The sequence below is a fragment of the Rosa rugosa genome, chromosome 1 (assembly GCF_958449725.1).
Source record: "Rosa rugosa chromosome 1, drRosRugo1.1, whole genome shotgun sequence".
Taxonomy (NCBI): Eukaryota; Viridiplantae; Streptophyta; class Magnoliopsida; order Rosales; family Rosaceae; genus Rosa; species Rosa rugosa.
The window spans coordinates 60,550,963-60,620,809 of NC_084820.1; the positions used below are offsets into that span (position 1 = coordinate 60,550,963).

General features: G+C 38.6%; 7 protein-coding genes and 1 long non-coding RNA gene across 9 annotated transcripts; 3 read left to right on the forward strand and 5 right to left on the reverse strand.

The window, feature by feature from the left end:
• Window positions 1–4,503: 4,503 nt before the first annotated feature.
• LOC133725842 (vacuolar cation/proton exchanger 3-like) lies at window positions 4,504–9,919 on the reverse strand. Its single transcript, XM_062153229.1, has 14 exons — window positions 9,522–9,919; window positions 9,367–9,438; window positions 8,972–9,092; window positions 8,637–8,888; window positions 8,490–8,557; window positions 8,193–8,221; window positions 7,392–7,588; window positions 7,040–7,252; window positions 6,411–6,551; window positions 6,143–6,259; window positions 5,999–6,052; window positions 5,799–5,915; window positions 5,376–5,472; window positions 4,504–4,973 (listed from the first exon to the last, which is right to left on the reverse strand). Exons 3-14 carry the CDS (start codon window positions 9,026–9,028, stop codon window positions 4,945–4,947), a joined length of 1,371 nt encoding a protein of 456 aa, XP_062009213.1. The 5' UTR covers window positions 9,029–9,092; window positions 9,367–9,438; window positions 9,522–9,919; the 3' UTR covers window positions 4,504–4,944.
• A 1,113-nt stretch (window positions 9,920–11,032) lies between these two features.
• Window positions 11,033–15,017, forward strand: LOC133725845 (peptidyl-prolyl cis-trans isomerase CYP63). The gene is made up of 5 exons (XM_062153231.1): window positions 11,033–11,213; window positions 11,327–12,615; window positions 12,770–12,842; window positions 13,566–13,749; window positions 14,782–15,017. The coding sequence occupies exons 2-4, from the start codon at window positions 11,348–11,350 to the stop codon at window positions 13,743–13,745; spliced, it is 1,521 nt and encodes a 506-aa protein (XP_062009215.1). The 5' UTR covers window positions 11,033–11,213; window positions 11,327–11,347; the 3' UTR covers window positions 13,746–13,749; window positions 14,782–15,017.
• Window positions 15,018–15,169: 152 nt separating this feature from the next.
• Window positions 15,170–18,536, reverse strand: LOC133725844 (glucose-1-phosphate adenylyltransferase small subunit, chloroplastic/amyloplastic). The gene is made up of 9 exons (XM_062153230.1): window positions 18,179–18,536; window positions 17,793–18,089; window positions 17,428–17,697; window positions 17,112–17,291; window positions 16,728–16,831; window positions 16,529–16,640; window positions 16,246–16,344; window positions 15,943–16,062; window positions 15,170–15,540 (listed from the first exon to the last, which is right to left on the reverse strand). Exons 1-9 carry the CDS (start codon window positions 18,449–18,451, stop codon window positions 15,424–15,426), a joined length of 1,572 nt encoding a protein of 523 aa, XP_062009214.1. The 5' UTR covers window positions 18,452–18,536; the 3' UTR covers window positions 15,170–15,423.
• A 1,075-nt stretch (window positions 18,537–19,611) lies between these two features.
• LOC133743545 (uncharacterized) lies at window positions 19,612–21,742 on the reverse strand. The gene is made up of 4 exons (XM_062171523.1): window positions 21,584–21,742; window positions 21,399–21,498; window positions 20,326–20,709; window positions 19,612–20,026 (listed from the first exon to the last, which is right to left on the reverse strand). Exons 1-4 carry the CDS (start codon window positions 21,682–21,684, stop codon window positions 19,898–19,900), a joined length of 714 nt encoding a protein of 237 aa, XP_062027507.1. The 5' UTR covers window positions 21,685–21,742; the 3' UTR covers window positions 19,612–19,897.
• Window positions 21,743–22,755: 1,013 nt separating this feature from the next.
• Window positions 22,756–24,453, reverse strand: LOC133743555 (uncharacterized). 2 transcript variants are annotated; one of them, XM_062171540.1, is made up of 2 exons: window positions 24,266–24,453; window positions 22,756–23,908 (listed from the first exon to the last, which is right to left on the reverse strand). In XM_062171540.1, exon 2 carries the CDS (start codon window positions 23,891–23,893, stop codon window positions 22,976–22,978), a length of 918 nt encoding a protein of 305 aa, XP_062027524.1. In that variant the 5' UTR covers window positions 23,894–23,908; window positions 24,266–24,453; the 3' UTR covers window positions 22,756–22,975. The 2 variants fall into 2 exon arrangements, with proteins under 2 accessions (XP_062027524.1, XP_062027516.1); XM_062171532.1 differs by having other exon boundaries at window positions 22,756–24,453.
• Window positions 24,454–25,304: 851 nt separating this feature from the next.
• LOC133743571 (uncharacterized membrane protein At3g27390) lies at window positions 25,305–29,215 on the reverse strand. The gene is made up of 10 exons (XM_062171551.1): window positions 29,023–29,215; window positions 28,678–28,786; window positions 28,342–28,534; window positions 27,887–28,023; window positions 27,520–27,808; window positions 27,255–27,361; window positions 26,942–27,107; window positions 26,652–26,847; window positions 26,319–26,559; window positions 25,305–26,074 (listed from the first exon to the last, which is right to left on the reverse strand). The coding sequence occupies exons 1-10, from the start codon at window positions 29,114–29,116 to the stop codon at window positions 25,549–25,551; spliced, it is 2,058 nt and encodes a 685-aa protein (XP_062027535.1). The 5' UTR covers window positions 29,117–29,215; the 3' UTR covers window positions 25,305–25,548.
• A 5,350-nt stretch (window positions 29,216–34,565) lies between these two features.
• Window positions 34,566–36,511, forward strand: LOC133743578 (probable glycosyltransferase At3g07620). The gene is made up of 4 exons (XM_062171564.1): window positions 34,566–34,892; window positions 35,003–35,196; window positions 35,286–35,634; window positions 35,809–36,511. The coding sequence occupies exons 1-4, from the start codon at window positions 34,701–34,703 to the stop codon at window positions 36,469–36,471; spliced, it is 1,398 nt and encodes a 465-aa protein (XP_062027548.1). The 5' UTR covers window positions 34,566–34,700; the 3' UTR covers window positions 36,472–36,511.
• A 26,448-nt stretch (window positions 36,512–62,959) lies between these two features.
• On the forward strand, window positions 62,960–64,914 carry LOC133722251 (uncharacterized). Its single transcript, XR_009852589.1, has 6 exons — window positions 62,960–63,027; window positions 63,211–63,256; window positions 63,353–63,441; window positions 63,662–63,746; window positions 64,405–64,462; window positions 64,786–64,914. It is a non-coding gene; the product is annotated as an uncharacterized LOC133722251 (long non-coding RNA).
• Window positions 64,915–69,847: the final 4,933 nt, after the last annotated feature.

Genomic DNA, 69,847 nt, shown 5'->3' on the forward strand with positions numbered 1-69,847 from the left:
TTGCTGGCGACGGGGATCAAATTTAGATTGGGGCTTGTAATACGCTCATACCAACTGAACCAATCCACGTTTGTAATTTGTAAACAAAGAATTTATATGTTCAGTGGAGGGTTTGGCACGTTACCAATCAGCTTTTTTTTTTATATTATTACCAATCAGCTTTTTTCTTTTTTCTTTTTATTTTCAGTATTTTTTATAATTTTCTTTTTATGATTTAAATGATGGTCCAAATTTGGGGAAGAGTGAGCATGGTGTGGTGTACTGTGTAAGCCAAAGAATAAAGGTGGTTTGGGAATCAAAGGTACACTTTGATAGTTGCTACTCCATTACTAAAAAACGTACTGGCTTAGGTATCAGAGAGTTTTCTGCAGGTAACCCCCTCCTCCTCGAGCTGACTGTCAAACTTCGAGTCAACGCACCAAAGAAACTTCTCGATTATTGTCAGTCAACTCCCGCTTCAGTCCGCATTCATTGGTGAGTCAAAATCCTCTACGGAATTTTTCGTCACCAACAAGTGGCGCCGTCTGTGGGAAACATTTTTTCCTAAAAAGTGATGGCGGGAGCTGCACCATTGGAAATCTCATTTCTGTCACTAAGGACTGGGAGTGATGGAATATAAGCCCCGAAGTGACAAAAGTCTGGGTAACGTAGACTAGCGTTCTTTCCTTTCGTAATCATATTCTAATTTTTTTCCTTTTATATTTGAAATATATTTGTGGTCAGTGTTGTTGAAATGTATGTGTAAGGCTAGTGGCCAGAGTAAATACCCAAGGCTGGTGGCCAAGGAGAATAAAATGTTGTTGATCAGATTCAAAGGGAAATGGGGGTAATTCCATGTCTCATGCTGAAAATGAAACTTCACTTTGAGGAAAGAATCGAGGCGGCTAGGGCTCGAGGAAAGATTCAGGGCGGCCAGGGCCCGAGGAAAGTTTCGGAATGGCCAGGGCCCGAGGAAAGAATCGGGGCGGCTAGGGCCCGAGGAAAGAATCGAGGCGGCCAGACCCCGAGGAAAGAATCAGGGCGGCCAGGGCTCGAGGAAAGAATAGGAACGGCTAGGGCTCAAGGAAATATTTGAGGCAAGATTCAAAACAGCTAGAGAATGGAAATTTCCTCTTAGGATGAGTGTCCAAAGAGAAAATTTGGGGGCATTATGGGAGTGGTCAAATTCTGCTGGGCCCGCAATTAAGGCGATTAACTCCATAGTTAGCATGGCGTTAATCATGATTGAAATATGCGGCAATTATTACGACAATAACTACGCACAATGATTACGATTATAAGTGCGCAATGAATGACTATCGTAAATACGCAATGAATGACGGTAGTAAGTACGCAATGATTAACTGTTATTAGTGCAGCAATAATTGTCATCATAAGTGTGTAAATAAATGCAGCCATAAAAGCAGAAATAATGGCGGCTTGTTCTCCAAGTAAGTCATCGCCTATATAAAGGAGGCTCGACGTCCAGGTAATCCACCTTATTCTGATTCTTGCTACTCCATTACTAAAAAATGTACTGATTTAGGTATCGGAGGGTTTTCTGCAGGTAACCCCCTCCTCCTCGAGCCGACTGTCAAACTTCGAGTCAACGCACCAAGGAAGCTTCTTGATCTTTCCCAGACAGCTCCCGCTCCAGTCCGCATTCATTGGTGAGTCAAACTCCTCTACTGAATTTTTCATCACCAACACCATCTATTCCTCCCAAGTTAAAAACCTTCTTTTGCATGGTTGGTTTGTCAGGGAAGGTTGCAAGGGTTAAAAGACATTTGACCACTTATTCTACTTGTCCTATATGGCTATATATATACATGCCATACTTATCCTACTGAATCGATGCTTCATCTTCTTAGAGATTGCTCCCAGGCAAAGCGTATATGGAATAATATTATCTGCAATGACTCCATTGGTCCGCATTCATTGGTGAGTCAAACTCCTCTACTGAATTTTTCATCACCAACACCATCTATTCCTCCCAAGTTAAAAACCTTCTTTTGCATGGTTGGTTTGTCAGGGAAGGTTGCAAGGGTTAAAAGACATTTGACCACTTATTCTACTTGTCCTATATGGCTATATATATACATGCCATACTTATCCTACTGAATCGATGCTTCATCTTCTTAGAGATTGCTCCCAGGCAAAGCGTATATGGAATAATATTATCTGCAATGACTCCATTGGTAGAGCTATGCAGCTATATTGGAGGGGATGGCTGTAAGCAAATACTCACTATAATTTGATTGCTACAATGGTCTTAAATGGTATGTGTTCGATTTTCATCTTTACATGTCGGTACATCTGGAAATGGAGATGTAAGAAAGTCTTTGATGCCAACTTTTAATTCCCCTTTAATCCTATCAATGTGATTTTAGAAACGGTGTACTGCCAATGCAATAGCTACTGGTACGTTAGCTAAGAGCTTAAATGGATTAAACCCCCACTGGGATGGTTCAAGCTAAATGTTGATGGTGCCAGGAATAGAAGTGGTCAGATTTGTAGAACTCTAGGGGCTCTTGGATTTCAGGTTTTGTTGCTAATAGCTAAAATATTGGAATCTGATATATGGGGTTTATTGCTTGGGCTTAAGATGGCTATTGATAACCATTGCAACCAACTGATGGTTGAATGTGATTCTGCTATTTTGGTGGAAATGGTGAACAATGGCATTGATGATTTACATCCTTTGAAATCTATGATTGATAGATGCATGTATCTTCAAGGTAACTTCTCTGTGTGTGAAATCAAGCATGTGTACAGAGAAGTGAATATTATTGCTGATCATGACATTCTCTCCAAGGCCAGTTGGAATTCTGATTTTGGAGTTCAATCTCTGTCGCAACCTCCTCCACTTGTCATCGGTGTGTTATTGAATGACTTGTGTGACACTCATAGATTTAGAGAGGTAGCTATGACTACTTGAGCTTTGTTGTTGTTGTTGTTGTTTTTTTTTTTTTTTTTTTTTTGGGTCGGCCCTCATATATCAAAAAAAGGGCAAAAGTGCGAAAGAATTTATGGTGATTTGAAATATTGAAATTTATATTTTGAAATCGTTAAATTGCAAATTGTTTGCATTGTGTCTCACCTAATGAGTTAATCCAATGGCTCTAGTATCTGGAGTTTCAATATTTCGGAGCACTATAGAATATAAAATACTATCGAAGAGTAGAGTGGGATGTGTTGGGGAGGTGATTAATTACAAGCTTCAGATAGGTAGAGTCATTCCTTTTGCTAGCTTTGGAGTTTAGCTTTTCTTTTACGATATTGAAATTTGATGGGCGAAGTGTTCTGCAACGCTAATTTAAGCTCGAGAAAGTTTAGCTCCTAAGAGCATCTTTAGCAGACTCTCTATTTTAGCTCATTAGCTATTTTAAAGAGCATGTTTAACTTTTTATCTATTTTAGCAGCTGCACCAGACTCCTAAGAGCATCTCCAACAGAATACTTATTTCAAAAAAAATTTGAAATTTATCTAATTTTAGGCTAAGTTTGATCTCCAGCAGACTAGCTAAACAAAAAATTTAGCTTTAGCTAAAAGACCTAGCTATATTTAGCTAGAGAAAAGAGAAATTTAACTAAAAGTTAAATTTAACTTGAGATTTAGGTATTCTGCTGGAGCATAACTCAATATTCAACTAACTATATTCTAATTTTAGCTACTTTTAGCTATGAAGATAGCTATCACTGTTGGAGATGCTCTAAGTGGCTCTCTATTATAACTTTTAGCTATCTTGCTCCTAAATATAGAGAGCGAGATGAGGCTCTCTATAATTTAAAACATTCATTTTGAGTTATTTTATATAAATTATAAATACATTTAAACTATTTAATCTTCATTTAAAAAGTAATGTAAATTTAAAATTAGCTAAAATAGAGAGCACTGATACATACGTATTTCTAAAGTGGCTAGCTAAAATGACTTTTTAGCTACTTTGGCTAAAATTTGACTAAAAAATGGCTAGCATTGCTAAAGATGCTCTAATGGTACCTCCTTGAGGAAACAGAGGTTTACTGTGTCATTTTTAGGTTGTCTTCTATAGGTTGTAGCCTTGTAGGTATGTATTTCACAATTATAACAAAGTTGCTCACAAGTTTCTTATTTTAGCCTTTTAGGAGCGCAGTAGCGAAAATAGTTGGAGCGTTTTTTTATTATTTATTTTAAGCTTCTCCCTATATTTTGTCTAAGGAGCTCAAATAGAAAACTCATTGGAGATGCTCTTACCAAACAACATTAATTTTTTTTTCACTTGTATTGTGCTAAGGCTCCTGTGAGGTAGTAGGATCCTGTTTTCTTTTCTCAGGTTCAAGATATCTCAAAACTTGACTCCAATTTTTGTAGTTCCATAACCTATAGAAGAGGCCTCCATTTATGGAGCTCTGAAGTTGGAGGAGAGAAAACACTCAAACAGTACTCCACTAATGAAGAACAAGTCTAACCATGTACACTGGTACATGGATGAGGATCAGCTAACAGTAAAAGTAGTTCATAGCGATCTTGTACCTGCCATAATTGACTGGAAAGAATTGTTTATATAATACGTCAAATTAAAATTCCACCCACAACTTGGTTTTCCTTCCTTTTCTTTTTTCTAGCAGCACAATATAAGGGAAAGACATACATTCCTTTCTAAATCTTACATTTGACTTTACCATTCCTATTTATGAAACAATCATGTGGAACTATATCCTATATCCAGCCATTTTTCTCTGCTCCAATGTAGCATTTGACAGAAATGCATTTCCACTGGCTGCCTAGTCAAAATGAGAAAATAGCAACACCGTTTCCTGGCACCATGGTAGATATTTCAACTTGTAAAGCTATCCAGCATCAATATGATGCCAAATCTTCTAAAACTCCACCTACTCTTGATCGCCGAGGTTTCAAGAGGCTACTGGAAAAACCACTTCTACATTATATGCCATTGACTTTGAGTATTAGGAATGGATTCATTTACTCTTTTGTTTCCGGGGGCTTGTCCTCTGCAGAAATGTGCATAAAGCAAAAGTAAGAAATGTTTATATAAAAAAGACCTCGATGAACATGGACATAGTATTACTTCAGAATGAAAGTAGTATGAAATAATGATGTAAACACTAATGACAAATATATATGCCTGAAAAGTGATTTTCCACAAAAGAACATGCATATAGGAACAAGTAGACAATATGCAAATACCCTGTATTGTATGATAGATAAAGGTGATTCCAGCATAATGTCTCATAACTGTTTATATGCTTTTAAAAGAACTTATTGATAGCATTTCAGAGGTGAACATCCTCATATATTCATAACTAATCAGGCCCAAGGCATTCACAGAAAATCTAAAGACACTTCCAAATCTTATAAAGGGATAAACAGTAAAAAGAGAGGTAATAACTCACGTATTGCAGTAGGGTCGATATGTACAAAGAAACTTGCAGCAACAATAATGTAACAAAGAATGAGCATTATTCCTTTAAAGTAGTTGGAAGTTCCCTCCTGCAAGTTCAAATTAAATTCACATGAGTAAAAACACAAAAATAAATCTCTCTACATGAAGGAAACACCACAAACCCAAAGATTGATGGGCTTCTGTGTGTATAGTGTAATCAATGTATGTATTGTTATTGGATGTCATTTTCACAATTTATCTTTAATACTCCCCTACTGACATGAAAGTAAGAAATTCAGTGACTATAAGCTTTCAAAACTGGCCATTCATATCTCAAAGAACTTCCATGTACCCATGCTTATTTCGATCTTTCCTTACACAAGCAGCCATTTACATATAAAAGCGGCAAAGGAAAAGTGGTCAAGGGACTAACCTGTAGCATGAAAGCTACCACCAGAACGGTTATGAAAAGCGTGGCTGTCTCAAACAGTTGGAAATTCAAGTCCATAGGGACCCCCATTATCCACCCAACCATCACACAAAAGGGAATCTAGAGCAATAGCAACAACATTAGTCAACCACAACATCAGAATGTATAGGTTAGTTGCAATCCATATAAGGTTTGGTACTTACTCCAAACATAGATATCTGGGTTGATGAACCTATGGCCACTCCCAAAGTTATATCCTACATGATACATGGAGTCAAGGTCAACAACAAGAGGATGATCTGTCATATACATGATTGTATGATGATACCAATAGGACAACCACTTACAAGCTTGTCTTTCATGGCAAACATAACAGCACCTGCATGCTCTGCTGCGTTCCCAACAATTGGGAGCAAAATAACACTGATAAATGCTACAGGAATATTCAGTGCAACAGACGCACCCTGAAAAACATTATTGTCCAAAGAGCTTCCTCATTAGAAAAAAACCATATAAAAAACTAATCAAAAATATGAACTTGTCATACATCTAAAAGGACTAAAAACAATATCCAAACTCTAGTAGGATAATAATATCTTCTACAGGAAGTATTACCTCTATCGCGTTAACTAAATATTCTGAAAGGATTGAAATCCATGCAGTTAGAATAGTGAGCCAAATTATGGATTCCCACTTAGAGATTTCAGGAACCTCGTCATCATCATCACTGGCGTCACTGTGAATCTCCTCCCCCTGCTTTTATACCAAATTTTACATGATATCAGAACACATGAAGGAGACATTGCACAAATGTTTGGAGAGAGCAGAACAGCCATTTTAATTATTTCATTGCTTATCATTCTTCTGCCACTGCCAGTGAGCATAAAACCAAACCTCACTTACGTTGAGCCAATAACATATTCATTATGAGACCCAAAAAAAGAGAAAGGCATTTATTCTCATATGGTATGGTTCACTGGAAGAATGAGTTAAAAGTTGCTCAAGCAAATCATACCAGCAAGAGTCATTCTGTATCCAAAAACAATACATTCTCTAAAGCATTTGCAATGAGGAGAAGATGAATTTTATGGAATTTCCAATGGTTATGCTTTGTCCATATCCAATTTCATCCCACAGTAGAATATATAAAGTGTAGAAATTAGTAATGTAGTATATAAGGTCCTTCATCGGCGGATCCCAAAAAGAAAGAATTAAATAAATAAATGTTTCCCTTTGGAACCAACCTCGTCAACTGGGACATATAGACTCCGCTGGCTCTTCAGCTGAAAAAACAGATAGGAAGCATATGCCACAAGCATAATGCAGCTAGTAAACCTTGAAAGGGCTAGTGCAGACTTCCCAAAGTGCAACTCTGTGTGAGTAGTGTGAAGTAAAGCTGGAAGGAGAAGACCCATTACTGCCATCAACAGCAATCCCGAGTTCACAGCAGCAGTTGGCTGGGAATATAGAAAACTGTGGGTTTTAGGTCACAAAAAGGTATAGAAGATAAAGAAAACAGAATAGAAAATAAGACCAACTAAGCACAATTCCCTTTTCTCAAAGATTAACCACACTTGTCCGTAAACAAGAACATACCTTGTTGAACACTTGTGGCCTCTTAGAAAACACGAGTCCACCAGCAAAGAATGCACATCCAAGTACTAGCAACATGTTTGACAATATTGAGCCCAGTAAAGATTGTTGAACAACGCGAATCATGCCATTTCGCAAAGCATATATTGAGATTATCAATTCTGTGGCATTTCCAAAAGTGGCATTTAGAAGGCCTCCAACTGCAAAATTTCAGGAAGACATAATCAGAGCCATGGGTTTAAATTTTCAGATAAAAAAAAAAGGCTGCTAATTCTAAAGTTAGTGCTATCAAATGGCTGAAAATCATCCATTTCTAACTATTATTGAAATTAAGGAAATGTTAAAACCATACTAACAATCATACATTACTTCAACTCTGCATAATGATTTCTGTTTTCTTCGTAGGATTTCACATTTTCCATATTGAGTTGGGGATTTTTTTTTTCTTTATTTGAGTTAGGGTTTTTAATGCATAGCAAAATCCTAAGAAAATTTTTAACAGATTTTAAATTACATTATGTCAATTGCTTTTACCAATATGCAAATCGAGAAACAACACATGTGATCCAGATAGGGTATTGGCCGGATGAGCACTTGGTTATATGTTGCTACAAGAATCACAAAAATTTTGTTCTTCATACCCAGTTCAATTTTTACAGGGTTGAGAATGAAGCTTAAAAGTTTTATGAATACTTAAGGAATGTGGATTAACCAGTTGACTCCAAACTTTAAGCTTTCATAGAACGCAAAGATGGCGTGAAGGGGAAAATAAAACAGTAATATAGAGGATAGCTACACAATTACCTGTAGGTCCTGTGTAGCAAGCCAGCTGCCTGCATTAAAACCAGCCAAACTGTATTAGATACTCATTATTGCACACAGATTTCAAGGTTAGTATGTCAGGCTACAATACTATAAATAATATTGTTACTCAAATGCTGAAGCTAACTGAAAAATTTAAGGCTGTTGATGATTCCCTTCTGAATTAGATTTTTGGACCTATAATCAGCACTCACACAGCCCAGTCCTATTTTCTGAAGGAAGTCCTGAACATTTTCTTGTGAAATATAGAAATAAAGAAGAGAATGGAAGAAGTCATACTCTGTAGCATATCCTAACCGCTCGGCCAAAGGTATGATGCCCAACAAGCTTAGAAGGAAGACCCAGCCCTGGCATGCACTTAATTAATACATATACAAACATATAATCCAAAACATATATACCCAGAAACAGATTTAGGCAACTCACATGATGGCCAGTCAAAGTCTGAACTAAGATTGCTAATGGGCCAAAAGGCATGAGCAAGTTAAGTCTTGAAGAGAAAACTACAGTTCTGATGCTATGAACCACAGTATTCCTCATGACCTTGCGATTAAAGCTTCCTGAACCACTAGAATATAGAACTTTGAGGGGAGCCTCATCCGAAGATTTTTTCTCCGGAGCAGCAACTAAGCCCTGATCATCATATCCCAATATCGACTTGAGCTCCATCGATCCCATCTGAAGAACCAAAATCTTTGTAAATCATAAATTCTCACTACCAATAGCCAATGCCTAGCTCTAATGATGAATAAGAACCTGACCTCAACTTGCGAATGTAATTTAACTGTGGCTGGATCCTTAACTTTGTCAATTTCCATGGGGTGGTAACACAAAGCTATGCCAATAAATCAACAAGACTTCCATCTCCAAACACGGGCATTACTGTTTCATCACAGTCATCCACAATCAACACATACTACATATATCATGGCACAAATCAAGAATTGGATTCCAAGGACTTGATACATTTTTTATAGCCTACCAAATGGACGATACATACATATGTTCCCTTTGCCTGTTTCTAATAAAACCCATACAGATTGGAAACAAAATGAATTTCTCCACCCCAATGTAAATTCTCTACCTGATTCTAACACAACCCAGATGAAAATTGGACAACAGCATGAATTTCTCAACAACAGTATACATTCTTTACCTGATTCTACAAATCCCAGATGAAAAATTGGATAGCTGCATCAATCTGTCAACCCAAAAGTATGTTCTTCACCTGATATTAATAAAACCCAGATCAAACTTTGGATAACAGCATGATTATCAACCCCAATGAATCTAACAAGAACATGAACTAACCTTAGGCAATCAATGGAGTATATATATGTACAATATACGTGCATGTAACCCAATAAGAGTTTTTGTGGGGTTTGGTTTGGGTTACACCAGCAGATTGTCCAAAACTGAACCAAAACAGAAGAGAAAGAGTTTGATGTTTGTGTGGATAAACAGGATCTGAAATCCCTCCCAAGCTAAATAAACAATGGAGGGTTGGTTAGAAGAAGGTAGTTATCAAGTGGTTTTTTGATAAATGGGGAAAATTAAAAACAGTGTGAAAAACAAACATAGTGAATGGGTTGGATCCCCAGCCACTCGAAGACCCCGCCATTATCGCCCTAACGATTTCACAAACGCATTGCGTCGATCTATTCCTATTTTCAGACATGCGAAGCACATTGCTTTCTTTCATTAATTCAATGCTTTTCTAATGGTCGAGTGAACCTTTCCGTTTACATTCGACAAAACACGTTGGGTGTGATTTACGTAGTTGCCAACGACCGTCCCCGCGCTTTTTTTTTTTCATTAGTTACTCCAATTAGTTACAAAAGTGTGTAATTTCTCATACACAGAGATAAAACTTATGTTGAGTTCTTTTCATAGATTCATAATAACAAAAGGCAATGTATATGCCTCTATTTGATGTATTAAAAGCGTTCATTCATGTATCCAGTATCCTCTTCGGTTTGGCTAATAATTAATATTCGATCATTTAAATATTTAACAGAGATGTCTCCCTTAAAAGCTAAAGGTTTAGCATAAATGGATGAACCAACATCACCTTTTGTTGTATGATTGTATGCGTCCACATTTTTGTTCTTGTAGCTTGACTCATAACCAATTTCTTTCATTGTTTGACAATTTTATTTTTTCTTTCAAACCTATTTTATTTCCTTAAACATCTCCATCTCATCTCTTGATTGTATTTTTTATATAAATAAATAAAAAATTTGAATCACGCTACACTAGGTGTCTAGTGTTTGAATTTCAACTCCCACTAATTTGTGGCTAGCAGGTTTTAGGGGCGTTTGGGTTCGTGCACCTACAACAGGGGATTAGCTAGCATGGCTTTGTTGGAATATCCTCATAGAGTCTGTCCGAAATTGGTTGGGTGGGTGTATTACTAACTCGCTAACGTAACCGAAGTGACTTGCTACCTCACCTTGATAAGAAAAAAAAAAAAAATTGAACACGGAATTTCACTCTGATCAGTGGTGTTCACCTGGTCAGTAACTGATCAAAGAAATTATATTCAATCACTATAATGTAAACCCAACAGTGAAAAATAAAATATCTCAACTTAAAAATAATTTAATATACCCTTAAATTTACATCCAATGGTAATGAACATTATTGTCACTCAGTGACTCAGATAGATATACTACTTAGAGTCTTAAACCAATGAGATCTCAGTAAATCTCTCAATTTATAATCTATTTATTTTTTATTTAAAAAAAAATCTATTTATTTTTATGAATTATATCCAGATTTCATCTTTGGGCCAATCCACTAATCCAGCATGAAGTCCAGAACCTGCAAGCCCATACACAGTGGTTTCCTAAACCGGCCACACGATGTCGTATTACTTCCCCGTCGGTAAAGATCATTAGCGGTGAGGCGCGGTTCATTAGAGATAGCAACAGAAGCGTCGGAGACGATGGAAGAAAGCCTCTGCAAATTTCCATAACCACCGCCTCAACCTCTTCCACTCAGGTCAGTCAGTAACTCCTAACTTCCTCCTAATCTCACATTTCTCACTCGTAATTCAAATTCAAATTCAAATTCGAATCCTTCTATTCCCGTCGCATATTGCTTGGACGATAAAGCCGACGACGACGACGAAGAAAATGAGCCCTAATTCAAATAGAGAAGCAATGTTAGATGAAGAAGACTCCATGGAATTAGATAGCTTAGTGGTAGAGAAATGCCTTAGGTGTAGCGGCGATTGTGCTAGTGGAAAATTGCTAGTTTGTAGTGTGATTGGGTGCCCGATTTCTGTTCACGAGGAGTGTATGTGTTGTAAGCCTGAAATTGATGAGAAGGGAAGGTTCTACTGCCCTTACTGTGCTTACAAGAGAGCGTTGGTGCGGGAAGAGAAGCTGAGGAGGAAGGCAATGCAAGCTAAGGAGATTCTGTCCATGTTTATCGATAGCGGTAGGGTTAATTTTGCGGTGAATGATGGAGAGGGGAGTAGTGGCAATGGTGGAGGTGAAGGCACATCAGCAGGCATTGGGGCGGTTCGGGATGAGGTGACAGTAGGCAGAGGGATGGATGGTGGCGAAACTGAGGATCGGTCTTTGGAAGTAGAAGAAAATGGACACGGGGAAATGGATGAGGATGTGAGTAAGGGAAATTCGGACCAACAATGTGTGTCGGAGAGGCGTGAGTTTGATAAGAGAAATGAAGATGATGCAGTTGATGGAATTGACCGAGGAGATGGGGATAGTATAAGGGGGAATGAGGAGAATGAAGGCAAAAGTCCGGGAGAAGAACTGATGCGACCAGAGGCAATGGAGGTGCCTGCAGATGACACTGTTGTGCCTGAATCTGGTGATTTCCAGAGTGGTTCTCCTCTATTGCGTAAGAGGCGTTATAAACAAAGAGCTCAAAAGATAGTGCAGCTTCCGTATGCCGTTCCAGTAAGGATAGTGCCTTCTCCATCAACAAAATCATCTTCTTGCCAAACTGATGCTGTAGAGGAGGATGCCGAGAAGCAAAGTGAGAAAGACGCTACCTCCTATTCCTCTGAGTCTAGAAAAGTTTCAGAATCAGACCAAAATGTGGAAGGTACTATCTCCTCCAAGTCAAGAGACATTCCAGAGTCAAACCCAAATCAGAAAGCTACTACCTCCTCCAAGTCCAGAAAAAGTCCAGAGTCGAACCAAAATGAGAAAGTTACTACATCCTGCTTTGAGTCAAGAAAAGTTCCAGAATCAAACCAAAATGAGAAAGCTACCACCTCCTTGTCCTCTGAGTCAAGAGAAATTCCAGAGCCAAACCAAAATGAGAAAGCTACTACCGCCTTCTCCAAGTCAAGAAAAGATCCAGACTCGAACCAAAATGAGAAAACTACTACCTCCTCCACTGAACCGATAAAAGTTCTGGAATCTGGAAGGTGATCATGAGTTATATTATCAGTTCTATTTATTCATTTTTAGTCTAAATATTAAGTTTTATATGTTTCCTATGTTAATGCAAATAGTTCTTACAGTCATTTAAAATCCCATAGAATTACCAGTTGAAAATCAATTATGTCTCCTTATATGCAGTGAAGAATTGTTATTTCATAATGCCAAGCGGAGGAAAATTAAGTGGACAGCTGAAGAGTTGAAAATGCTAAAGGTATATGTTTGTGATCACAGCCTTCCTGCCTCTCTGGAATAGATGTCATCTTTTGAAATAGTATCAGTTGAGCCTGCCTAAACCCATGCCAAGAGTACCATTGATGCATGAACCATTCCACTTATATAACTCATTAAATCCCCTTTTCTTTTGGGTTCAGTTAGAAACTTATATCTGTTGTCTCTTAAGAAGGAAAAATGTATTATGAGAAACATTTTTTTTTTTTTCAGATGCTGGAAATATTGACATGTCATGTAGTTCATGGCATGCACTTTATGCAATGTAGAGCAAACCACAACTCTCAACCACCTTATGTTTTTTGTGGTTTCAATGTTAAAAGTGTGGCATAGGGTGGGTTATTAATCGGTATCTTAATGGACTTTCTATTGATAGGGGAAAAAAATTCAAAAACTTAAGAAGCATATCAATAGAAGTAATATGAATCACCGGGAGTTTTTAAATCTTCATATTATATTTATCCTGTAGTTATCAGTCACATATGCTACGTTCTCTTTTTTAATTCCAATTTTGGAAAGTTCTCGGATTTTGTTCTTTCAGAAGATTTGCCTGGACAGGTCATAACAAAGTTAAAGATATTGCTGGTCAGGGAATGGTTAATGCTACATGTCTGAAATTCAGCTTAGATCTGGGTAGACTAGGGACAGTGTCTCTTTCTGATTTGGTCCAGTAGTTGGAATCTAACTTGATATTCTTATGCTCCAGGATGGAGTACGACTATTTTCAGCCCAAGTAAACAAAAATCTTCCCTGGAGGAAAATTTTGGAACTTGGTAAGGCTGTTTTCCACGAGACTCGGACTCCAGATAATCTCAAGGATAAATGGAAGCTCCTAAGCAGAGAAGCAGCTAAAAAAAACAAACTTGATCACTTGGACTCCAAGTGAAAAGGTAATTTCGGTAACGCGTTATTTATTCTGTGGTCTTTAAAAGAAACTATGTCAGTGAACCTATGCATTAATATTTATGTAAAGTTTTAAGTTTTGACTATTATATAGGAAAACTTTAATATAGCTGAGAATATTGTAGCTAGTCTCTCTGTTTGAACTTTGAACTATATGCTCAAATACGTTTGTTTGCCAATTGGATAACTGAACATGAACTTTCTTGCCTAACAACCATCGTGATGATATCATGTACAGTTGTGTGCTGGAAATAAAATAACTTAAGTGCTTATTGCCTAATGGCGCTAAAGGATATTGAGCAGCATGTTTTTCTATGATATGCTCTTTGTGACATGTGAGGTGTTAAACCTTGTAACAAGTGGTATTAAAATCTAACATCTTTCTGATAATCTGCAAGAGAGTTTGGGAGAGAAAAGCAACCCTTAATGTATGTCATAGGAGCAAGTCAAAAGCTTTGCATTTTAACTGAGTTAGAATTATCTTCAGAGGATAGGTTGTTGGGAGTGGAAAAGAAAAAGAAAACATTTTGATACTGATATTAGGAATTTGGGAAGTGGTGTATTGGAGTTAATCTGCATCTACTGCTTCACTTAAATTGAATTATGAATGCCTGAACCATTCACTTTCCATTGATTGATAGCTAGGATTGATCATGTAAATCGCCCGAGTTTAAGAGAGCCCTGCATTAAGATTGATATATATCAGAAATTTTTATATGTAATGACTGAATAAAGTCACAAGCACAAGCTGAGCCTGTTTCCTTGTCTTGTCCAATTCTTTTGCAATATGAATAGCTGTCTGTGGAGCTATTCAAATTTTGGTTTCAAGTCTGCTGTCACTGAAAAAATCAACTGGAAGCATATTTAATGTACTGTGGCACAATATGTCGAAAAAAAAAAGTGGAAGAAAAGTGATAGTAGTTTGTCATTTTTAGTATCTTGCATCATGCTGACCTTTGTCTTTGTTATTTCTAATTTTGAGATGGTAGTAGTCTATAACACTATTCCTCATTGTTCAGGAGGCAAGCATTGTTATGAAGCTATAGAAACTTCATAGAGGAAGGAGCTTCAGCCTGCGCACCATTTCTGGAGTTTGTAAAAAGGATGCTATATGTGGGAACAGCTTATTGTTGTGGGTCAAATTTAGTAAATACGGACATGGTTGTTAGATCAAGAGAAAGTATGGTGTCAGTTTTTCTTTTGCTATACAGAATTTTAATTTTTCCAATAGAAGGCAACCTCTGAATTCACTTTCCTTGTTGGCACATTTCAGCACTTTTAAATTGCCATATGATTGTTATTTACCAACCAAAATTCTAATGTAAACCCAGCCAACTCGAAGTGAACCCCTTATGAAGGCACAAGATGATTAGCAAAGAGGGAATCAATAAAGCATGGTACAGCTGCTTGAGTTCTCATATTAAATAATGACACTTTATTTCAGATAGAAATAGAACATCTACAAGAGCAAATATTTGAGGTCTCTTCCTCTAATTACATTGTAGTACCCTGAAATATACATTGCATGATCAGAAGACAGAACCCTCAAAGTAGACTTGCTAAGTTTGCTTTGGCTGCAGAGAGCATCATTGTTCTATCAGCGTGGTGGTAAAGAAGAGCCTTCGTGGTCAGCAAAATTTAAACAGGTGGAAAAGCGGAGCTCAGATTACAGTTCCACTAGGAATCAAGGCATCCTTGATCACTGTGACAATCCCGCTTTTGATGAAATATCCATCTGTTTCTCTTGCAGCTTCTTGCACACTGTCACTGTTGACAATCTGTAATTTACATTGTCAATATACAATTTCAGTAAGAGAGAATGCATAACGTCTAAGCGGCGGCAAAGACAAAGAACGAAGTCAAAATCTCAAGGGAAAAACTCAACACGAATGTCTTACATGCATTGCATACAAAGTAATAAGCTGGAAATAGGATGCTAGAACAGGATTATTTTTTGGGTTTAGGGTTTCAAATAGACACTAATTTGCAGCAAATTCCCTTCTTCTTTTTTAATGTTTCTCAGTGATAACTCTCATTTCGTTATATTTCTTTGTGAGCATTAAACTTTGATGACTGAAAAAGCATCACCAAGAAGGCATAAGCTCTTGATGGATTTTCTATTCCATTTTGGAAAGATGTACGAGCAAAACTGAGACTCAAGATTAATTAATAATTCTAACCTTCACATTGTCCCCAATTCGAGCATTCTTGTCAATTATAGCTCTCTTAATGTGAGAATTCTTTCCGATACCAATTGGAACACTGCCTCTTCCAGCCAGAAACCTCCTGTCAGCATCCGTCTGGCCAGTCATAATTAATGCATCAGTTATCCATTCAACCCACATATATGTTAAGCTGTGGAAATCCCCAGATTTCTAAGGAAATTCCACTCATTTGTAAAAGACATATGATGTTTCTTCTTTTTAATCATGCATTCTACTTAAATGGAGTGGGTTACACATTACATCTACAACAGGTTTTACCTCATAGTAGTCTGCCCCCATCAGTAATGTGTCTTCAATAACAGCACCTTCTGATATGCAAGAACGAAGCCCAACGACAGAATGGTGAATTTTACAGTTCTGCATTAAGCAAAACATAAAAAGAGGTGTGTTAAATTAGCATAGCTGGAATAATGTATTGATCTGCATCACATTCTTAATGATAGGATATAGATGTGGATTTCTTTGACATGAAAGAGAACAAGGGCCAATTACATTGACATACAAGTTAGCAAAATGCTGACTTTTGCAACCAAGAACTTACCTTTATCACACAACCTTCGCCAATAACACTATCTGTGACATCAGCATCAAGCATTTTGGATGGGGGCAAATACCGAGGTTGGGTGTAGATCGGGGATGAACGATCGTAGAAGCTACAATGTGAAGTTCAGAATTAGGCAGGCATATAAAACCAAGATTAAATTGTTAGAAATAAGAAGGCAGAACTTGGTAAAAGGTACCTGAAATCTGGAATTGGCTTTTTAGTTATCCCCAGATTAGCATTATAGAAAGCCTCAATGGTACCAATGTCTTCCCAGTAGCCATCATACAGATAAGCTTGAACCTGTCACCATCAAAACAATTAGTAATCTGAGAGGGCTGGAATTCTATAGATCAAGAAGCACGAAAAAAATTATGGCAACACTGGGAAACCTTTAATAAGCCATAGTGAATCAGTGCACTAATGCTTCAATAGAAAGAAAGGCATTTTATTATTTGGTAAACTAGAAACAGAGATATATGAAACCAAGTCATATTAGACTCTTTCTATGGTAACTGAAAGCTATTGTAATTGATAGGAAGGTAGGAATTACAAAACAAATATCTGTGAAACAAAAACTTACCCTCAACCCAATGGAGGTTGCACCAGGAATGACTTCACTCCCAAAATCATTTGCTCCAGGAAACTTCTCTCGAAGCAGATCTAACATCACATTTTTGCTCACAACATATATACCCATACTGGCGATGTAAGGCATCTCTTTAGCTCTCTCATCATCAAGACCCAATATGGTTGTATCTACCTACAATAAAAACAAAAACAAAAACAAGATATTTTGCTATCAATGACACGGCCAAAACCACATGGGATCCTGCTCACAAATAAACAAATAATTAATGCGTAATTAAATGTAAACAATCTGCAAGTGGGTGTTTTACCTTCATAGCTTTGAGTTGCTCCCCTTTAGGCTTCTCAGCAAACTCAATAATGCGACCCTCATCATCAATCTTCATCAAACCGAAGGCAGTAGCACGCTTCTCATCCATGGGGAGAGCAGCCACAGTGATATCTGCATCAGTTTCTCTATGAGCCTGAATGAACTTCTCATAGTCCATCCGATACAAATGGTCCCCGGCAAGAACCAAAAACTCCAACACATTGTGTTCTTCAAACAACCACAAATACTGCCTCACAGCATCTGCAGTACCCTGTAAACCACAAAAACAAACCAATCACAACTCAAAACAACAATCAAAACCAAATCGCCGACAGCGTAAAATCAAAACACAATCAATACAATCACCTGGAACCAATTGGGATTCTCGGGACTCTGCTGCGCCGCAAGCACTTCAACAAAGCCTTCATTTTTGTACCCTCCCATGTTGCTGGCGTAAGCCCGAGACAGATGGCGATTAAGAGAAGCGGAATTGAACTGTGTGAGGACGTAGATCTTGGAAACGTTGCTGTTGAGGCAATTGCTGACGGGAATATCAATCAGCCTGTAATTCGCTCCCAATGGAACAGCAGGCTTCGCACGCTTCTTTGTCAACGGGTAAAGCCTCGTCCCGGCTCCACCTCCCAGTATAATCCCCAACACACTCTACACAAAATCACAACAAGAAAACATTCAATCAAAAACAAGGCATTTCGCCAATGAAAAAACAGAGAAATGAACAACAAACTACTCACTCTGCTCGCATCGGGATCAAGACACGTCTGGGAGTTCTTGGAATCCGAAACGGCCTTGGGAGACACAACCAATGGCGCCCTTTGAGTGTTGTTGGGGGAAGTCCTCAAAGACGTCGTCGGGATTTTGGCCCCGGAGAGATGAGAGCCGCTGAACGAGAGCCCTCTCGGCGCGGAGGCCGGATTCGTCTTCTGGGTTTGATTCGAAGCATTGGCATACGTGGATGACCGGAGAGTGAGAACCCCGTTCGCTGCCATTGTTGATGAGGAAGCCATTGGAGGAGGAACGTAGAACAAGTATTTTTGCAGAGTGGGAGAGAGGAGTGTTTGTTTTGAGTGTGGGAGGAAAGTGGCAAATATCTCAGGCTATGATAGGGAGTTTTGGACAACGACTGCCCTCGGGAGGTGAAAGTGCGATTCGAACGTGAACGGTAGAGAGGAGGGGTATTTTGGACAATTTGGTAATGAAAAGTGATTAGCCAAGTAATTAATAGAAATAATAAAACGGAGTGGAAGGAGAGCCAAAAAATGATATCGCAAATCCCGAGTGGTTTAGTAAGTGGATGGCATTTCACGTCAAGAGGGGAGAGGTGGGTTGGATTGGTCACGTGTGACATGTGGCATGTGCGGTGTTGTCTTAGATTTTGTGTAACAAAGTCATGACTTTGCTTTAACTCCGTCGCTTGTTTCTTTCTTTCCTTTTTCTATATTGAAGCATATTCTTCTAGAGTTTATAATATAAATTTAGGGGAGGCCAGTCCTTGCGTGACAAGAAGACAGAGGATACTCCAAGTTTAGGACTCTAGGACAATTATTAATCATATCATGTACGATTCCAGTAAAATCTCTCATGATGAGAAATATGTTGAATATGCGAAGATGATCGGGTCAGTTTGGCGTTAGATGCGTCAACGATTTTCATCCGTTGATGTAGCTCTCAAATGTTGCATTCAATTATAATTATACATATGAATGTGATTTATTGATCAATTTCTTTTCATCAAATTTTTTTTCAATCATTACTATAAGAGTGGTTGACGGGCATGTTCAACGGTTGATAATCGTTCTCACATGTGAGCAATATGAGCTACATAAATACCAGAAATACACAATTCAGGGCCGGACAGAAGCCTCCAGATAATATCAACTTTCATCAAAAAGGAAACCAATCAATTTATGAAAAGTTTTTATGCATGGAATGATTGTATCACATCAGTTCTTGTATGATCCTTTTGTCAAGGAATAATTCAGATGATAGTGCAATGCAAGTAGGAAAATAGAGGAAAAGGGAGGTAAATCATTTCAGACTAAAAAGTTGTAGCTGTAGACTGTAGTGACAAGATATCATGCAAAACCAACCAATTGCAGTTCCCCCAACTCTAAACACAGAAAAAGGGCGTTCATGACCAGACCAATGTTAAAAAGACTACAGGATATAGACAAGGTGACGCTACTTTATATCAGAATGATTGTAGAATCAGCTTTGGCCACAAAAAGCTACAATTGTTACCGATTTAGTTACCTCAGTGCAACCCCTATTTCTAAGACAGTGGACTTCACTAACCAAACCAAAGGGACGAAATAACAAAAAGAAAAGCCAAAAGTAGATTATGGCAAAAAGCATTTTTCATTATCTCCATGCTCAGTTCACAAACTGAGAATCTGCATAAAGTCATTGTCCACTCAATGGTTCAAGCCGTAAGTGACACAAATGACTCCGAATTAACCATACAATGCACGCCATGGCTCCTGTTCATCCTTCGATTTTTTAGTTGGCTTCCATGTGATTTTGCCTCTTGAGAAGTTTACCTTACAAGTGTTTGCCAAAAGTTCCCCAATTTCATAAAGTATCTGGACAAGGGACCACATAGAATTAGATGATAAAGATCAATCCAGAAAATTTGGTCTATAAAATGTAGAACAGAACCAGAAAAAAGAACAGAGGATGAACAAGACTAAAAGCCATTTACTGTGCACAACAGAACTTAACAAATACTTGGCATATAACTCAAGCAAGTTCATGGAAAGAAAGATAATATTCTATCATGGCCTCTAAATATAACTTGAATTTTCCCATATCACACCACAATTTTGAAGTGAACTGAATTTGAGAGTTGCATTAGCTAAAAAGTAAATCAAAAAATGGTTACCTCAAGCTCTTCTTTATCAGAAATTCGCTGACCCCTTTGCCCTATAAGAACAAGAGTTGGCAAATTCAGGACACGGACCAACTGAAGAAGGCAGGCTAGAGGTTCATGATGAATCTGTAATGACGGTGGTGCTTTCTGGGTTCTGGCAATGATGGCCTTGCTTATGTCTGTTTCTGGACCTATCTGTATACCATAAAGTGAACCTTTGCTGTCAAACTTTGTTGCAGATTTACTGTCCCATTTAAGCTTGGATGATGCAACGAAAAAGGGGGCAACAATGGTGGGCATTGAGGATGATTTTTGTCCTGCTAGTTGAGCCAGAACTTCATTAAAAGCACATGCTAGTATCGGTGATTCATAATATTCCATAAGCAACACTGACACCTGAAAACAAAGAATTACAGAAAAAGTTATAATAAATGTTCTCTAAAATCTGTAATCGCTAAGATACATAAGAATATAGATAGTTGTTCAACTCCGACCTAAGAGGTTAATCTTTTGAAAAGAGTGACAAACCAACAAATTTCATCATGGTGTCAGCATTAGAGGCTAAGAGCACTTAGCTCACAGATTAACAACTAAACCTTCATAGATAGTGGCAAAACTATAAACTTTATCAGATACTGTAATAATCAATCAACAATAAGGTACCTGCCCCTGTAGTTATGGCAGGACTTACTTCTGAAATATCAGATAAGAAGGGAACAAGATTTGCAGACAGTCACTACTGGGTTCCTACCTCTTGGAGCTTAATATATGGAACATATATGCTTTCTTTGAAAAACAATGCCGGCAATTGAAGCCCTCTACATCTTACAGAGCATTCTTACTTGTAAAATCAAAATAGATTTCATATGCTAAAGGGTTTTCATCATTCCGAAACAGATACATTCTAACCCAAATTGGCTAATTTCTCTTCCCCCATGCTCACTACAACACATTCTCTGAAAAACTGCACGACCCCATTTCTCAATGCCTAAAACCCAACATAAAAAATACACAAACACATACAAGAACATCAATTTGAAACCCTAATTTGACTGAAATAAAAATAGGGATTACAAGAAAGAAACCTCATATTGACCGTGCTGATCAAGAAAGTGACGAACTTTTCCAGAAGCTTTGCAATTTCGGATCCCATAGCGCTCCAGCGAAAGCTCGAAGCTTTCCTCTCTGCAACAAGATTACAAACCCTAAATTGAGTGATTCATACAGAAATTAGAATTAGAATTGAAGCTTGGAGAAGAAGAGAGCTTACGTGACGGAAGCAGTTGGGTTAGGGTGGAATGCGTCGGAGATGGCTTGGCCGAAGCCCTCTGGGTCTCTCAACAGAAGCACTACCTTTGGACCTACCTCCATTTCCTTTCTCTCTCTGCTCTTCCTTCAAACCAAACGCGGCGGTTCATCTCTATTTATATACCGGTCCATTTTATTTTCTTTTTCATTAATCCTTCCTATTTTATTCTTATTATTATGCATTTTTTCTTTTGCTAATTTTTTTTGTTTTGAATAATGCTAGATTAACCTCTTTTTTGGGTATCACCTGTATTTCACCATATCTAGTAGCTGATGTGGCACAGTCACGTTATTTAATGAGATTCTGTGATAAGTTAGACTTTCTGCTACATCAGCTGTCACATAATGTGGGATGCAGTTGGTACCTTAAAATGTGGTTCATCTAGCATTACTTTTTATTTCTTTAGGAGATTTATTATGGTTGAATATTCTGATTAGAAGATGAGAAATATGTTCATTTGGTGTAATGACATAAGTCTCCCCTTCATAAATGGGAGGTCGTGATCAATTCAACTCACAAAAAACTAATTGTTATAATTGTGAGTTGTTGATGTGATAAAAAGAAGAAGAAAAAGAATATGAGAATTCTATTCACACGTCTCAATCTACAACTTGTATTACTACTTATATCATTCTTAGTATGGCTCTCTGAGGACTTGTTTGAGACTACTTTTTGGAGATTCAAGAGCACTTGAAAATGGTTTTGAGAAGCAACTGACAAGTGTTTCCTAAACTAAAAGTGTTTTTTGCTAAACTTGAAAAGTTTGAAACAATCTCAAACAAATCCTTAGTATTTACAAGTTTTCCATTATACTCACAATTGAATTGACAAAAAAGGGCAACATGAACTGAGTTCATCGCTTAAACAATGACGTTTTCTCTTCTTTTAAGTCTCTATGTATCATATCTCTCTCCATGTCATCTCGGCCTATCTATATCACTATCTTACATAAATGTCAAGAATTTTGTATGTAGTCACTATATTATCTGATTGTTAGGAATATGTGGAGTCACCGAGGTGGCCGAGGCGAATGTGAGGTGACCGGCGGAGGTGGATGGAGGTTAGGTTGATTGTTGAACTGTTGAAGTATGGAGGTGTATTAAGCAAGGGCAACATAGGATTTTTGACCTTTTCAAAAGAAACTTGAAGGAGATGTATTAAGCATGGGTCACATCAGTCATTGAAATACATTAATAATTTACAGTATACTTGTATTAAATGGAACAGATACATGAATGATGCTAACTTACAATTTACAAAAGTTAAACCCATTGTATGTTATCTTAATGTTGCTAGCTATTCCAAAAGAAAAAAAACCTGTGAGAATGCATCATATGCAAGAAGCTAGCCCCCTCATTCAAGCTTATAAGCATGAAGAAACAAGCAGAAGTCAGAAGCTGTTGTGTTAAGACTCTGAGTTGAATAATAGGCACTGCTAATGCTATTGTCACTGTCTCCACAGAACTCGCCTCCTTCTCTGTCGTAATCGCTCTCCGAATCAGGTGCCCCGGGCTTGAAAATAAACAGACCATGTCCTGTTCCTGGATTACTGAAAAGCCAATCATGAACATCCCAAAAAACCTGGACAGGTAACATGTTCACCATCACAGTCTGGTTCCCTCTGAATTTCCATTGCAAATTCTTGACATGAACCAACACAATCCCGTCTATGCTGATCCACATTTCGGGGTCTTTGAGCCCGGAAGTTGAGCTCTCCACAACAATGTCATGCTCTTTCCTCTTTTCGTCGAATCTCACCCTAGTGGCAAAGCTTTTCTTGGCAAACACGTTTTCTTTTTTGTAGTACATAACGGCCTCAACCATTGATGGCCTTGATTTGGTTCTCTTGTAAGCCTTTTTCTTCATGTCTCCCAAGAGTAACACAACTTCTTCATCGCAAACAAGGGCAACGTAGAAGTCCTGATTCGGTTCTGGACCTCCTACGAATTTAGCAGATCGAAGGTCCCAATAGACTTCAACATGATTCCCTTCAACCTCGAATGACTTGTACCCTTTTTTGCTCCAAAAATGCCACGGCTTGAGGTCGATTTTGCAAGTTATATGAAAATCGCCTTCTAGACTATCAATCCTTATGCTTAGGGAATGGTTCATGAGATTCTTGCACCAAATGACGGTGACCTTCCGCCAATTCATTGCAATGTTGGCAAGGTAGACGCATGTCACCGTGCTTTGTGCGGTTTTTGATGTCACGGGGTCTTCGGTGAGCTTCTCTGCTAATGGGGGAGGCTCATGTACCGAATGACCCCGCATAGAACGACTAAAAGCCTGCATCTTTGCAGATGCTATTGTCACCAAATTTGTTTCCCAAATAATATGCAGTGGCTTTTTAAAAAAAGGATTTGATCGAAAAAATGTATAAGAACTTGTAATGCGGTCACGCCGGTCAATTTCCCGACGAGGATCAATGATGGAAGAAACTAGAATCTTGATCAGGTTAGAATAACAAACATGAGAATGAGAGATCTGTATAAATGTATTGGATTTGGGGGTAACATTCAATAATCATATATTTCTTGCCACCTTCATATCAAATGCACCTTCATATCAACAAAATACGCACAACTTTTGGGGATAAAATCTTTGATGAACAAATAACATAAGAACAAACTTCATATTGATTACCTTATCAACACGAAAGCTTTGAGAGAATGAGAGGATTGAAAACTCACAACTTGCCCTCTAATTGGCAAATGTGTTATATGGATTTGATCAATGGGAGTCCTATGATAATGGGAAATTGATGGGAAATGGCTTGACAAGGGGTTTGGTGAAGATAGAAAGATCAAAAGAGAGTACGCAGGAGATACAGGCATGGCAATTGTTAATTTTGTGGAGAAAACAACTCACATTTCAGAGGTTATAATCTAAAGAATTGCCGAAAGAGAAGGGCTAACGAAAAATCATACCAGCAAGATCTTTTACTATTTACAGCTCCTTAATTTGTTCAATATGTGATATCAAGGCGGCTTCCAAGCTTGGTAACATGACACTTATTAGTCTTCACATCCTAAATATGCTGATACTACTTGACCATATATTGTATTTTCACTAGAATGCTTCGGATTTTTCAACTGTCATATTGTTGTCACCAGATCCAATCTCAGAGGGCTTTTCTTTGTTTGTTTTTTTGGTCAAAGTCAGGGCATATGCTGAACTTTTGGTGTTAGATCAGTTTGTTGGGCTAGGTAACTAGGTTACTCTTTATTTTTTATGTTGGGTAATTTAGGTGCATTATTTATTTATTTTTTGTTACAAGGAGACCCAAAATGGCCTAACAAAGAGAGAAGCTAACTAGAGAACAGAAAATTAGAGCCTACAACTCTAGCATGGCCATTACCAGCAACATCATCAAGGAGTGTCTAAACTATATGATGGGGAGATTGATCCTAGATAATTATTCCTCTCTAGAGAAGTTGATATTATCTTTTACCAAAATATCTGCAACAAAATTATGTTCCCTATGAATGTGGTGGATAAAACAGAGATCAAACTCTTGTATCATATCTTTGCAATTAGCACTTAGGTTGCATTATTTCCCTGGAGATTCATATATATTTGTTAGTTCGCCTAAACTTTTGGGTACTGTTACGAGAAATCTCATTGAAAAATGGTATTGCAAAGTCCACACCCAAAAAAAAACAAAAAACACAGAAGAAGAAGATTGTCCAACCACCACCTTTTAACTGGATACTTGTAAAGGACCAAAGTATTGCAAGAACAAACACTAATATCCTCTCAGTTTGTGTTGTCATTACAAATCTAAATCAGTTCTTCTACTCAAAAGGGGCCATTCTCATCCCCAGTCCACAATACTTTACAAAAAGGAAACATAATACTCTTGCTAGTTGCAACCTAGTTCTACAATTCCCAAACCTACGTGTAAATGCATTTTACAGAAATCACACTCATACTATGTTCCCATTGTTATAAATATTCTGTTCTGCTACATCCACAACAATTTCTTCTCCTTCCTTCGATTCTTTCCGTCTCTCACTTCCCATTGAACTCCTTTTCCCATTGTCATACGTATTCTGTTCTGCTACGTCCACAAAAATTTCTTCTCCTTCCTTCTCACTTCCCATCAAACTCTTGTTCCCATTGTCATAAGTATTCCGTTCTGCTACATCCAGAACAATTACTTCTCCTTCCTTTGATTCTTTCTCGTTCTCACTTACCATCAAACTGTTGTTCCCATTGTCACAAGTATTCCGTTCTGCTACATCCACAACAATCTTGTCTCCTTCCTTTGATTCTTTCTCGTCCTCACTTCCCATCACACTCTGGTTGCCCTTTCCAGGAGTTAATATTCCTCCTATGTGATGACCAGAAGCAGCAGACTGAACTGCTTCTAGATACAGAACCTTTACCAAATTTCTAAAGCGGCGTCTGAATGTTGGCACCCTAGACATGGAAGCTATGAGACCCTGTAGTCTGAGATGAAAATGCTTGTTAGTATGAGAACTTAAGTCTGCTGACAGTGCTTCATGTGAACTAAAATAGGAGCAACATAATCTGAACCATGGAATGAAAACAGAGCGCTTTGATATTCTTAGTATCATGTTATTATCATTAACAATTCATTTGTGTCGGTAGTAATTTCATTCCCAAAGACCTTTACCAAATCTCTGTTTTCAAACACCAGAAGAAATATCATACATGGAATAAATAAGCGCACCTTCTAAATATGGCTTGCAACTGTGCCCTTCGGACAGGATCTGCAGATGGAAATTCAGTGCCATCCCACTCCTCAGGTGTTTCAATTTTGCATTTCATAAACACATATCTCAGAGCCATTTCTTCGTTCGCGTCCAGTTGCATATTCCTTATTTGCTCTTTCATGATCAACAATGGTCCAATGAACCAGTCGAACACTTTATCCCTTGGCCCATTTGACTTTGTCAACTCTACATCATCAGCTATGGAAATCAAATTAGAATTTCTATCATTAAGGTCAAAGTAACTCAATAATAAGAAGCAAAGAAAATGAACGTATAAGGCATAAACATACATATTACCAACCCGGACGAACTAGACTTGGCTGACACAAGAAGACATTGAAATATCGACCAAGCAGGTAGTTTGATTCCCAACTTCTTACAGTTTCCCTTCAAGATACATTCTTCTACATCCTTGACATCTATCAGACCATCACGAAGGAGAATTCTACCATTAATCTCGCAAGATTTGAATAGCCAGCCCCACACCTGTAACAACAGAACTCAAAAAGTAACATGTACACAAGTGTAATATCTGTAAAACAATATTGATCTTGTTCTATTACTTCTGGCAAGTCCTTACCTGCACTGCTTTATATCGGTGGAGTGCCTGCTTCCAAATTCTTGATTGTTGCGACACAAGTTTTGATCTATATAAGCCTTCTCTACCGTTCTTCGAATCATTATTATCATTGTCACCAGAGCTCTTCATCTCCGAGCAAAAGCTCATATTTCTACGGTATATCGGCCTGGCTGTCACAGGGATGTCTTTAATCAAAACTAAGACTCAAGCAAATTAAAGCTTATTCCAAACTTCACTTTATTTCTAATATACCATTTCATTTCAACATGCAGTAACATCGATTTAGACTTTACAAGAGAGATCCGTAATGTACCTGGGAAAGCAGGATCCCTCCCTCAAGTACAGTAAATCATTTACATATTCATCATACAGTGAAACCACTGAAACGATGAAGGCAAGTCCCAGGCGGACTGAGTCTTCCTGGAAATTATATAGTTCTGTTCAGATAAACTTCATCCCAACACAAACAACAAAAATAAATTTAAAAAGAAGAAGAAGAAGAGTACCCACACGGCAATACTTTCAGAAAATATAACCAAACTCAATAAAACGATGAGAAAGCAAAAACAATAGAGTACCTGATACACAATAGCACCACTATATAGTCCTAAAAAGAAGCTGCAGAAGAAAGAAGCTACTACACCTCCAACAACTGCCAGAGGCCATAGAAGAATGGCAAGACCAGCAAATGGAACACATTCTGTTTCCAAGAATGGTCCCTCTCTGCCTATCAAGTCTTCTAATAGCCTCTTCCATCCTTTAAACAGCATGTATGGACTTTTCCATAGTGCAACAGCTGTAATCAAAGACACGTCCGCTGGGACTCCAATCACACTCACCAACAAACAACCTGGCAGTTTCATCAACCTAAAAGGCAAATTCCTCAGAAATTCCAATTTACATACTTTTCTAAAAATGAAAGAAAGAAAAAGTAAGGTTTCTTACTCTATATCCATGGGCTTTTCATCGGCAGGTGTCTGTTCCATTAGTTCATCCATGTAGGAGAAGTAAGAATGGAAGCAAAAATCTGTGAGATCCTGGACGATTATGCAGCTTCCTTTGATTGTCGACCAGGAACCATCCTAGAATAAGAAAAAAGTAAGAAACCTATCTGAACTGCTAAGAGCCCAAGACTTATTATTTAGTCAAGTACACCATCACATAATAACATTGTGATTGGTTTGTAATGGCGCCATATGGCTAGAAACTGATAAAATTTACTTCATAATACCTTAAAAAGAGAAACCTAATGAATGCAATGTATTGCCATACACCCACTAACCCATGTTTACTTTTGGGTTCAGATAAAAAGATGCTTGTTAAAATGACAATTACAGAAACATCAACACAAGTACTACTTGCAGATGAAACAAATAGAGTCAAGGAGACAAGAAACATACTACAAAGCAGTGGTAGAACTTGTCAGGGACATTCTCGCCAACAGCCTCAAATGTCGCAAGAAGGGGAGAAAAAAACCCATATCCAATCCCACCTAAAAGACTCCCGACAACTCCAACAACTGGCCAAAGGACAAGCGGCACCGGAAGTAATACCAGCACTAGAATCTTTAACACAAGTCCAAGCCTCTTGCTTCTGAAATAATAAGGACACAGAAGGTTGAAACCATGTAAAGAAGCACGCAGCTAGCATAAATAACCAAATCCATAACGAGATCATGATATAGAACACGTTCATATATACATAACGAGATAGATAGGTGCAAGGTAAAGCATTACCTTGCTACGCCGTAGTACGTCCAAACAAAATGTGCTATCCAAAGCCCAGCAATTACAGCTGAATTTCCAATGAAAATAATGCATAGCGCCACCGGCCCAATGATCGCAGCTATCAAACAAAAACTATTCCATCACTAATCTGACACATCAAAACTGAAAAAAACCTATCGATACAGTGCACATATATGATACAGTTAGCAATTGGGCATCCCGGTACTTACAGTGTTAACATCAAAAATTCTTGTGTAATCGTAAATGTTCCGATAGATAGCGCTCCGAATTAGAACTATTGTGTTGCATAACATAACAAAGGAATGAATAAATAAAATGAAATGGTGTTTTAACCTTTGACGAGGCCGAGGATGAGAAGCAAGAAGAAGAAAGGTAGGAAGGAGATGAAACTCCATAGCTGGGACAGAAAATTCACCGGAACCCCCATCAAATTAGGACACACACACCTTGTTCTTGTCCCTGTAATTTTAGGGCAAGAAATGAAAATTTACAGAGAAAAATAGAGAGCGTTTGTTCTGGGGCCTCGTCAAAGGTTGAGACTTGAGAGAGAGAGAGAGAGAGAGAGGTGTTAAGCGCCTCTCCAGTCCCGAAGCGTTACGTGGCGGGAATTCAGGACACGTGTCGAGCTTTGGAGCTCGTCAGGCGTGAAAGGCCGTTAGGGACACGTGAGAATGTAACACACCTCAGTCACGCTTTTGGCGGGAAACAACCGACTTTCCGGAGACTTTTGTCGTTTTCCGGTCCAAAAATCGGACCACCAAAAGCCCAAAGAAACACATCGCGAAAAAGACGGGCCTATGTAATAATGGCCCAAAACACACGCGGCCCAAAACCCGACCCGATTCCCACACACAAACTTCAAACTTTGTCACAGTCGTTTCTCCAAAGGTCTGTGCTTTTTTTTTTTTCCAACTCCATTTTCGTTTTGGGAAAGCGAGCTCTTCTTTCAAGTGCTTCTCTTTCAAGTGCTTTTTGGGATTTTGGAGGTGTTTGGAGAAAAATGGAGCGGTGGATTGAGCACTACTCTAGCTCACAGCAGATACTGCTGGTTGGGGAAGGCGACTTCTCATTCTCTGCTTGCTTGGCTCGAGCTTTTGGCTACGCTCCTAACATGGTGGCTACTTCTCTCGACTCCCAAGGTACATTAGTGGTTTATACTAAGCCCTGTTGTGCAAGTAACTATTCTGATTTAGGGTTCATCAATTTGGACTAGTACAAGTAGCAAGACCCTGTTTTTATAATGATTTTAGGGGATCATTTCTAGTGCTACAAGTAACAATACCTTGTTCTGCTAGTAATTTTACTCCTTTACCATATATTTTTTTTAACCTCTAGCCCATGTTAATTTTTGGGGGAAAGGTCTTGGATGGGGACAACCTCTCAACCCTAAAGTTCAAATCTTTCCTCTTTATCTTTGTAAAGTTTGTATTTTTCTCTTGTTTAAATTTTGGGGCTAAAATGTGGTGTTTTGGAGCTTGGAAGGAGAAAGTTTCGGGGGAAAATACTAATTTTGGGGAAGGGTGGAGTAGTGTTTTGGTCATTTTTGCTTGAATTTAAATTGGGGAAAAGAATTTGTGTGAGCAGCATAGATGTCTTAAGGTGAAAGTTTTGTTATCGAGTGACTAATTACAATTTGACTTTTCAGAATCTCTGTGGGAAAAGCATTGGAGCTGTGTGTCACACTTGGATGAGTTGAGGGGGAGAGGATGCCTAGTGTTGCATGATGTGAATGTGCATGACATGGACCTCCATTACATCCTGAAATGGAAGAAATTTGATGTTATCATCTTCAACTTTCCTCATGCAGGGCATTACCCCTGGCTCCGTGAGAGAGATAATCAGCTCATTCAGTAAGTGACAATTTTTTGCCTTTACTCTGTTGTGTGCCCAATGAAGCTACATTAATTGTATATATGGGTGGGTGGTGTTTTTAGACTCCATTTACTATGTAGACTGTAGAGCAGAGGCATAAGAATGTTTGATTGGCACCATAGGCTAATTAGCTTAGAGATGAAAGGAAATGTGGTTTAGTTGACCAAATCAAAAACTTTCCTTAATCAAATGAGATTTTAGTGACATTCTGAATCCAAAAGTTTTGATTTCTATGCTCCAAAAATAGTATATTGCATATATACAGAGCTCAAGAATTGCATTCATTAAGATGTATCACCAAGATTAGTATAGAAAAAATCAAATAAATTTTGTGAATCTGTTGGAATAGCATGATCAGTGAGTTCATACAGTAAGGTTTCATAACCAATTATGTTTTTGGAAATCATTCATCAAGATCTTTATTATTTCGAATTTTCGATGCACTTCAAGTTTGTCACAAGTGGATGATATGCTGTAAATTTTTAACAGTGATCATATTTATGCACAAATAATGCAAGAAAATGGTTTCTTAGTGAAAAACAAAAACTGTTGAATTTCATCACTATCACCAAAGGGATGTGCCTTGTATAGTTTCGGGTTACAGTAGGCTGCAGGTCTATAATAATCATTGCTCTGCATATGATTGCCTTTCATTAAATATCATCCATACCCTAATTTGTTATTTAATCTCTCTCTGCTCTTGGTGCTTGATTTGTGGGTTCAATGGAATAGGATGCACAGGCAATTGCTCAGTGGGTTTTTTGCAAGCGCCCGAGTGATGCTTCGCTCTGGTGGTCAAATTCATGTGACAACCAGGGATGACTACCCATATAACATATGGAATGTGGAGGAACTTGCCGCTCAAGCAGGCCTGGTTTTGAGAGAGAAAGTGTGGTTCGAAAAGTCTGACTACCCTGGCTATCACAATAAGAGAGGCGGTGGCATTGACAGCAACAAGAAATTTCCACTGGGAGAGAGCTACACCTTCAAGTTTGTAGCTAAACCTTATTATATGTATTAGTTTGGACTTAGCACTGATGTTCTTCTGAAGTAACAGACTTAAGGTGGTGCACTTAGGCCTATGGAGAGAGGAACATATTTTGCTTGCTCTTAGTTGACTCTATGGTAGGGTATTCTGACTAGTTGTTTCTGTGCATATGGATTTGCTCCTGATATGAACCATATCAGGAGTAAGCAGCAATCAGCGAGCTGTGAATCTGTAAAGAGCACATGTTTTGTGCATATGACTTAGTTAATGCTAGCTATTGCAGGTGTAGTTCTCCTGCGGACTAGTCTGGGTTTAAGTACATCTATACGGCAGGGCTGTGTGCTGAGGCACTCTATTCTTCTTCTTTACCTATATCATTGTTGTATGACATGCGAGGCTCACCTACTTATATGTTTGTTTCACACATTCTACCTATGTAAACTGATGGCACCCTTTATCATCTACAATGTCTATAAAATAAGCAGTTTAAGCACTGAATACAACAGGATAAAAATTAAAACTGAAACTTTATAAATAAAACAGGCCACTGAATCGAACTCGCCTGAAATGTTGAATACTGAACGGTAAACAAGATGAAATGCTCCATGATGAAACTATGGCAGCTAATGAAGACAGAAGAAGATGGGGTCTGCAAGCTGCCGACGACTGGCGATATCAGCAAACGACTCTCATTTCCCCTTACTGATGAAACCAAAGTCTCTACATAAGGGTTGAAGCAACCAGCCCGGATTGCGAGTCTCATGAACATACCTAATTCTCTTTTCAATAGGATAATATAGTCCCACCTTTGTGCAACTCGGACCTGAAGCGCTCAAAAGTACTTCACCGGTTTGTGAAATAGATAAAAATTTCGAACCATATGTATGCAATGTTAAATGTAGGTATAACTGCTAGATCTACAACTTTAGTCAGACACACTTTGACCCCATATTCCTTCATCTCCCATAATGTAATTGCATCACTTTCGGCAGAAAGAAGATAGAGAGAATTTCCGATGGTTACAATATCTGCTAGCTGTAGAAGTTTCTTTCATAAGATTGTCTAATGGGAGCAACTCCTTTAATTCCTCCGTGGCTAAATCAAAAGCCATTATTCTGTAACTATATCATATTAAGCCAATGTATAGCTCCATTTAGTAAGTGCCCCTTCCGGTACAAATTTTCGACAGAATCGACATTTCCAACACCAATAGTCCTTCATGAACATTTGATTGTACACACCGCAATGGTGCTGCTTCCCAGAATGACATTGTAATCTTCAGTGGCAGAATCATAACCAAAGCCATAAAAGCTTGGTTCTAAAGGACAAGAGAAAAAATGTTTGGTCTCTTTAATACAAGGGTTCCATAAGAGTAAGACACGTACCTTCCTTTGGCAGCAACCGCAGCAGCAGATGTATTCTACTCTACGATGTATTCCATCTACGACATATCAACCCATTGCAAGAACCAATGTTCGTGAAATAATTTCGTGCATGTGAATCATGACACTCAGCCTTACACTTACAAGTCTCATGAGTAGTTGGTGGTAAATAATGCCCAGATATATCATGATAAGAATGTTGGTGCTTCAGCATTAACGCTTCCATGTCTATAGATCTGAGAGGATTGACTCGAAAAAAGAGCCTGAGGCGGTTCATGTTGATACCTGCAGCTAGCCACTGCACGGCGCGCTGAGGTGCTTCGTCATGAAACGAGAATCGGAGATCAAAGCATGCCAGCAGGACTTGCATACTCACCGAAATCTTAGTAGAGATTTGGCTGGTAATCTTGACAGTATCTCCTCAGTAATATCATCAACGTTGTCGTAGCCGTCAGAACAAGATCGTTTACGACCCAAAAGGACCATGACTATTCTGGGTACGTGGAGATTGCAGAATACGTAACAGAAACCTAAACCTAGAGTCCTAGGCCAGTAAACCCTAAACGATCAAAACGATTCATTTTTTTAACCTTTCTTATTAGAGATTATTTTTACAAAAACTCAATTACTTTAATCAATTTTTGATTGAATTAGGCTTTCGAAGAGATAATCTATGAAATATATGAGAGGGAAAAAGTAAAAGCTTTTGATCACAAGACTTCTCTGAATGAAGATAGTAGCTACATATTTCATCAATGAATTTTGATCACGTTTAACCAGTAAAGGTTAACAAATTTGTGTCATTTCACATAACGATCAAATGTTAATGCAGCTGGGCAGGTGAGGTAAGGGTTGGTGCCTTAGTCTGAGTTTATATAGTTCAACAAGGAAAAAAAAGATCAGAAGCGTGTGCCTTAAGCTCTTTTGTAGAGTCTATTGAAATGTAGGATTTTTGGGCCAATTTTACACCGCTATCTCACAACGGTTTGCCTAAAATTATTTGAAAATGTAAATTTTGAGAGAGATGACCTTGCTTAGACGTTGGTCTGTTCTGTCTAGTTTTCATGAAAATATAAATCAAATTAATATATTATGTGCTTTGTTGACGCAAATGTCAGTGGTCTTGAGAATCTCCAAATCTAACTTGTCTGGTTTAGCTAGCTTGAACAATCAAGAGTTCAAGACCAGTAGCGAATACCAAAAGCTTATTTAATAGTTACACTGATCCCAGATAACATTAGATTATGTTCTATCTAATAATTTACACATAAACTGGAACAGGGATAGATCTTATCGATACTTTCCATAAATTCCATGTCTCCTACCACGTTATTAGAAGATTCTAGATCATGAGAGTCACACAGTTTTCTGGAAAAAATAAACTCTGAAAGAGAGAAATGTTAGAATTATGTATACTTGTACTATGGTTGGAAATAATGTATACTTGTACTATACTTCCTAGCAGGTTAAATGGTCTGAGTTTTGTATGTAATAGTTCGTTGACCAAAGTTTATGTGTTTTGTGGCTGAGAAAAATCTAGCCTTGTGTGGTTTAGTGTGTTCCAGCAGCATCTCCAAGTCTTAGGATTTAAGCCTAAGCATCTGTATAATCTTTTCAGATCAAAATATAAAATAGAAGAGCTACATGGTCTGCTCTCTGTTCATCTCATTTTCTTTCTAAAATTCTCATCTACATCTTTCTTCTTTACTTAAATATATGTTTAGAGAGTGATTGTAGGTGTGAGAGAGATAGATTCCAACAAGAAAGAGATGGCAAAGCAGGTTCATAGAAGATCATACCAAAATGTTTTTGTACTGTTTGCAATGGCTTTCTTTGCTATAGTCTCAGTGGTTGTTATGCCAAAGGCCCATAAAGGAATATCTACTTGGTTGGGTTTAACTAGTACCATCGGTATGAGTTCTGCTCCTCAGTTCAGATTCAACAATATTTCTGGACACGGGGTATGAATTCGATCTTCTTACACATTCATTCCTAGTTAATTTGCTAATTTGTTCTCTCATCATTGATCATTTTTGTTCATTGATTACCTTTTTTGTTTAATCTCAAAAAGGGTTTCACAGGCAAGTCTGTTTCTAAACGAGATAATGATAAAAGAGATGTAAACCTGGAGAGGCTTGAGGCCGGTCTTGCTACTGCTAGAGAGTTGATAAGGGAAGCAACAAAGTTAAACCAAACAAGTACACTTGAAGATGCCGATTATGTTCCACACGGCGATATTTACAGGAACGCCTATGCCTTTCACCGGTATGTGCCACTTTACTCTGATCAGTATAAGAATCTTGAATATTTCACTACCTACACACGTGATTTTTATGTGTTTTACTTGTATATAGGAGCTACCTCTTAATGGAAAGCCTTTTTAAGATTTTTGTCTATGAAGAGGGAGAGCCTCCAATATTCCACAATGGTCCTTGCAAGAACATATACTCTATGGAAGGACTCTTTCTCAGCTTCATGGAAACTGATACCAAATTCCGAACTTTGGATCCAGAAAAAGCTCATGTCTATTTCCTTCCTTTTAGTGTGGTGATGATCATTGAGTACCTCTTTCATCCAATTATTCGAGACAAAGCTGTTTTACAACGCACCGTGGTTGATTATGTTCGAGTCATATCCAACAAGTACCCATTTTGGAATAGAAGCCTTGGGGCTGATCATGTAGTGCTTTCTTGCCATGATTGGGTAAGTAGATATCCCAAGTACTCGACACCTTATCTTATCTGACATATTTGTTGTCACACTGCTATTTTAGACTGCACATTCAAATAACAATCCATCTAATGAATAGTTCAGATAATTTAGAATACACTGACAAAAAAGTTATATTTGTTGATGTGCTATTTGGCTTTTGTATAGGGGCCAAGGGCGACATGGTATGTTCGACAGCTATACTTTGTTGCCATTCGTGTACTATGCAATGCAAACACCTCCGAGCACTTCAACCCTAAGAAAGATGCATCATTCCCCGAAATCAATCTTAAAACAGGTGAAATTACAGGTTTAATTGGAGGCTTCCCCCCCTCCAAGCGTTCTATCCTAGCCTTCTTTGCAGGACGAATGCATGGACGAATCAGACCATTGCTTTTCCAACACTGGAAAGAAAAAGATAAAGATCTACTGGTTTATGAAACACTCCCCGAAAAATTTTCGTACCATGACATGTTGAAGAAAAGCAAGTATTGCATTTGCCCAAGCGGTCATGAAGTCGCTAGTCCAAGGATCGTAGAGGCAATTTATGCAGAGTGTGTTCCAGTTTTGATTTCACAGCATTATGTTCTGCCTTTCAGTGATGTTCTAGATTGGGAGTCCTTTTCTATTCAAGTATCTGTGAGTGAAATATCACAACTTAAGGAAATCTTAATGGGGATTCCTGAAGAGAAGTATAGAAGAATGCAGGAAAGAGTGAAACAAGTGCAAAGGCATTTTGTGGTGAACAATCCCCCCAAGAGATTTGATGTTTTTCATATGATAATTCATTCAATATGGCTTAGGAGACTTAATGTACGCATTTATAGTTGAAGGCATTCAATATGAAACAATAACCTCTCATTATATAAGAGATCCTTATTTGTACTTAACAAAAAGACAAACAACCACACCAATCGGGAGCGAGAAGGTTCCACATAATTATATATGAAATTGTTATTTAAAAACTAGTGAAAAATAAAAATTCTAAGAAAAGACGCTATAAGAACTTGTGCTGTATAACACAAAATGGATAGCTAGTATCATGTTGAAAGAGCAGACAAGGCGAAACTAAAGTCTACACACGTAGCTGTTTGAAGGTGCACCCACTGTTATTACACAAATTGCTAGTATCATATTGATGAAAGAGCAAAGGAAACCAAGTTTACTAACATAAGTCCGTAAGCACACAGTTGCAAGAACTGGTCGCAGATCAACACCAAATTACCTTCAATTTATAGGTTTATATGGCACCAACCATCTCCAGATTAATTAAAAACATATAGGATCCACAATGGCAATAGTATCATACATTCATACTGAGAGAGAGGAGTAAAAGCAGCTCTCGGGTGAAACTAAAGTCTCTAGACACATAATTGCCTTAATTTCAGTAAAACGAGCTCGGGTTCCAATATCAACAGGTTTCAGGGTGTGAGTTCCAAAAACGATCGTACATGTCTCTTTCTCAGGATTATATAACACCACCTTCTTGCAATTCCCAACTCATCAAACCCGCACCATTCTCTAGAATGGATATATAATCCACACGAGAGACATCACAAGGCATAAATATCTTAAAACTTTAAAAGGAATTTCTAAGACTTTAGTCCAAGATTCTTTAAAACTCCGTACTCCTCCTTCGTCCATATGGTTAGTGCGGTCTTGTGATCGTAATGATATACAAACAGACGAGTTCTAGACTTCTAGTAGTGATCCCGATCCCAATACCACGGCCACGCAGAGATAAGACCGACCACCTTTTCGGAAAACTACTGGGTAATGGCAGAACAGCCTGAAATTCCTCCTCCGCTAAATCGAAAGAGATTATTCTCAAACTAGCTGCAAAAATATCCTCCTCATTGTCTTGTTTAAACTCTAACCAATGTAGAGCACCGTTTAATAAGCACCCACTCTCTGTCAAGCTAACATGCTCGAGACCTTCAATTAAGTATCCTCCATGAACCCGTTTTCAGAGTAAAAACGGAAACTTTGGTCGTAAGGGAACCACATGCAGATTTAGATTCACTGCCCATTAAGACCTTGTAATCTTCGCTAGCAGAATCATAACCAAAGCCATAAAACCTAAAATTCGAAAAAGATGTACTAGTTGAGGTAACATCTTCGATTCTTCGTTTCTCTAGTACAGGGTTCCATAACAGAAACAAGCCGCTTGAGACTTTAAGACAAATCAACCCATTGGACGAACCCACAATAGGCTAAAATACGTCAGCAGAGCACCATCTTGGTACATCAAGCTTTGTGCTTGCAACCTTCAAATCAGGCTCACTGTAATTTGTAACCTTCGATTCAGGTTTATGGACTCCGCCGGCACAATATACCTTAGGGATACACTCAAGGACCTGTAATCTACTGGTGACAGCTGCGTGTCTGAGATGCTTGTTAACGAAACAAGTACTGGAGATTAAAGCACGCCATGACTTGCATACGCACGAGAATCGTAAAAACGAGGCCGTTCAGCAACGCCGCCATCCGGGGGGACTATTTTCTTCTTCCCCTTCTGCTTCCGCTGGCCGTAGGCCTTGTTACTTTCCCTCTTAGTTTGTTGGCGATTATAGCGCAGAAACCCTAAAGTGTCTGCATCTCTATAAGAGACGCTTATCTCTAAAGACAAATATGACAACTGCGTCTCTATACCTATATGCCCATACAGTGTGTTTATACAAAGTGATTTAGAGACCTTAGGTCGATGAGCAAGGACCTGCGAGGGTAATTTGGTAATCCTATTCAAATTAGGTTACTTGTTCTCCTATTTCTTTTTGGGGTTCTTTGCACCAACAGTGTCTGGAGACTTGAGTGAGTGACAATATGATACCCGAACTTATAAAGTTATTAAAGTAATACCCAGACTCAATTTTTCGTATCTCTGTCGTACCTACTGTCATTTTCCGTCACGGCGTTGTCAAATTGACCACATGCGACGCACGTGACTCATTAAATGAGACAAAAAAAGACTTATTTGCCCTCAATTCATTTTTTTTTTTTTTTAGAATACTCAATTTGTTAAATTCTCTCTCTCTCTCATTCATCATCCTCTTCCTTGAAACAGATCAAATCCAAAACCAATTACCTATCATTGTTCTGATTTCATCTCTCATCAAATTCAACCTCTTGCAATTTCCTTTCCTATTCAAATCTACCTCAGTGACAACAATCAAGATAAGTATTTGAACTTAGCAATTCTTCATGTTCATCTTCTTAAAAAAGCAAAAAAAAAAAAAAAAAACTAAGAAATCCCAGCAATTGTTCATATTCTTGAGCCCATTCATGTTCATCTTCTTAAACCCAGCAAACCCATTTGAGCTTTTGAGAGAAGAAAGATTGATGATGGGATTGAGCTTCAATTTGGAAGAAACCCATTCCAGCCATTAATCTCAAATTGAACCAACAATCAAGAGGGTGATTTTGGTACCCTTTCCGCCTTTTTTTTTTTTTTTTTGAAAGAAGGGCTGGTGTGGCTGCCCTCAAGCCTTTATTAATGAAACTGCCGAATACAAGGGGGGGGGGCACATTGAGCCTAAACCCCTGATTACAATAAGCATCTAGAGTACGTCTCGAAATTATATCAGGAGTCTCTACAAAATACATGTATTCAAACAAGCACCAATTAGCAAAGAGTGCACTTTTGGCTACTCCAATTGCTTTGACATAACGGTGACATACCAGAAAGATAACTCGATTACAACGAAGCATAATTACCAAAAACACAGCTTTCCCAATATGTTGCCGCCGGTGAAGAAAACCGACGACACTCAGTTTCATCCTGCCACTAGGAGGATGCGACCATTTAAAAATGGAACGCCGCTTCGCTAGGCCAGACAAGGCACTTAGAGTGCACACACAGGCATTCAGCCCGACTAGCCCTACCAAAGATGTGACAAACATAAGCAATTAATGTAAATAAAATAATGAACATAAATAAAACAGTTAGCCCAGGCCTGGCCCAACAAAAGGGCCCAAACCCAAGCAGCAATCCAGGAGAGAGGAAGCCCACAAACTACCAGCCACGCCTGGCCCAGCCCCACCACAACACCCGTCGTCGGGCCCTTCACCGCGCCTCTCCGCCCTCTCCACCGAACCGCTTCCGTCGACCCACCATAGCCTCCGTGCTCTGGAGAAACGTTATCCCAGATCGCATTCAAACCATGGAGAAGCACAAGCTTCATCGAGCCAAAGAGAAGTAGCGTGGAGAACACCGATCTTAGATCGGAACTGTCCGACCCAAACCAGATCGGGTCATTCCGATCATACCCAGGCTACGTCGCCCCCAAAGCTTCACTGCCCAACCGCCTCCGAACCTGCACTACAAACTGCCGATCGGGCCATCGAGGAGCGAACCAGTTGCAGCCAACTGCCGTGAACTCCCCCTCCCTCACTTCCCAGACATCCACTGCAAACTCCCCGACCAGAACGAGGACGTCGATCGAGGAATCCGGCCTCGCACCAGCCTCAAAACGGAGACGACAATGGCCCGACCGACGAAGGCGGAAGGGCACGCCGCCGGACAGGAAGGAACCCTGGTTTTTGCTCTCAAGCGCTCCTTCGTCCGACGACAGTTGCTATTCTTGGTCTCCCTGCAGCTCTTTTCCGCCTTTCTTTTCTGTGTGCAGAACGTGGTGAGGGACAATAGAGGGGTGAGAGACCAGCAGGAGGCCTCTTGAATCACGCTCACCCACCGACCTAAATTCAGATCCGGACAATCTGATCCAAACCAAGGTCAGTGAACAAGAACTTCGATCGCAGAATCACGTGTACAAAAACATCAGTGAACAAGAACTTCGATCCCAGTCTCACCTCTGCCAGCCTGCTGCAACAAAACATCAGAAGAAGGTCCCATGCAGGCATGTAGCCCCAAATTTGAACAACCATTTCCCCTCCTCGCCGGAGTTCAACTTCGACTTGCCGGAATTCATGAAAGCTTCTCACTTCACTCTGTGACTCTCTCTCTTAACAGAAAACCCTGGTCCGGACATGATCCAGTTCCCAAATTCAGGCGAATATGAGATTTCAAGTCCCGTAACCTCTCTCCACCGATTTTTTTTCGACTAGGACCTCCCTCCACCGATTGGGATCTTCAGTTTTTATTTTCAATATATAATAATTTATTCAATTTATTTTCAATTTTGATAGAGTAGAAAAGTCTATTTTGCCCTCATTCTGCAACTCATGTGCGCCACACGTGGTCAAGATTGACGGCGCTGTGACGGAAAATGACCGTGGGTATGACAGAGATATGAAAAATTGAGTCTGGGTATTACTTTGATAGCTTTATAAGTTCGGGTATCATATTATCAGTCACCTAAGTCTCTAGACACTGTTGGTGCAAAAAACCCTTCTTTTTGAACAGCTCTTAAAAACTTTTCCACATTGGGCCAACCCATATTAGGCAGAACAAGCCCAATCCCAGGTCAGATATTGTCATACGGATCTTATTTTGTTAGCCAATCTCATTTCCAAGTTTCTCCGTTTTATTAGGTTGACATTGATAAGAGGGGGTTAAACTGTGCCAGTATGGATATATAGATTTTTCACTTTAGCGTGGGCAGCATGGTCTTGTTATTTTGTTAGAAATTGAACCTTCTTGGCCTATAGAGTACATTAGAAATTATTTTTCTATAACCTCTACTTTTTTGAAACTTGGAACCATTGTCCTTGTATTTTGAGAACTTTGTTTTTCAATTATAATTTGGGTGTGAAAGCTCTAGTATAGCCCTCGATTCAAATCAATATTACATAAGGTTTTTTTTATATGATTTAATATATAATAATAATAATAATAAAAAGCCTTATATAATACTTATTTGAATCAAAAGCATATTATATACAAATTATTATGTCTCTACTCTCTAGAAATGATAGAAACAACTGCTTTTATGTGAGCGGTTGAAAAATAATAGAGTATGATTTTGGAGTGTGATAAATTTTTCATAGCTCTTACAAATAAAGTTAAGATTACCGATTTCATAATCAATGCAGTGTGCTAATTTGAATGAGACATTTTAAGGCCTACGTACCTTCTAAAGAAGTGGGAAATTGAATGAATTCAGAGTATCTTGACCCTAGCTATTGTTCCCATTGAAAATATAGGTGAACTCTCTTTCCAACTTCCAAGTAGTTCATGGTCTATCAAAGTCAACCACATGATTCATGTGTAGGTCTTTACGATTTTAATATTAGGGTCGATTTGGCAAGTGATACAACTTGACAAAAACATATATATCAACAAGCCGTTTTTTTTTTTGGTGGTATCAAAAAATAAAAATAAACAAGCCATTTTTTTCCCTTAGAAAATTAAATTCAGAAACTTCCTCTTAGCTAGTAAAGTCCAAATTTGAACCAAAAAAATGACTAGCGTTGGCTTTTTAAGAGCTTAAAATAAAGGAATCGTTTTTTTTTCCCCCTAAATTATAAACTAATTAATTGGATGAATTGGGTTAGAGAGGAAAGAAGTGCTTTTTTTTTTTTTTTGAATAATTGCATCTATAATGTACTTGGTATGCATGGGTTTTGTAGTGCATATATACTGGGGTTGGCTTTGGTGGTGCCCTCCACCCCTTCTGTTTTTTGAGTTATCAATAAATTTCTAGGAGAGGACGATGAGCTAGTCCTTCTCTCATTTTCCCAAAAAAAAAAAAAAAAGGGTGGGTTAATTGCCATCATCTGAAGAAGACTAAATTACATCACCTAATGTTCAATCATAATCACAGATGGAGTGACGTTTGGTGTATGAACTTTTATTAGTGTCCAATACTCCTAATCTCCTATTACATTCATGCTTACCTTTCCACCGAGAATTGAATATTAATCAGCAAGTTGGTCTCGTATATTAAATACAGATTAATATACATTGTCGCCTTCGGAGTTGGTTAACTCGGTTGTTTTCAAACAAGAGATCTCAGTAGTTTGGTCACTCCCAACAATGAAAACCAAAAACTAAAGTACTCATTTCCTGCTAAGAGGGCAGAAACACCAACATCAACCTCCCATTATACCAACTTTTGAACCTTTCCGACTTGTGAGCAAAGCAAACAGATGAAAGAAGAATCGTTTCTAAATCCACCAAAATATAATCTACGAATAGCTTCTCTTTTGCCAATGAAATATGATTTACTTTTAACGGCATTCAACATTCAACAGAAATATAACTTGCCATGATTCTAAGGGAAAGGGTTTTGGTAAAAGTGTCCCCATGCGGCCATGCCAAAGTCCTAGACACTTGGTCAATTACCGCAAACGTCCCTAAACTTCCAAGAAAGGTTAGCTTTTGAAGTCGAGGCGTCAAGCTAATTTGGCAATCAAACCGCGTCAGCCGTAAAATGAACGACCAAGACTTGAGACGTGAGACTAAGACAACGGGTTCATATTTGACCGGGGCCGCAGAGCTGCAATCAGCCGGAGCCCAGAAGGTTCAGGAATCGACCATGACCTCTTGACTTCAAAGTTCAACACTATTCATAAGAACGGCCAACCATATTTCATATTTGGACACTTTCTTACTTATATACTGATCCATCAATTAGTGGAGCTTCAACATATATCAATCACTTTACTAGCTGCTCCATCTAAACTTGTTTAAAATGTAATATTAATTTCATGTGAAATACTTTCTATTCATATAAATTAGTAGCGAACTAGTACAAGTTAATATCTAATCTGTCATGATCATTATTTCGAGTGATACTTTAGTGAATTCGTTAAAGTGTTTTTGTACCGTAAAAGCAAGATCATCTAATTAAGCGGCACATACATTATTGTCTAGTTGCAATGTTTCTATACTTATTCTTCCCTTTCAACAATCTCTTTGAATACCATGCAAGTGGCCCGGTGGTTGGGGCTTTCATTTGCATGTGTGTTGGGAGGGGTTCAAGTCTCCCCAACCTCAAAATCTGAAATTTATTTTGAAGAAGTGGTGATAGCTCAATAGTTAGAGCACCCACTACCTAAGATCAAGGTCATGAGTTCGAGTCACCATGGGGGTATGAGTGAAATCATTTGATCATCTTTTTCAAAAGTGAAAAAAAAAAAAAAAAAAAAAAATCTGAACTAATATCACCTTAAAGGTTCCATAATCACACACAACATAAACCATATTTCATTTAAGGAGGAATGCTAGCAGAGAGATTCTTGCGTATGTCAGCTGTACCACGTGGCGGTGCAGCTGACCAATCAAGGCCCTAGCAGGGGGATATTTTGGGTATTTCACTTTTAAAAGCAGGGATAGTTTCGAAAAAGGGAGAAAAATTTCTGGCTTTTGATTGGTCAGCTACACCGCCAAGTGGTACAGCTGACCCTACGCAAGAATTTCTTATGCTAGTAACCTTCTCCATGTACCTTCCCTTTCAACCTTCCCCACTTATTGTCTGTCAAGTGTCTTCTAACTTCACTTAATCCTATAAATTAAATGTTGTGAAAATCAATTTTTATTTCTTCCAAATTTGCCCATAATTAATGCAATAATTTATTTTTTCTTATTTCATTTATTTTTTCTTTTTTTTCCTCTCTCTCTATCTTTGCTCCATGCCTCTACTCATTCATCTTTTTCTATTATTTTTTTCATTTTATTTTTTCCCATTCCTTTTTGTTCAATACAAACCCAGAAATACTAATATCATCATATCAAACTACAATTAAAGAAAATGGAAATGATGGAAAGGGTCACTTTAGAGAGTGAAATGATAATAAGGTCACCTAGTTTCCCACTTGATAAAAAGGTTCACTGTGAATTGTTACTAATATTAGTTTAGTCCTTATGAATAATGAGGTCATGTTAAAAAAGGTCAGTTTTTAATTTTTATCATTCCGATTCTGCCCCTAAGGTAATAAACCTTTATAACCTTCCATTTCAAAATCTGGGAGCTCAAATTTTCTCTCTCCTTTGATCAGAAAACTTCCGATTCGATTTGATCGGAGATCTCTTTCCGAGATTCTTTCTTCACCGCCCTCTCCGTCGGAAGCTTCCGATTTCGATTTGCGCCTCTGCGACGATCTGAAATCTCAGTTTTGAGTGGTTTTGGAGCTTCCGCAGCTCTTTTCTCTTTTTCTAGATCTCTGGCTTCGTCAGTGTTTGTCTTGATCACGTTATTGTGTTCTTCTTCTTCGTCGACTCAGTGCTTAGTTACAGTCTCTCTATTTCTTACTCTCTCTGGTTTTCTCTGATTTGATCGGTAAGCCTTCTCTCTGTGAATTTGTTCGTTTTGGATTTTGCAGTGTATTTTTGTTGTTTGTGTTAAATTGTTGAATTGTTCGTTTTGGATTACTATGTTCTTCTCCTTCGTCGACTCAGTGCTATGTTGAATTGTTGATGATGTTTTGTGCTATTGCGGTACTATATTTGTTCTATACTGTGATTTTTTTATGAGTGACATGGCCAGTTACATTTTTAATACTGCTGTTTTGTTCAGGAATTATCATTTATTTTGAGAGTATGATGTTGTTCTTCTGTTCAGGCATTAATAGTGACTTTGGCAGTGATCTGTTTGTGTTATTCTGTTGATTCTTTAGTAGTGACATGGCCATATACATTTATAATATTGTTCTTCTGTTCAGGCATTAATAGTTACTTTGGCAGTGACTTGTTCGTGTTGATTCTAGGGTTGGGCTCGGGTCGGGCCGGGCCCGAAAATTAGTGAGACCGGGACCGAACCCTAAACTGTCGGTTCGGGCCGGTTCGGGCTTTTTGTAAACTGAAAACCGACAGAAACCGAACCCATTCGGGCCGGTTCGGTTTTCGGGCTTTTCGGGCCCAAAATGCCAGTTCATCATTCAGCTATTCAGCTTTGCCTATTTTGCCAGTTTTGGTACCTGGAAGACTGGAATGCATATCAAATTATAATGCTGTGAAATTATCTCAGAAGAGAACATACTTCCTCAATTGAACAAATTAGCAAACGATACAGCGAATTTGTGAACTAGTAACAAACCTGGTTAATATAGATGAACAACTCCTTAATTGAAATAAAAACACTGATTTTCTTTATTTCTTTCTATTTGATCTTTCACAGCAGCCAAACAAAAGCAAGTCAAGAATGAAGAAACTGAAGTGCGGACAGAATCAATTTACAGGATCAATAACACCAAATCAACATCAACAAAAGTCCAAATCACAAGCAAAAACCACAAGATTTCACACAAAACAAACGGCTTTCCCAAATTAGCAATCTCAGGATTAAAGAAAAGCGGAAGCGGTCGCGGACGCCAGAATCAGAGGCTCCATGGACGGAGTTCTCAGGGAGCATCTCGAGCTTCCGTTTGAGAGGATTTGACGGCGGCGTCCGCGGCGGCAGCGGACTCTTCAACTTGGCCGCGGGCGAAGGCTTCGAATCGAAGGCCGTATAGTTGAGATCTGAAGACGGAGGCGCGTTCTCCTTCGAGGCTTTATGCTTCCGCGGGACCCTAAGCTTGCCGGAGCTAGGGCTTGGCGATTGCGGAGGCTCCGTCGTCTCCCATAAGAAGTTGTGGCGCATAAAGCCTGGAGCAGGAGCCGGTAATGGACGAAGAGAGAGAGAGATAGACAACTCAGAGAGGGGTGACGGAGGGACTGAGAGGGAGATTTCAGCTGCAAATCTGGGTTTTCAGATTTTGATAATTTGGGGCTGAGATCGTCGATACCATCGAGAGAGGGACTGAGGGAGTGAGGGAGGCTGAGGTCGATTTAGACGACTGGTGTGAGTGTTTTAGACTTTTAGGGTTGTTTATTTTTTATTTTTTAATATTTAACATATTATTAAAACACCCAATTATGGAGCGACATGTGGCATATGCTAAAGATACGGGTCGGTTCGGGCTTTCGGGCCCTGAAAATATGAAGACCGAGACCGAACCAAAAATATGCATTCGGGTCGGGCTTCGGACCGAACCGAAAATTTCTATACTAAAACCGAACCGAATCGGGCTTTTTTCCTCGGTTCGGGTCGGGTCCTCGGTCTTTCGGGTCCGGACGCCCAGCCCTAGTTGATTCTGTTGATTTCCTTAGTAGTGACATGGCTAGTGATTTTTTTTATTCTTGTGCAGTTGTTATGGATACTAGCTATGTTGTCAAGTTTATTTATTCTGGTGAAGCAGCAACAGTTCCATTGTTGCATAATTGGTCGTTTGTTGACCTATGCAATTCCATACGCTCTCGTTTTCCGGATTTGATTCAAGGCAATTTCATGTTGAGGTATTATTCCTCCGGATTCTACTTCATGTTTTCTAGAGAGTGAAGTTGATATGAGAATGATTTTTAGGAATTTGGTTCTTTACAATTCTGATTTTGTTGAAGTGTTTGTGACTGATTTGCCTTCTATTAGTGAAAGCGTGGTGAGTAATACAGTGTGTGAGGATTCTAGTACCATGCTTGAGGAGAATTATTATTTGGGGTGTTATAGGGCAGAGGCACCGAAGAGTTATGTGACGAAAGGTTGGGAGAGTTATATTCATTCTGAAGGCCAAAAGTTTGCGGGTGGGGTTGTTGAGTTTAGGGATAAGCTGTGTAAGTATGCCATAGAAATTGGCTTTTCATATGAGTTTGTTAGAAATGACAAGGTTCGTGTTATTGCTCAGTGTTCTAAGAAACATTCTCAGGGTTGCAATTGGCTTGTGAAGGCTCATTTATGCAGGGCTAATGGTTTCTTTATGATTAAAAGGTTGGTTAATGTTCACACTTGTCATGGTGTGATTCGTTTGCAGAAGAGTAAGATGATGGGATCCAAGGTTGTCAAGTCTATTGTGCTTGATAAGATTCGTGCCAATCTAAACAAAAAGCCAATTGATATAGCTGATGAGATCAAGAGTGATTATGGTTTGGATGTTCCTTATCGTACAGTTTGGTATGGTACGGAGTTGACAAAAACAGCCCTACATGGTGATGAAGCTGAGTCTTATGCTCAGCTACTTTGGTTCAGTGAGTCTGTTATGAAGTCAAACCCCGACTCTAGGATAGTGGTTGAGTTTCATCGAGAAACACACAGGTTTCAGCGTATGTTTGTGACCTATGGTGCATGGATGAAGGGTTTTCAATCTTGTAGACCTATTCTTTTCATTGATGCTACATTCATTACCAACAAGTACAAGGGGCAGATTATTGCTGCATCGGCAAAGGATGCCAATCAAGGTTGAATCTCCTTCATTATTTCTAGTTTTTTATTTTTCTTGTTTTCTATTTCCTGCCATGTTCTGTTTTTTTGTAATGTAAGTGACATGGTTAGTTACATAGCTACTGACATGGTCAGTTACATGTTCATTGACAGTTACATGTCCAATGACTTAAATGTTCTGTGATTTGAATGACATGTCCCTGGCCATGTCACTGTCAAGTAATATGCAGTTATGTCAGCGACATGGTCAGTGACATTAACAGTTACATGACAGTGACATCATTTTGTTTTTCTGTTCAGGCTTGTATCCAGTTGCTTATGCTATTGTGGATTCTGAAAATAAGAGTAATTAGAGATTTTTTCTTGAGGTTTTGGCTGAAGAGTTTGCAAAACACCCTATGAGGAGGGTGACGTTCATTTCTGATCGTCATGTTGGGCTTGTTAGTGCTTTCCCTAGGGTGTTTCCCAATAATCCACATGGGTTTTGTTTTAGACATCTGATGGCTAACCTTTCTGACAAATTTCCAGCTGGTTCTTACCTTAAGGATCAGATTCCTTACTTGTTTATGTGTTGTGCTTATTCTCGCACACCGGCGATGTATGAGTTCAACATGGAAATCTTGAGGAGTGAAGGCGGCGACATAGTTGCTCAATTTCTGGAGGATCTCCCCAAGGAGAACTGGTGTATGGCTTACTTTAACGGCGAAAGATTTGGTGAAATTACAAATAACTTGGCTGAGTCTTTCAATAATTAGGTGTTGCCTTTGAAGAGTCTTCCTATTCTTGATATTAATGATGGAATTAGAGTAAAGTCCATGGCTTCAATTGCTGCTCGAAAGCAGGATGCTCAGGAATGGTTGTCTGAGTTGTGCCCGGCGATTGAAAAGAAGCTTAAGGAGAATTTGGAATTCGGAAGACATTGGAGAGTGAGCAGGTCTGATACCTATGTGTATGAAGTTCACTGCCAGAAGTACAATAGTATGGTAAATTTGGAAACTCGCTTTTGTTCGTGTGGAGAATGGCAGCTGTATGGCTTCTCATGTTCCCATGCCCTTGTAGTGATCCAACAACATGGTTCTTCCCTGTATTTGTATGTCAATGAGCTGTACAAGGTGGAGAAATATCGAGAAACTTATTCTTTCCCAATTAATCCTCTTCCCTCTATTTCGAAGGAAGTGCATGATTTTGGTAGAGATGCGGTGATATTGCAGCCGCCTTTGACTAGAAGACCACCGGGAAGGCCTAGAAAGAAGAGGTTCAGAAAAAGGAGCGAGAAAACCAGGGTGATCAAGTGTGGTAGGTGCGGAAAATGTGATGGTCACAACAGAAAGAGTTGTACAGCTCCGATATAGGTTCAATTCTGCCTACATGCCTTTAATAGTGACATGGCAAGTGACATGGCAAGTGACATAGCAAGTGACTCCAATACAGTTTGAATTTTTGTTTTTATTTTTCATTTTTTTTCAATAAATGATAAGAAGTGCTTGTAAGGTGCTTACTCATTGAATTTTTTTTTTTTTACTATGAAACAGTGTATCTGTTTTCTTCTTTTATAAATCATTCAGTATTCTTTGTGTCTATAGGTTTTTAATAGTTACATGTACAGTGACATAACCATTTTCTTTAGATTTACATTGACTTGTCCATTGACATTAGTTTTTAGTTATCTTGGAAGTGACTTGTTCAATGACTTGTAGTTGGATCATTGCATATAGATTTGGTAATTGGCAGCGGAACGCTGCCGTTGCGGTGCAGCGGCACACTGCAAATGTTAATGAAAAATAAAGGGGAAATTACTGGTCACTCCCTCAACTTTTGGGGCGTCGACAGTTCAGTCCCTCGTATCATAATTTTAACAAGTAGCTCCTCAGACATTCAAATCGGGCACAATGTGGTCCAAAATGACTATTTTACCCCTCACTTCCTTTTTTTTTGTCTCTCTCTCTCTGCCCCCCCCCCCCTTCTCTCCTCGATATGTTCTTCATCTTAACCATTTTACCCAGAAAATATATCCATACCCATGAAATCGATCGTTCCGGTGGTCATGGTTGGAGTGTTTGGGATCTGCGGCCTCATCATAACTGTGATTATCAGCACCAGGATCAATCCAAAGGCTAAATCTTATTACCTGTTTGATGGATATGCTCACTTGTCCTCTGGCCTTGCTTGTGGCCTCGCTGGACTTTCCGCCGTCGTCATCCTCCCTTCCCTCCTCCGATTCTCCACCGCCTTCGCTGTCGTCGGCGCTCTTGGGAGTCCGAAACGATCTCATGGAATTGGGCGGGAGCTTCAAGACAGGCCTCTCGTTTCTCTCCGTCGCCGGAACACCAAATTGACTTTGAACTTGATGACAGTTCGGAACTGAGCTTCGGAAGACGGTTTCGTGCTGGGAATTACCGATGAGATTCTCAGCTTCGTTGTTCAGATTTGAGAACCGGTTTTCCTATACCACTCGACCACCATGGTAAAATTTCTCATCAACACTTTGTATTTGTGTAGTCGAAGACTATATAGTTCATCTTTCAAGTTGATTGCAGTTTTGATTTACTTATTTTGTTTTTGAAGTTGTGGATTGTGAGTTTAAAGGTTAGAGTTGATTGCATTTGAATTTGTTTGTGGTCACGCGCAATATGAACAATTTGAGACGATGAATTTGCAGAAGTCGGAATGGAAGCTGAGCAGAGGGAACCGGAAGCAGAAGCACTGGAAGGAGGTGGCCGACATCGTGGGTAGCAGAAAGGACTATGGCAAAACCCCCAAAACTAATATATGTGTTGTTTTCAGGTATATGTGTTGGTGGTTGAAGTTTGAATCAGGGATCTAATTGACTGGGTTCATGTTGGTTGTGGACAGTCAATTAGATCACCTCTCTCTCACGATTTTTTTATGTCTGGGTAAATGGTTAAGATGAAGAATAGATCGAGGAGAGAAGGGGGGGGGGGAGAGAGAGAGACAAAAAAAAAACAAAAAAAAAAGGAAGTAAGGGGTAAAATAGTCATTTTGGACCACATTGTGCAAGATTTGAATGTCTGAGGAGCTACTTGTTAAAATTATGATACGAGGGACTGAACTGTCGACGCCCCAAAAGTTGAGGGAGTGACCAGTAATTTCCCCAAAAATAAAAAAATTAGCTGTAAAAACTTTGTTTGGTTGTTGCGGTGTAGCGACACGCTGCAAATATTAATGAAAATTAAAAAATGAAGTAGCTACAACAACTTTAGTTTGTTAATGGGCAGCGGAACGCTGCAGTTGCAGTGCAGCGGCACGCTGCAAACTGAAATAGAAATATCATTTTGGCTGTGACTTCTCTAGTGACTTAGAGTTTTAATGTTTTTTGTCCAGTCACATATTCAGCTACATGCTTAGTTACATGTTCAGTTACATGGTTAGTTACATACATTGCAAGTGACATGAGAAGTTACATGGTCAGCTACATTATCAGTGACTTGGTCAGTTACTTGAGTTTTACATTAACGTGCCTAGTGACTTGGCCAATGACATTCAGTTTTCTTTTTACTTGGCCAGTGACTTAAGCAATTACATAATGGGCAGTAGTGAATTTAACAATGACATTTTCAATTATATGCGGCCTTCATATTTACATAGTCAGTGACTTGTCCTATGAACTCAGAAGATGCATTAATCTTGAATAGAAAGATCCATACAAGTCATAGTCTGAACTAAACAACAAATTTCTGAAATTCTGAACTAAACAAACAAATTTCTAAAATTATTAATTTGCTGAGTTCCAGCTCTGCTTATGTTCAGCAAATTTTTTTAATATTTGAGATTTGAATTTCAACATCTGAGCTTTTGTGACTTTATTTGGCATCTTCTCCTCTTTCGCCATTCTGTCCATGTAATACATTACAAAAGGTCCGCAATCTAATCTATTGGCAAATAAAATTTTCAAGTTAATGATTTTGACCAAGTTAGTAACAGTAAAGTTATTATCTGAAACATGTCAGGTTGTTTTTCTCTGGTGTCTTCTGCTCTTTCTCTGGGCTCAACGTACGAAGTGGAAAGCCATGCGCAGCTACAAGACTTTTCACTATCTGAAACATGTCAGGTTGTTTTTCCATTTCTTCGACTATGAGCATGCAGACTGTGGGGCTCTGGAACAATGAGTCCTTTTGTGATGGAAGTGTCGATTGAGTTTCTTCTTGCACTGTGCAGTGAGGTGGAGATTGAGCTGCTGTGGCTGCAGATTCTTCGACTGTGAAGATCCCTTGGGACTGACCTTCCTCAACAGTTGATTGATCTCTCTTTTCTGTGTTCTCAGCAGCCTTAGATGCAACTATATTTGATTCATTATTTTCTTCTGTTGAGTTAGGTGGTGGGGAGTTGTGCTGTTGAGCTGCCGGTGAGGTGTAAGTCTTTGGGCTCAACATCTGCTCCAATTTCTTCACTTTTTCCTCTAGCTCCTTCACTGATGATGCAAGGCAAAAGTTCTTCGTCACAAGTGTAGCATTTCGTTCCTCCAGATCCACCTTGTCCTCCGCGAATTTTGTTAGTTCCTGTTCCTTTTCCTTCAGTTTTTACTGCAAATTATCTTTCTCCACAGTTAGACATCTTATCTTCTCTTCCTTTTTCTGAAGCTGTTTCTCCCATTTGCTTTTTTTTGAAGCTGTTTCCTATTCAGCCACTTCAACTTCCTGATCATCATCTCCTTTTTCCTCTCCTTCTGAAGATGTCTTTGCTTCATCTGAACTATTCTCCTCTTGCTCGGATTCTGATTCCTCTCTATCCTCCTTCAGTTTTTCAAATATTTTCTGAAAGAAACATATTCCATATGTCAGTGACATGCTATGTGACATGACCAATGACATGTTTATAATAGTTATAAAGGCCAGTGACATGAAGTGTGATTTGGCCATTGACATTCAGTGTGACAGTGACTTAATCAATAACTCTTAACCAACATAATTCCTTGGCCAGTGACAACTTCATTGACAGAGAACAACTTACAGTTAGTTTTTTCAAGCTGTTAAAGGTTGTCCAATTCTGTATTAGCCTCTGGATGTCCCATTTTCTCATCCCATGCACTTCCTTCTCCCTTCCAGATATTGGCTTGATTTTTTCAGTCTTTTGACATAACCAATACTGCATGCACAAAAAAAAAAAAATTAGTCATAACAACTTAGTCAGTGACATGCAGTTTGACTTAATCAGTTACTTGACCAATGACATTTCAGTATGACAGTAACTTACCAGTATTATTAGAACGCAGCCCCCCGTATTACCATATGAGCTCTTTGAATTCTTCTTTTTCAAAGCCTTTATAGACTTTTTTAGGAAGCTTCCAACTTCCTTTGCCCAGTCATAAGATCCAATCTGATCCAAATTTTCGCATGCTCTGACATAGTCCCATGAAATTGTTCCCCCTGCGTTTGGGAACAAAAACTTTATTGACAAGTCCAGCAAGATTAATCTTGCCACATTTTTGTCCTTCTTCTCAATCCCTTCCTCGGTTGTTGGCTTGTCGTTGATGGCAACTTGCAGAGCTTTCTCCACAGCTTTCTTGTTAATTCTCGCTGATTTTGAAAAAAACTGCTGGACAAAGTCGGACTGAAATGCACCCTCAGAAGTCTTTGGGACCAACTCGCCTTTTGCTGGCAGTCCAAGGATCTTTGAAATATCTCTTGTCGAGATCCTGAATTTCTTCTTTCCAAAGAAGAAGAGGTCCTTTTCATGGTTGTAGGCATGCAGTAGGAGGGTAATGAAATCATCAGATTTCTTTGCTGACTTCTCCTCTATGTGGCCACCATGGACAGCATCAACAATATTTCCAAATGGTGTCTGCCTGAGCAAATCTAATGTTCTTGGACTCAGATTCTTCTTGTTATCTTTAATTGTGTTCAAGAAACTTATTAATGTGCACCTGTACTGCACATGTCCTAGTTTCAGATGTCTCTTCCTCTTTGGTGCAGCTTCAGGTTTTTCATCCTCTTCTGCTTCCTCTTCAGAATGTTCTACTTGCTTTATTTTCTGTTTTTTGCTTTTTACTTTTGAATGCTTCTTCGAACCCTTCTTTGGTGTTGTTTCTTCTTCTGACTCTGAATCTTCCATATGTTTTACTTTCTGTTTTTTGCCTTTTTCTTTTGAATGCTTCTTGGCAATCTTCTTTGCTGATGTTTCTTCTTCTTCTTCTTCTTCTTCTTCTTCTGTTTCTGATTCTTCTACTTTATCCTGTCTTTTTCTTTTTGATTTCAAATTATTCTTCGAATTCTTCTTTCTCTGTATCGTTTGATCATCTTCTTCATTGTTTAAATGAAAAAAAATTACAAACCCAATTTAATAAGGGCCTTCGATGTGTCGCTTGTTGGGTGGAAATAATATAACAAACTCACATGTTTGTTCAAAAGATGGAGTAATGCAGGTCAAAATACAGAACCAGTTCAAGACAATATGATGACTACTTGGTTTCATGGGTAGCACAGCCTTATCGTTCAAATTGGAGTGAATATAGTTAATTGGATATTTGCATCCCAATTCAAATTCAAAACCACCAGACTCCATCAAAATAAGTGGATGATTAGTTGGAGAAAAAGCAGGCATGTAAATCAACGTCCAAGGTGGTGATTCTTCAATTATGATAAAATCAAAGCCAAGCTAACTGTCATCAATTCAAATCCCAGCACCAAACTTGGTCAAACCGATTTTGAATATCAAATCATTTCAAATTCAAATTGGAGTCATCCTCAACTCTACCTCATCCATTACTCCCCTATAAAAGGAGCTACTACACTGATGGAAAAGGGAGGAGGCGGAGGAGAAGCAGAAAAGGCTAGAGAGAAGACACATGAAGTACATCAAGAAAGAGGCGAAGCGGCGAAGCCCTGCTGCAGAACAAAGAGAAGTGTTCAGAGATTTTGATCGTGCTTCAGGGAGCCAACCAACACCGAGGAGCCAACAAGCATATACAAAGGTTGAGATCTCTCTGATCTACCAGTGCTACTTCCTTTGTTTTTCATGCAGGAATCTCTTTTATTCGTGTCACCATGGAGTTGTGGAGGTCCCCGGAGCGGTCGCAATCTCGTGCACAGTACGCTTTATGTATCAACGAGAGTATGACCAATCCGGTGGAATACGTTGCAGCAGCGAATCCAATACACCTCCATCAAGGTTGTGTTCAGAACCTTGAGATGGCACTCCAAAGTGTCAGCAAACCTCCGAACCATGTGAAAACAAGGCTCCAATGCCTCTTTTCTTCCACAAAGACTCTCATTGGTTCCAAGAATCAGCAAGGTCACCACCAAGAAGCCTTCTACCTCCTGCCTTCCCTTCCACCGCAACACAACGAATGGCCTTGCACCACCTGCAAACAAGCCACACAAAGAATTGACCAAGCAAGACAAACCACAAATCATCAAAATTGGTGTCTGGAGAGGAAAGCTCACCCTCGATGGTCTCTTGGAATACTTCCAGCAACCTGCAAGCAAGGAGGAAAGAAACCAGAAACTTGAGACCAAGTTGTGAAGCAGAAGCCTTTCACTTCTATGTGAGAAATCTAGACTCACTTTGTCCATCAAATCCCAGCGGCAAAATCACGCTGTAAAAGTGCCTGCCTTCAACCACAAGACTGCAGGGTGTTCACCTTCAATCACAAGTCAGCAGCGTGTTCTAGTTGGCTCGCCCTCGGATCACTAGACTGCAGCCACAAAATGGAAGAGAGATGGGAGTCGTTTGCTTCCTGTTACCTGGCACAAGATAATAGCAGAGATGTTTGAGGGGTGGACCAGCTTCTATGAAGGATGGGGCATGCCTATTCACTCCTAAAAAAGTGTGGCCAAGCTGCAACATTTGATGAAGTTAAAAGACTACCTCTACAAAGCAATGGTTCGAATACCGCCTGCAATGTGTTCCTTCAAGATGATGTCTGCAAGATGGAAAAGCAATCTCATGATCAGCCGGAACTCACTGCTATTCAAAATGAAGTCCTCACTTTTGGTTTCATGGTCACGGCTACACAAAGGAAAATTTGCAGCAGAGCAGAAGCTTCAGAATATGCATAAGTGAGGCAGCTATGCTGCAAGTCCTTTTCAGAACAAGTCAAAAATAAAAGACCAAGAAGCATACGGCAATTACATTTAATTAGAGAAGCAGAAACCACTTCTCAAGTAGCCACGAAGCTTGGCGGTGGAGGAATGTCTAAAACCTGCAAGCAGTCACAAATAAGCTTGTCAAAGTCAAAAGCCTTTAAAACATGTGATTGAACACGTTTGCTACAAGTCAGAGCAATACATATATATATTTGTTTGTTAAATGGAACAATGCAAGTTTAATCAAACTTTCCACCTTAATCATAAAGCGGTGGCATAATTGACATTGCAAGAAGACAAAATGGTGACTTTTCTTGGTGGAAAACTGATCAGCACATTTCAAGACAACAAATTCCTGTTCATAATTGTCAAACCATGAACTAAAGACAAAAGCTTTGGAAACATGCAAGTGAACAATTGTGCTGCAGGCTTCTTTCTATGTGTCTTTTTGCCAATCAAAGAAAAACTTGGAAATAATCCATATTCAAAAGAGAAAAATGCACCAACAGTCCCTCAACTATTGTGCACCGGCCAGTTTGATACCCAGACTCACAATGGTATCAATGTGATACCTAGACTCAAAATTTACTATCAACGACATACTTCCGTCAAATTTCCATGACGGTTCTGTTAAAGAGGTGATGTGGCAAGCACGTGGAGGGAAAAAAAGGGGCAAACATGTCTTTTTATCCAAATAGTAGACCTAATTGGTTTTTTTCTTTCTTTTTAATTTTTTTTAATTCGGAGTTTCCTTCTCTTTTCAATTTTTGCATCCTCTTTCTTCCCTCCCTTTGTATTTCTATCGTCTCTCTCAGATTTCGCCGCCACCCACAAACCCGAACCTGTAAAACAACTACTCCGGTAAGTCTCAACTCCCATTCAATCATTTTGAACTCATGAAAAAATTTCGGCTCGAATTTGTATTCTCATTTCCGATCTGGATTTGGGTTTCTAGGAATCCAAATGGGGTTTGTTTGATTGTGATTCTCGTTTTAACTTGGGGTGTGTATGTTTTAACAGTTGGGTTTTTGTGGGTTCTTGGAGATTTGAGTATTGAGCTGAGTTATTATGCTTCTGGGTTTGAGTATTGACCCGAAATCGGCCCTCCATTTCAGCGGATTTTGCCGACGAGGAAGATCTGCGGGGACCGAGAAATTGGGCGAGAGCCTGGAGAGGATTGACAGTGTCGCTGAAGACCAACGAGAACAGATTCGAGAAGGGGGCGCGTGACTTGTCGGAGGCGGAGGCGGAGGGTGACGAATCATCGTCGGAGATGACGCCCAGGGACCACATTAGGATTCCAATTCGGATAGGGCGATTTTGTCGTCGTTGCCGGTGTCGAAGAGGGTGAAGGCCTCCTTCATCGAGTTGACTTGATCGTCGCTCAGATCCTTGCCCTTTTTTTTTTTTCAGGTTTTTGGGTTCGGGTCGCAAAGAAACGTCTGGTTGAGAGTCTTTTTTTTTTTTTTTTTTTTTTTTTCTGGGTCTGGTCCGGTTGTGAGTTTGGTGAGGTTGGGTTGGGTTTTACATCAGAGGAAAGAGCGGTGCGGTCGACAATAAGATATTTCCAGATCAGGTGAGAAATTGCAGCTTCGGTGGAGGAGAAGCCGAGAGCGAACCAGAGCAAACGAGCTCTCATCATTTTTGGTTTCTGGTTTTAATCGAGGGTATCAAGCGAGTTTCTGGTGGTCCGGTTGTGCGTTGTTGCAGAGGAATAAAGGAAAAAAATTAAAATTGGAAGAACAAGAGGAAGAGGAGAGAAAAATAATAAAAAGAATTATTTAAATAAATAAATAAATAATTTTGAGGACTGATAAGTCAATGAAGCTATCAAACTGGGCTATTTTGGTCATTTTCCCTCCACATGCTTGCCACGTCACCTCTTTAACAAAACCGTCACAAAAATTTGACGGAAGTATGTCGTTGATAGCAAATTTTGAGTCTAGGTATCACATTGATACCATTGTGAGTCTGGGTATCAAACTGGCCGGTGCACAAGAGTTGAGGGACTGTTGGTGCATTTTTCTCTATTCAAAATGAGGCACATGATAATCAAATCTTGGCAGACAAAGCAATTAAGTCGCGGTGGACATCGGTGGAAAAGTAATCGGTGACATCATTTAAATAAAGCATGAATTAGAGTGTTCTGCCCAGCAATTCAATTGGGTCGAAAGAATGGTTCCCCACCGGTTCTGGGTTCGACACAAACAACTGTGGTAGATGCGCTTCACGAACAGGGGTAAGAAATCAAGGCCTCTGATGAGAAGAAAACAAGAAACATTGATTAGCATAAATGCTTCCAACTATGGGGAAAAAGAAGAAGAAGGCGAACTGGTACCCGATTTGGTGCGCAAAAGAGAACGAATGGGGAATCTAGGCACTTGAGCCAACCCATTTATATTGACTTCAGCGATATGACTCCCTCTCCAGATCGAATTGAAATAGCTAATCCTCATCTTGAACTTGGTCTCCATCTTAAGCTGATGATTACGCCAAAGAAGTTTCCCAGAGGATTTGAAGCTCATCAAATGGAGATGACGTCTTGTCTTTGGGTTCAGAACCTTGAAGCCGTGAGCTGGGCTCAATTGGGCTGTAGAAGTGAGTTTATGGGTGTTCAAAGCAATCCATGCACCGGCAAGTTTTTGGGCTCTACCGAATTATTTGTTTACAAGCTTGGAAGCTCTACAAGGCCCACTTCAAGAAATTCAGGCCCGGCTGGATTATTCACCGACAAGTGAAAAAGGTGGCACAAAGCCCATTGCAAGATCCAGGGCCCATTACGAAGCTAGGCACATTCGGGTGCCCAATTCAAATCAGTGGACACTCTACTAAGATCGGGTGTTCACCAAAATATGTTTTCTCAACGAGTTCAAAATATATATCCGTTGAGTAAAAATTGGTACAAAACCGAAAATCCCAAAGATGAACTACAGTGGTTTGATCCCTTCACAGGTATGTAGGCAGTCTAGCGACCCACTAGATGCAACCGCAATTCCAAACAAAATCCCTGACTCCACCAGTCAAATTCAGCCAGTCCCAAATGAATCACTGACTCCAGTCAAATTCTCCAAGCACCAGAAAATCAAATCATTCCCAAATCACACAAAATTCAAAGGCTCTAAACCTTTCAAATCTCCCAAACACAAATCCAAAATAAATGGGTCATCTACCCATTTAAATCTCAAATGCCGGAACTACATGTGGTTTGATCCCGCAAAGGGTATGTAGGCAATCTAGAACCAAATCTATCTAGATGCAACCGCGTCCTAAACACAAAAATCGAATCCCTGGTCCACTTAAACCAAATTCGTCCCAAACACTACTCTCATTCCAAAATCAAAGCCCTCCAATGAGTCATTCACTCATTGGAACTCTTGAACTACGAGTGGCTTGATCCCCCTCCAAGGGTACGTAGGCAACCCATTCAAATATCCGGGTGCAGCCGCAAAAACAAACAAACACTCATCCCATCAATTGGTTTCTTCATAAATGGAATCAAATGGTGTTTCCCTGTAACAAGGGATTGTAATTAAGAGACACATTCTGTCTTGAATGGGTCGAACCCGAAATAATAAAAACTCTATTCACTAAATGAATACGAGTGAAATTATGTTGGGTGAATTTTACGCTCACTGTGTGCAATTTTCTCTCAACACTTCATATTCTGATTCCACCTCTCTGTAGTCTTCGTCATCATTGCTTTGTTCCCTTTCCTTTCTTTTTGGTCTTGCCATTTCAGATGTTTTAATTCTGTTGAAAATTTTCAAAATAAGAAGGTTAGCATTGAGTTTGCAAGTTACATAACCAGTAACTCGGCCAGCTAGTGATCTAGCCAGTGAAGTCACAGGCCATGTCAATGACAACGTCAGTTACATGATCAGTTACATAGTAAGTTACTTGGTCAGTTACATATATTGTAAGTGACATGCTCAGTTACATGTTCAGTTACATACATTGTAATTTGCATGGTCAGTTACATGGTCAGTTTTATTATATGATCCTATAAAGTATGTATTTGAACTAACAGCATTTCTATTTTAGTATAGCCTATAGCCTAAACAGCATCACAAACGGTCATTATCTCCATATAAATGGTTATGTTACTGTCCATGTCTCTGTATCAAATCACACCAAAATGAAAACACAGCTGCACCAATATCAAATCACACCCACTCAGTACCCTATGTCACTGGGTATGTTACAACATCAAACTAAAATGTAAAGGCAATCATTTATCATCTCCACTCAAAAAAGTTTTAAATCTTCAGTCAAACCAAAACTTGGAGTCGAATTGTTTTGTTTCATAATCAAATCCAGAAATAATTATATCATATTCGACTTATAATTCCAAAACTATGGCACTATCTCAATGTATCGCAAGTAAGTAAGAGAAGTTTATGAGAATCAAGGCTGAAAGATTACCCGGTCGAGGTACACGATTGAAGGTCTGCAATTCTTCAAAACCCTCAAATTTGGGGCTTTTTCTGTGAAGTACTTTTGCAGAGTCAGCGCTGCTTCACCGTGGAGGAAAACAGTCGTCGGAAAATGTATGTGTCTCAGAATGTGGCCGTCGGAGGTGAAGATGAGAGTAATTCTCTATTTCGGAGTAGGTTTGAGCGGTTTTGGACCTTTGAAAATCCGAATTATAATGTGGAGAAGATAAACAGTTATGACTTATTTCACTTCTAGTTAATTGCGAAAGAAACTGACGGTGGCAGTTTTTGTAATTAAGTTGAACTCTAGTGGTAGGTTATGAATATGTGACCTTAATTATCATGGAGACATTTGTGGTGTTTAAATTATAATAAGGCACTTCAAAATAACCTTTTTTATCATTATCCCAAAATCTAATTCTCTCTATCTCTCTCTCTCTCTCTCTTCAATTTTAGTTTCTGGGTTTTGGAATCTATAAAGGCAGACTAGCAATCACTTCAATTGACATGCATAAGATGATCGGAATTGAGTTTGGCTAATAAGTTTAATTTATATACAGCAATGATTTTGTCACGCCCTGATTTTTAATTTTAAACACAATTAAAAATTAATTTATAATCTCATAATTATACATGCGTGATGGTTCAGTCATCAATACAAAATACCTGAAAAACTTTTTCCTTTTAAACCAAGTACATACTCGCTCCGCAGAGTTATATATTACACAAGTTTGTGAATTAAATTGCCACAACAAAATAATAAGTAAATGCTCCTCAGAGCTTACTACCAAACGGAAGTCTTAACAACGGTAAAGTCACAAAATTGGCTTCCTATCGTAAAGCTGCAACTATCGGAACATAGCTTCAGCCACGATTACCCTGACCTGCAGGATTAACCCCTACACCATCGAATAGTGCACCGGGTTACCACACAACAAACCCGGTAAGCTTATGAAAGCTCGTATGAGTAACTCAAAACATAACCCACACAACTCTCACCAAATGAGGAAAACATTTCAACTCGAGAAAAAGGAACACATACCATGCTTCTCAAAAACAATATTCTTTTCCCAAAAGAAAATAATTAACAAATGTCACCCCGTGACAAAATCATATTAATTGAAACTCTGACAATTAAAATATGATAATTCAATCCAACCTGGATAATGAAAATCAACAACACAACAAATCATATTCATTGTTAACCTAACAAATCAAATATGATGCTTCGGTCCAACCTGGACAATAAAAGTCAACTCCGTGACCAAATCATATAAATTGAAACTCTGACAATTAAATATGATAAAGAAGTCCACTCTGGACATTTAAAAGAAAGAATCCCCAAAACTCCCTTTTAAAACACGTACTCAAATCAACAAAAGTCACACCGTGAAAAAATCATATTAATTGAAACTTTGACAATTAAATATGATAAACAAGTCCACCCTGGACATTTAAAAGAAATAATCCCTGAAACTCCATTTTAAAACACGTACTCAAAACAACAAAAGTCACCCTGTGACAGAATCATATTAATTGAAACTCTGACAATTAAATATGATAAACAAGTCCACCCTGCACATTTAAAAGAAAGAATCCCCGAAACTCCCTCACTACTACAAAACTGGGCTTCGTAGACACCTGGCCCAAAGATTCAAAGACGTTTTTTTCTTTGACCGTCCTTGTAACTCATTAGCGACGTAGGATTTTTTAAACCTCCGTGTTTTTCTGTTTTTAGCTGCTTCTTTCTCCAACAAAAAGGAAAAAAAAAATCTCCAATTGCTTTCGTGTTCTCTCTCTCTCTCTCTTCAGACCAAAAAAAAGCAAAGACTGAGCTCTCCAAATCGAACCTTCTCTCATCTCCCTCTCATCGCCACAACCCCCCCATCATTCACATCGCTACAAACCCATCATCCACAAGCACTCCAAATCGACCTTGGACTCACCGTGGCTTCATCGATGGCGTCTGCTCTATCATTCACCAAAGTGTCCCGAGAACATAGTCTTCCGCTTCATCACCACGCACCACCGCTAAGCGGACCTCTGCCATGTGATCAATTGCAACGTAGTGAAGGGCAAGATCTCATACTCGATTCGGCAGGCGTAGGTCACACTCTCTCATCTTTTGCACAAATATACCTCGTAGATCTATAGTATCTCTCTGATATAGGTTTTGTAATCCATGTTCTAGATCTGTTCTTTATAGTTATGTCTTGATTTGAGGTTTGATAAAAATTTGGGAGCTGAGATTTGGAATTCTGAGTTTGATTTAAGAGCTTTCCTCAGGTTCTTTGATTTCTCTATTCTATTTTATTTATTATGTTATTCTTTTCCATCTACAGTTTTGCTCAGGGGCCAAAAAGGAGTGGGTATTTTTTTTTTCATTGCCGTGAAATAGAAGTGAATTAAGAATGAATGTTAGTCATCTGAGTTCTTTGTGTGATTGTCCTATGATTTTATGTTTCATTTATTAAACTTTACACAATACATGTCTGAAGTCTTAACACCTATATTCAATTCATGGGCATAATTAAGTGACTTGTTAAACAATTTGAATGTTATACCAACTGTGTAATAATGCTTATTGTTGGTGTTATTGGCTTGGTCATCTTGGCTGCTGTGACCCTACTTGGTATTCTTGCAAGGGGCTCTTGTTTTTAACACAAGTGTTTTAGCATTGTAGATTAAATACTTCCAATGAATATGCAAACTGTGTATTAGCTTTTGACTTTGGTGATTAACTTGGACAGGGACAAATGGATAAGGTGAAGCTTTTGGATGCAAAACAATCCGCTATAAGTGCTTATTTGGACTGCTACTGAGGTCGAGTGCTTTCTTAAACATGTCAAGGAATTTCCTAGTTTGCTACAAATGATTCATTAATTGTTTTTTGAATTGTTAGATTATTTTTTCTCGCTCTAGTAGTGGAAACTCTTGGTGTGTGTGTGTGTGTGTGTGTATTTTTAAGTTTGACTATATTGTTTTAATTTCTTTGATTCATAGCAGGTTGGGTTAAAAGAGCAATTAAGTTGATAGTGTTATCTGTTTTCAGGTACTTGTTTCTTCACTAATTCGTCTATTTTCTATTTAGTTCTTTGATAACTTTTTCAATTTTGGTTAAAAACTTGAGTTAATGGAATAATTTTAGGGTGAATCACCTGTGAGGTACAAAAAAAGGGACGTATGGGCCGTCGGTGGATAAGTTGGGATGATTTGGGTTTAGATTGAGCCACTTATGTAAGTCCCTCTTTTTCCTCTTTGCTGAACTTACGTTTCTCTATTAAATTGAATGATAGCTTTACAAGTTGAAAACTTGAAACTTAATTTACTGATTTGTGTAGTGTTCATGACTTTATAATGTAATTCATTGCAAATACTCCCATGTTTATGAGTTTAAGTGAATGATCAAGTATTCATATACTCAGATGCTTACTTGCTGTAATTTTATATGTTGTAGTACTGGGAATGAAAGTTTGGTGTACAATGCAACTTTGGGAGTAGAGATGAAGAACTTTGGACATCAAGTAGCAACTATTTTATTGGTTAGTGCTCTCTCGTACCTGAACCTTTGAACTTTTCTTTAAGGATTTATATATTATGTAACATGGATTTGAAACCTGCTCATTAATGGTTTCCTAATACTTATGTTCCCGGAGAGTAAGATAATGCTTAAATTCCTTTTTTTTTTTTTTTTTTCCACATTTTTGTGGTGTATTCCAAGACATTGAAACTGAGAAGCTTTGTTATGTTAGGAAGCTGAAAATGGTTTGCATGACCCATGCATGCCTATGCATATATATTGTAGCTGCATTTGGTCAAGTGAATGCTTGGTGGGTTATGCAGAAATCTATAGTGTATACTAAGTTGGCTTCTGTGGTGGAATATATCCTTTTAAGAAAATTTGAATTTGCTAAACTTGTAAATGCTACTTTAAGGAACATAGATCAGCCATATAGGAGATGCCGCTTCATGGGGTGGTTTATGCTCTTAGTCACACTTTTATGAACAAATTCATATAAATCTACACTCTTATTTCTTAGTTTGATCAATTGTGTCATAATTAGTTTAACTAACCAACTCTCTTTTTTGTTCTGATTTCATAAAGCTTAGTTAGTTGACCAATGTGATTGTGGAGCTATCAATTTAGTACCCTGAATTTTTTGAGTATTGTGAACTGAAAATACATTATGGATATTTCAGGTGATAATTGGAGATTCAACTAGCTCTAATGTGGTCCAAGATTTTTAGGGAAAGTAAGGTAAGAACCTATGAACCAAAAATTACGAAAATTTCATATCTGAACTCATTGAATTCATGAGTCTATTGCTGGGACTTAGTTGTTAGCGATAATAGACATACTTATGACATTGTTGGCTTGCATCTCTCACATACCTTATTATTTAATATTCTAGCTTTCCTGTAGTTTGGCTCACATATTCTAGTTTCCATTAATATGCTGATTTAAATCTTTGGAATCCATGTACTTCAGTTCTATTTGAGAGTATGAATATCGGTTTTGATTGAGAAGGCTTATGTTCGCACTGGTTATCATTCTTTAATATACTTTTATTGATATTGCAGTTCAAGACAAACTCATGATGCTCATGATGTGGATTGAGCGAAGTTGTAGTTAGATTAGATTGTAAATTTTAGTTTAGTGAACTTGGGAAAATAAATCTATGCTCATTGATATTGTACTTTGGATGTTAGATATATAATTTTGGTTACTAATCATGTGTAAATTTGCAGATTTGAATTTTTTTTTTGTGTCATGGAATAGATACAAGGACGTTTTTTCTTCGTCCTCGTATATGTTTAAGGATGTTTTTATGAGATACTATGACATTTTTCTAGTGTCCTTATAGATATTAGATGACGCTCTTTTTAGTTATAAGGACGTTTTTCTAGTGTCCTTGTAGACATTAGATGACATTTATTAATAGAAACAAGGACGCTTTTTCAGTGTCCTTATACACATTTAAGGACGTTTTTTAAACGTCCTAAAAGATGACTTACTATGACTCCTTGATAGATGACGTTTTTTTAGCGTGTCATCTAAAGTTTTTTAGGACGTTTTTCGAACGTCCTTAAATCTATTTTCTGTAGTAGTGCCTTTTAAAACGCGTACTCATGAGCATCAAGTAGCTCCCCGCTACTCCCCATGAATACAATGGCAACAAACTAGAGCTCTATCTGATCGTATCTACTCACCCGACCAAAGGCGTGAAGTCCCGATATATATGCCTAAGGTCACTCCTAGCGACCCTGGATCCTCAAGTCCCCGACCTTCAGATCAAAACATTTCAAAGTGGTCACTCAGGACCAAAATGTTACTCAACTCTCAAAGGAGATGTCACAACCTGTGATCCCTAATCATCAGACCTCCCAGGTCATCAGATCAAAACATTAAGTAGATCGTTCTGGACCCAAAATGTTAAACCAAATCAAAAGGAGATGTCACCCCATGACCTCCGAATCCACAGACCCCCGGTCAATAGATTCAAAACATTAAGCAAGTCACTCTGGACCCAAAATGTTAAATCAAATCAAAAGGAGAAATCACAACCAGTGACTCAGATTTTCAGACCCCCGGTCATCTGATCAAAACATTTTAAATCTCGTTAAAGCAACTCACACCAAATCTTGATACTTTTCAAACAATAGAAATTCTCAATTCCCAAAACATTGTTTCCCGAAAAGTCGCCTCAAAACAACAGAATGAACCCTGTCATACGTACTGTTTAAATCACTCATCAACCCATAAGAATATACATATTTCACGTAAATATATATATATATATATATATATATATATATATATATATATATATATATATATATACACACGTAGTCATTCACTCAGGAATGCCACTAATACCAACTATAGTTTGCAGTTAAATAAATAACTTCCAAAACGATAAGGTAACTTCCGTTCGTAAATGAACATTGTGAGATTAATCACCTCAGAATCCCGCTGCGTCTTCTATACACAACCGAGATAACACACTCACCAATACACACGTAGTCATTCACTCAGGAATGCCACTAATACCAACTATAGTTTGCAGTTAAATAAATAACTTCCAAAACGATAAGGTAACTTCCGTTCGTAAATGAACATTGTGAGATTAATCACCTCAGAATCCCGCTGCGTCTTCTATACACAACCGAGATAACACACTCACCAATAACTGTCCAAGACAACCTCGTCGAGTACCATAGATCAAAACGCTCGTATCAACGAGTAGATGATAATAGGCGAAACAAACTGCGCCTGACATGGCTGGAAATGCCGCCAAGCGCTGCCACAAGTGGTTGCACATGCACCGCCGGACCAAACTCAAAACCACCTTAATCCAACCGTCCAAAATTTCAAGAAAACCAAGTAGAGCAACTTTAATACCTGGGGTTCAAGCCAACTTGGCCTAGATCGCCGCCGATTGCCGTCACAAGCTAGAAAATACTGTTCACCTCGAGTTGCAACTCCATACTGAGAATCGCTCGAAACCACCACCAATGATCGACAAAGGAGGCTGCTGCGAGCTCAAAAAGGATGGTTTGAATCCACGCCGTCGTTGGAATCGCGATAACCGATCAGGTCCGACTGCTCTCGCCTCCTCCGACTTGCAGCGCCGCCATGGGTGAGAATTGTCGCTAGAGACCACCACAGGGAGGCGGCGAGGTTGCTCTGAATTGTTCTATGCTGGTGGATTGGCCGGAGAACGTCGGAATCAAGAGTTATCGTCGGGTAGGGTCGGACGGAAAATTTCGGATCCTAGGGTTTCGAAGAGAGAGAACGGAGAGAAAAGAAATTTTCAAAAACAGAAACTTTCCGAAAATATCAACTTTTCGGAAATTTGTATTTATAGTAATTTCTAAAAATGTCAGAAACTTCCATTGACCATAACTTTCACATACGAACTCCGATTTCCTCATTTCATATATGCACGAACTCGTATCGACGGGCTCTACAAATTTCGTGAAGAAAGTTTTTGGAGAAACCCAACGTATAAAAAGTCAACTTTTGCGCTCCCTAAAATGACGCTTCCTCAATAATTATTCGTCCGAAAATAATTCAACTTCATTCCGGAACCACATACTCGTACCAACAACCAGTGGCGGAGCCAGAAATTGATCTCAACTGGGGCACTTAAATTTTTTTTTTTTTTTAAATTGAAACTTAAACTTAAAATATATCAAAATTTTAATAAAAATAAAATTAGAATAAGGTTAAGGAAAGATCAATCTTTTTTTAAATTACATATTTTATTAATCAAACTTATAATTGTTAGATTTTAGAAAATTTTTCGTAATAGAAATATAATTCATCTTTGAACTTTTGAAAGTATATGAAATAATACTATTAATTTTTTTTTTTGCTGAGAAGAAATAATAGTATTAATGTTAAAAAAAAGGAAAGAAATGAAAAAAATTAGCACATTGAGTTTTGAAATAATAGGATTAATGTTAAAAAAAATATATATATATATATTAACACTTTGCTGGAACCAGCATTCGAACCAGGGACCAGCCTGGCAGCCTCACATATACATATGGCTCTACCACTGCGACAAGGCAGCATCCAGTTAACATAATGTAACTAGCTATATATATACTAAATCTGACTGGGGCACAAGACCGACCGTGCCCCAACGTGGCTCCGCCCCTGCCAACAACCACTGAATTAATTCCAGAAAATCCTTAGAAAATAATAACGAATTTTCGGGGTATTACAGATTTGTTCTATAAGATTTCTGAAAAATTGGGTTTCAACAAATAAAGAGTATTAAACGAGGAACCTAGAGGACTTTTTTCAATTCCAAAAAAACATTGCGAAGAATTTAGCTCAAATTTTGGGAGAGATTATACATATGCTACGCTATTTAAAGGTTTGAGCCAGAAAAAATGATAACAGGGAGAGAACGAGCACAAAACGTTCAAAGAGAGGGATAGAAGAAGAGAAATGAATGGAAAAGAATAATGTAAAGGTTAAGATCTTTCATAACGAAATCTTCAGCGCGGTGGGCGGCGGTACAACGCAGGTCATGCTTCGTCGAGGCTCCTCCAAGTTCAGTGACGTGAAGGCGGGGATTGGATCGGCTGCATCTTGGGAGACTGGATTCGAAGCGGCGTGGCTCAGGCGAGATTGGACGGTGGGTTGCGGTGGTCGGGTCCAGCGGGGGCTTGTGGCGGCAGGGTCGGCATTGGCTTTGCCGGTGTGATCTGGTGTTGGTTTGAGTCGGCGATGGGTTGCGGCGACTCAACTCTAGTGCTAGATTGCAGCGGTCGACGAACAGTGTGGCTGGAGTTGACTTTGGGCTTGGGTCAAGCCATTCGTTGTTGGGCTTGAGTTGGATCTTTCTTGGGGCTATTTATTGGGATGTTATTTTGGGCTGGCTATTTTTTTTAGTTTGTCTCTTCAATAATTCCCTTTGTTAGGGAACTCTATTTCCTTTGTTTTAGGGCTACTATAAGTTTTTATCTTTAGGCTTGCTTATTTACTATGTTTTTTCATAGTCTGTAGGCTTGCTTAAATAAGTGAGTATGGGTACCGTCAAATGATCGGACCTAATCTATGTATCGCTGTGGTTTCCACAAACTCTTTATCTACCCAGAGATGGTAGAGGGAGGATATGTAATGGTCCTTTCTGGCCTGAGTATTAATATATATCGACATGATATTCTTCAAAAAAAAATATATATATATAAAAGAAATATTGTCCCAATTATGGGCAAATTTGGAAGAAACAAAAATTGATTTTCACAGCATTTAATTTATAAAATTGAGTGAAGTCAAAAGACATTTGGCAGACAATAAGTGGGAAATATTGAAAGGGTGAAAGGGGAGGTAGATGAGGGAAGGTTTCTTCATTTAAGTTTTTTCTTTGAGAATGTACTACAATTTTCACCTAACAACATAATATTAAATTTTTTTTTTTTTTTGAGAATGCACGTGATACTAATAATACTAAAACTGGTAATTAGAAATTAGCTCTGAGAGTCTGAGTAAATAATGAAAACAATGGGTGACAAAAGAAGTTTTGGGTTAGAAAAGCTGTATTGTATTTTGTAACAATATTTGAGTTGGTTTTCATTCATTTTCATCATCAATGAGATTATGAGAAGTACAACTATATTATTTGAACTTGTGGTAGGACTCTGTTGGTCCTTACACAAAACTAAGTCCCAAGTCTTAACCAGTCAATGGTTTTCCAATATTTTTTCTTTTGCCAAAAAGGGCCCGTCAAAAAATTGTTTTCTAAGATTAATCGAAAACCCTTTGAATTAATGGTTTGTTTTCCGTATTTATTATATATACAAAAAAGAGTGCGACTTATTCTCAAAAAAAAAAAAAAAGAGTGCGACTTATGTGAAAGTGATCCAAATGAATCCTCATCCATATGCGATTAGTTCTTTGAGTGATCGATGACAATCTAGAGGTTATATAATTAGGACTATTGACTCCAAGTTTTCTATATTTTGAATTTTGTTTTCTTTCCAACCCTAGTAATATCTAAGCCAGTTGTTGATGACCTATGCGAGTGGACTAATAATATTTTACCAAATCATGTATTTTTCTTGCAGAAGGGGTTTTGCAACGAATACTAATACTTTCCCAATTCATGGGCATGAAGATCACTAT

Coding starts and splice junctions, on each gene's coding strand:
- LOC133725842 (XM_062153229.1), bottom strand. CDS start 9,028: ATGGAAATTGACAAAGTTAAGGATCCAGCCACAGTTAAATTACATTCG. Junction 8,889..8,971: donor AATTACATTCGCAAGTTGAG/GTCAGGTTCTTA, acceptor TTGGTTCTTCAG/ATGGGATCGATGGAGCTCAA. Junction 8,222..8,489: donor CGGTTAGGATATGCTACAGA/GTATGACTTCTT, acceptor GTTTTAATGCAG/GCAGCTGGCTTGCTACACAG.
- LOC133725845 (XM_062153231.1), top strand. CDS start 11,348: ATGAGCCCTAATTCAAATAGAGAAGCAATGTTAGATGAAGAAGACTCC. Junction 12,616..12,769: donor AAAGTTCTGGAATCTGGAAG/GTGATCATGAGT, acceptor CCTTATATGCAG/TGAAGAATTGTTATTTCATA. Junction 12,843..13,565: donor AAGAGTTGAAAATGCTAAAG/GTATATGTTTGT, acceptor CTTATGCTCCAG/GATGGAGTACGACTATTTTC.
- LOC133725844 (XM_062153230.1), bottom strand. CDS start 18,451: ATGGCTTCCTCATCAACAATGGCAGCGAACGGGGTTCTCACTCTCCGG. Junction 16,832..17,111: donor CAACCTCCATTGGGTTGAGG/GTAAGTTTTTGT, acceptor TGATGGTGACAG/GTTCAAGCTTATCTGTATGA. Junction 16,063..16,245: donor TGGGGGCAGACTACTATGAG/GTAAAACCTGTT, acceptor ATGACTGGCCAG/ACGGATGCTGACAGGAGGTT.
- LOC133743545 (XM_062171523.1), bottom strand. CDS start 21,684: ATGGAGGTAGGTCCAAAGGTAGTGCTTCTGTTGAGAGACCCAGAGGGC. Junction 20,710..21,398: donor ATCAGCACGGTCAATATGAG/GTTTCTTTCTTG, acceptor CTTTGTTTTCAG/GTGTCAGTGTTGCTTATGGA. Junction 20,027..20,325: donor CTGATAAAGAAGAGCTTGAG/GTAACCATTTTT, acceptor TCCCTTGTCCAG/ATACTTTATGAAATTGGGGA.
- LOC133743555 (XM_062171532.1), bottom strand. CDS start 23,914: ATGCAGGCTTTTAGTCGTTCTATGCGGGGTCATTCGGTACATGAGCCT.
- LOC133743571 (XM_062171551.1), bottom strand. CDS start 29,116: ATGGGGGTTCCGGTGAATTTTCTGTCCCAGCTATGGAGTTTCATCTCC. Junction 28,024..28,341: donor AGTTCTACCACTGCTTTGTA/GTATGTTTCTTG, acceptor TTCTTATTCTAG/GATGGTTCCTGGTCGACAAT. Junction 27,809..27,886: donor GAAAAGCCCATGGATATAGA/GTAAGAAACCTT, acceptor TTTGCCTTTTAG/GTTGATGAAACTGCCAGGTT.
- LOC133743578 (XM_062171564.1), top strand. CDS start 34,701: ATGGCAAAGCAGGTTCATAGAAGATCATACCAAAATGTTTTTGTACTG. Junction 34,893..35,002: donor ACAATATTTCTGGACACGGG/GTATGAATTCGA, acceptor AATCTCAAAAAG/GGTTTCACAGGCAAGTCTGT. Junction 35,635..35,808: donor TGCTTTCTTGCCATGATTGG/GTAAGTAGATAT, acceptor GCTTTTGTATAG/GGGCCAAGGGCGACATGGTA.